This window comes from Peromyscus leucopus, chromosome 9 (assembly GCF_004664715.2).
Source record: "Peromyscus leucopus breed LL Stock chromosome 9, UCI_PerLeu_2.1, whole genome shotgun sequence".
Lineage (NCBI taxonomy): Eukaryota > Metazoa > Chordata > Mammalia > Rodentia > Cricetidae > Peromyscus > Peromyscus leucopus.
Genome location: NC_051070.1, coordinates 69,951,569 through 70,023,657, shown reverse-complemented (window position 1 = coordinate 70,023,657; position 72,089 = coordinate 69,951,569). Strand labels below are relative to the sequence as shown.

General features: G+C 39.8%; 2 gene segments (V, D, J or C); both read left to right on the top strand.

Annotated features, from left to right (window-relative positions):
* Positions 1 to 24,030: 24,030 nt before the first annotated feature.
* LOC119088447 lies at positions 24,031 to 24,622 on the top strand. The segment is given in 2 exon segments: positions 24,031 to 24,123; positions 24,270 to 24,622. Coding segments are annotated over 2 exon segments (405 nt in total).
* Positions 24,623 to 43,604: 18,982 nt separating this feature from the next.
* Positions 43,605 to 44,678, top strand: LOC119088446. The segment is given in 2 exon segments: positions 43,605 to 43,714; positions 44,137 to 44,678. Coding segments are annotated over 2 exon segments (582 nt in total).
* Positions 44,679 to 72,089: the final 27,411 nt, after the last annotated feature.

Sequence of the window (72,089 nt, the reverse complement as noted above, 5' to 3'; positions counted from 1 at the left end):
GCACCTATGGAAGATTGGATTAGAGAAACAATTAATGTTGAAGCTGATGAGCATGATGATACATGGGTAGGAGAAGTAATTTCAAAAGGTTTGAGGAGTGTTAGATGTTTTGGATGTGGAAAGCAAGGACATTTGAAAAGGGACTGTAGACAGGTCATTCCCAGAAACAATGTTTCTTCAAGGAACAATGGCAACAGAAGGCCCCTTCCTTCTGGAGTATGCAGAAGGTGTGGTAAGGGAAAACACTGGACCAACGAATGTAGATCAACAAAGGACAGACAGGGTAATCCTTTGCCTCAGTCTTCGGGAAACTCCCAGAGGGGCCTCGCGCAGGCCCCCAGTGCAAATCCAGTTCAAACCTTTCCTGCAGCCATAGAGGAAATGCCTGCTCTGGAGAGCGATTAAATAACCAAATGCCTATTGGAATAAATCATGCTGGTCAGGATGATGAAACAGAGAGAATAAAAAATTCAGGAGAAAACATAAAGAAAATTTTTTGGCAAACTTCTATTAATGAACAAAGACCAAAATTAACAATAAAAATAAATGGTGTTTTGTTGTCTGGTCTGGTAGACACAGGTGCGGACGTTACCATAATTGCACCAGAATTTTGGCATCCAACTTGGCCTCTTCAGGAGGTAAACGTTCAACTGTTAGGAATTGGGACATTATCTCAGGTGAAACAGAGTGCAAGATGGCTCGAATGTATAGGTCCAGAAGGACAGAGAGGAAAATTAAAACCATATGTGGCTAACATAACTATGAACCTGTGGGGTCGAGACTTGTTGCAACAATGGAATACTCAGATTAACATCCCTCCAATCTCAGAAACAAATCATAAATTAGCACATGTTACTGAGAGAAATATTAGAAGATATTGTTCTAATGAGTGGTCACCAGCCATCCATATTATACAAGAACAGGGCACAATAACTGATGATCTTCCAAAGACACCAACAGCTCTACCTTTAAAATGGTTAACAGACAAGCCTGTATGGGTCCAGCAATGGCCTTTAACAACAGAGAAACTCCAGGCTTTAGAAGAGCTGGTAGAAGAACAGTTAAATGCTCAGCATATTGAAGAATCAACCAGCCCTTGGAATTCTCCTGTATTTGTTATTAAAAAGAAATCTGGTAAATGGAGAATGGTAACAGACCTTAGAGCAATTAACAAAGTAATTCAGCCAATGGACTCTGCAATCTGGGATGCCTTTGCCTACTCTGTTACCAAAAGGATGGCCTCTCATAGTTATTGATTTAAAAGACTGTTTCTTTTCAATACCCTTACAAGAAAAAGACAAAGAAAGATTTGCTTTTACAGTGCCTACTTATAATAATTCTCAACCGGTTAAAAGATTTCAATGGAGGGTCCTCCCACAGGGAATGTTGAATAGCCCAACTCTGTGCCAATATTTTGTGCAACAGCCATTGGAAGTGATACGTAAAAAATTTTCTAAATCTATAATTTATCATTATATGGACGATATTTTACTAGCTGACTCAAATGCAGATACTTTAGAAATAATATTTGAAGAAGTAAAGAAAATTTTGCCTTGCTGGGGATTACAAATTGCTCCTGAAAAGATACAAAGAGGAGATTCTATTAATTATTTAGGATATAAAATAGAGCTACAAAAATTAGACCCCAAAAGGTGCAAATTCGGAGAGATAGACTACAGACTCTTAATGACTTTCAAAGATTATTTGGAGACATTTCTCATCTACGAACTATTGTTGGGGTGAAAAATGATGAACTGACTAATTTGTTCAAAACCTTAGAAGGAGACAAGGACTTAAATAGTCCAAGAGAATTATCACCTGAAGCTGAGAAAGAATTAGCCTTGGTAGAAAAGAAAGTGCATGAAGGACACGTGAATCGTATTGATCCAAAGCTGGATTGCATTTTGGTTATCTTACCTTCTAGGCGTTCTCCTACTGGAATATTAATGCAGAGGGAAGATATTATATTGGAATGGATATTTTTACCAAATAAACCAAATAAAAAATTAAAAACTTATGTGGAAAAAATCTCTGACTCGATTTACAAAGGAAAATTGAGACTTCGTCAATTAGCAGGAATAGACCCAGCAGAAATTGTCGTACCATTAACTAAGGAGGACATTGAAAAATTATGGACAGAAAGTGAACCTTGGCAAAGAGCTTGCAGTAATTTTTTGGGAGAAATTAACAGCAAATATCCCAAAAGCAATAGAATTGATCTTATAAAGAGAGCTGAATGGATCTTGCCTCAAATTGTACGCCAAAAACCCATATCTGGAGTTCGTACATTTTATACAGATGCCAACAAAGAAGGAAAGGCTGGTTACAAATCAGAAAATTTAAGTAAAGTGGTTCAAAGTCCGTATAATTCAGTTCAAAAATCAGAATTGTATGCTATTCTGTTGGTATTAATGGATTTTTCAGAACCTCTCAACATAGTAACTGACTCTCAGTATGCTGAAAGAGTGGTGTTACATATTGAGACTGCAGAATTTATCCCTGATGCTTCAGAATTAACTTCACTATTTATTCAATTACAAGATACAATCAGGAAAAGGGATCATCCTTTATATATAACTCACATTCGATCCCATACTGGTCTGCCAGGCCCTCTAGCACAAGGCAATGATGAGATTGATAAATTATTGATAGGAAATGTGCTGGAAGCCTCAGAATTTCATAAAAAACATCACGTCAATAGTAAAGGTTTAAAAAAGGATTTTTCCATAACCTGGCAACAAGCCAAAGAAATAGTAAAGAAATGTCCTACTTGTTCCGTCTACAATCAAACGCCATTACCAGCAGGATGTAACCCAAAGGGTACTCAGAGAAATGAAATCTGGCAGATGGACGTGTTTCACTTTGCAGAATTTGGAAAATTGAAATATGTACACCACACTATCGATACTTATTCAGGATTTCAATGGGCAACTGCTTTGAGTTCTGAAAAAGCTGATTCTGTAATCACTCATTTGCTAGAAGTTATGGCCATCATGGGTATACCTGCACAAATCAAAACTGACAATGCTCCATCATATGTCTCTGTTAAAATGAAACAGTTTTTTGCTTATTACAATATAAAGCATATTACAGGCATACCACATAATCCTACAGGTCAAGCAGTTATAGAAAGATCAAACAGAACTCTAAAGGATATGCTAAATAAACAGAAATGGGTAACAAAAACCCCCAGAAATAGACTGCATAATGCTCTTCTAACTTTGAATTTTCTGAATGCCAATGAGAAAGGAACAACAGCTGCAGAGAGACATGGGATAATAGAAAAAACTACAGAATTAAATCAGCCTATATACTTTAAGGATGTGCTGACCTCAGAATGGAAACCAGGGTATGTATTACATTGGGGACGTGGTTTTGCTTTTGTTTCTACAGGAGAAGATAAGCTGTGGGTACCATCAAAATTGATAAAGGTTCGATTTGAACAAGAGAGACCTCTTAATTAGAGGAGGTGATAGTTCATCAACCAGCATGAACATCCAATTTAAACTAACTTGTATCAATAAAACTTGCCTTTTCATTTAATCAGATAATAACCTGCCAAAAAGGAACATCCCCAAAATTAGTCTTGGGGAAAGGTTTTTGTTTTTGTCTTTTAGGAAAATGAAGGTTAAGGAATCTGAAGAACACTGGACAAATGAGACAACTGAAGAAAAGTGACAAATCATCTATCCCAAGAAACAGAACGAAATGGTGTATGGGTATATATTATCTAAAAAAATTTTATGTCTTCCTAAATGTTTGTTTCTGCTTTTCTCTAAAGATTTAACACTATTGGTCTTCTAACAGTCCCAGTTCAATTAAAATTTAAAGCTGACTTTGGAGTTGGAGAATGGCTCTCTCCTTCTTTAAAATCAAGCATGTTGTTAAAAGGTAAATGCAAACTCCCTGTATCATGCCAGAATAAGAGCCATCTTCTGCTATGGTACAGGACAAAAGCAAAATTAATTAAGGGACTATTCTATTACTAATCTCAACTCTTTGATTCTATTCTGATTCTTTAAACTTTTCTCAAAGTATAAATTTTATATCAAAATTTACAAGATTAATATATATATATATATACATTTTAAACTTTGTTAAGATATGAATGGTCACATAGAGTACTAACTAATTCTAGAAAAAAGGCTAGCTGCATATATATGTTTTTGTGTTCGAGTCTCTTATCAGTTTTCTGCAGGAAATCACGGCCAGGCCTAACATCAACTGAAGTCTCCAGAAAGAAGATGGGGCCCCACAACAACAATTCCACGTGGACAATAATAATATCATTAAGCTGACAAACATCATCCATAGATCAGCTTTGAACTACAAGGTGCTCAGAGCAAATTTGAGATGACTAGCTGAGAAGATCCAGTCTCAAAGACTACTTGAATAAGGACTTGAGATAAACCCTGAACTTTGGCATTATACACAGACTGGATAATGAAGGATATAGTTACCTCTCCTAGAATTTGACAATTAACCTAAAATTTTTCTTTCAGGATAAAGAAAACTTCGCCCATACCCAGCAGGAAGCAATTTTAAGAATACGACGCCCACATTCCCAAAGAGGTGGTGTGGGGCGGGTGGTTTTTTGGTCTTTTTAATGGGTTTTGGGTCTGGGATAATTTTCAGTATTTAGGGGGGTTGGTTACAAGTTATTGTCAAGGGTTAGGAAAAAGGCTAAGCAAAGGAGATTAGATTTAAGGTTCTTGTTTTTAAAAAAAAAAAAAAAGAAAGAAAGAAAAGAAAGAAAAGAAAAAGACAATTACTAATTTTAAATACTTTACATTGGATTGGATTGTTTTATATTGTATACAAATTTGAAATTGATATTGTTAGAAAATGCTATATGTATATTTCTAATTGTATTTATTCCATCCATTTAACAATGTAATGCAAATTTCTGATCCTTGAATGTTATTATTATCAACTATTAGGATATAAAGAAATGAAAGCTAGTAGTTAGACATTATCATAGAACTTGTAGTCAGATTAGATATGTTTTAAAAATTGAGCAGAGATGTTTTAGACAGGTCATCTTCAAACCCTTCAGAGATCTACAGAATATGGCATTTAAAATGTTTTAATAACTTAGAAAATTTTTCTTTTTTGAGACATGTCGGCTCCTGGCAGTACCAATCTACTTTAGAGAAAATATGGGCATTGAAGAAACTGCATATGGAGTCAACTTTCATTCTGGCAAAAGTTAGCCACTGGACAACAAAGTATCCTCGAATCAACAGGACAAAATGGACAGACAGATCACGAAACAAGGGACTACTGATTCTTGCCAAAACAAGTGTGGTTATGGCTTTATCAAAAGGCATCTTCTGAAGCCAGGACAATATGGCCCCATCCCTGAAGTGGCCTTTGCATCCGGAAAAGGTACAGTGCCCTTTTCTTTGAAGGCAGCTTAACAGGCAGAGGTCCGATGGATTCTGTTGTACAATGGAACAGCAGCTGAAAGCTCATGCCTCTCAAAAGTACACTGGCATTTAATAGAGAGATGTGGAGAAGAAGGGGATGCTGAGATGAAGCCATATATACACAGCCAAGAAGAATGGACAGCTGAATTTAAAAACTGTCAACAATTTCCAGAATTTAAAATCCTGAATCATGACAGGACACTAGTGGAATTCAGGTGTTTCTGGTACGTGGACTGCTCTCACCCAATGTGAGGTTGAACTGTTGACCTTGTGTACATCCTACTTCACAAATGAGTCTGTCAGATACACTAAGCCTATAGGCTGAAAATGATGCCCCAACACTGCAGAGAAACCTCAGGTGACTGCCCAGGCAGCTGGCTGTTTCTGTCAACTCACAAAATTTTTTGGAAGTTGCTTGCATGCACTTCCTGTTTTTATTTTTGTTAACTAATATTCCCTTCTTGGGTCTCTGAGGGAGTTGAAGATTAGTTAGTTATGGTTGAAGATTAGTTAGTTATAGTTGAAAATTAATTAGGATAAAAAGTGCATTAGATACATCTTGGATTTACCAAAGTAGGATAGATAATGGAATTATTTTCTCTGATTTGTTAAATTCCTGTTTAGGTATTTATTACTTGTATATATTGTATATAGCTATTATACTTTTGTATATAGTTTTTCTTTTGTTAGTTATAACCTTTTGCTTTCTTTTTCTTTTTATTAAAATAGAAAAGGGGAAATGTGGTGGTAATCTAATTGTACAGAATTATTATTTTGATTGTATGTTAATAAATAAAGTTGTCTGGGGGTCAGAGCTATTAGAGCCATAGCAAGAGTGTGGCGGTGGTGGCACACGCCTTTAATCCCATAGATATCTGTGTGTTCAGGGTCAGAGCTATTAGAGCCATAGCAAGAGTGTGGCGGTGGTGGCACACGCCTTTAATCCCATAAGATCTCTGTGTGTTCAGGGTCAGAGCTATTAGAGCCATAGCAAGAGTGTGGCGGTGGTGGCACACGCCTTTAATCCCGTAAGATCTCTGTGTGTTCAGGGATACAGTCAGCATTGGAGACATATACCTTTAAGACCTAGGGGGCTGTACATTCAGACAGTGACGAGGCAGTCATGTGTTTGGGTTTACAACCAATGAGAAGGCAGAACGACATACTATAAAAAAACAAACCGACAGGAAGTAGGTCTCTTTTCGCGAAGCTGGGACAGCAGAAGGAAGGGTGAGATTTAGCTCTGAGCTCTGACCTCTCGACTTTCTCTTTTACATTGTTTCTGTGTTTCTTATTTAATAAGACGGTTGGTTACATCTACAGCCGAGTTAGCTATTGGACAGTAATGGTGCATAACCCCAAGTCTTTATTTTGTATATACATACATACATATATATATATATATAATTTTTTATTAAAAAAAGAATTTCTTTCCTTTTACATACCAACTCATTCCCCCTCCCTCCTCTTCTCCTGCTCTCCCCACCTACTCCTATCCCACCCCCATTCCCTCCTAATTGAGAGTAAGGCCTCCCTTGGGTAGTCAACATAGGTTGTTATACCATGTTGAGGCCTAGACCTAACCCCTCCTTCCTGCATCAAGGCCGAGTAAGGCATTGCACCATAGGGAAAGGGCTCTAAAAAGCCAATTTGTGTACCCGGGGTAAGTCCTGGTCCCATTGCCAGAGGACCCACAAACACATCAAGCCACACAACTTTCACCCACATTCAGAGTGCTTAGGTCTCTAAGGCTCCTCAGATGTCAGGCCAGAGTCCATGAGCTCCCACTAGCTTGGGTCAGCTATTTCTGTGATTTTTTTTTTCCCATCATGATCCTGACCTTTTTCTTATAATCCTTCCTCCCTCTCCTCAACTGAACTCCAGGATCTTGGCCAAGTGCATGGCTGTGGGTCTCTGCGTCTGCTTCCATCAGTCACTGGATATAGGTTCTATGATGACAATTAGGGTAGATACCAATCTGAGTTCAGGGGAAAGCTAGTTTAAAAACCTCTACACCATTGCTATGCATCTTAGCTGGGGACAATCTTGTGAGTTCCTGGGGTTTTCCATAGCTTCAGATTTCTCCCCATCCCCTTAATGGTACACTCTGTCAAGATAATCTCTTTCACTGCTCTTAACCCCAAGTCTTTGTGTCAGTTTGCCAATAATGTGGGGAATGATAGTTTCAAGTGGGCTCTGCTAAACAGTTCTAGGACTGACAGAGTTCAATCATGTCTGAGATCCATCATCCGGTAGTCCAGAAACTATAAATATTCAACTTCAGCTAACCTACTTCATCCTCCAGCAGTCTCAGTCTGGAGCATTCTCGATGCAGGCATGGACAGGGAGAGCAAGAGCTAGACTGAGAGCATTCTCCACACCGCTGCTTCCATAATCTTTATCCAAATTGGCAGAAGCAATTCTAACTCAGAATTGAGGAAGCCCCAAAGCCAAAGGTTCTGTGAAAGCCCCTACAAAGAGCATAGGAATGGGATTAAATGAGAGCCATTTAATCAATTGCTAAATTAGTGCTGAGAAACTAGCGTTCAAACACGGCATTTGTTCAAGTAAATCGTAATTCTGAGTGATAATGTTGCTTCAGGTTTTTGCAATTCCCAAACTTACCGGAAAATCAGAAGGAAATGCTAGTGATTTAGTTCTAATAATTAGTTGTTATTTAAAAATTGAACAATAGTTAGCAGGATGTATTAGCAATTCAGCTTAGACGTTCACTGTGCTGTTTGAAACATCCTAAGGAAATTCTTTGTGTCATGGGAAAAATTAAACTAAATCTTGCTGCGTTTGCTGCCTCACTTCTCGTCTAGTTGGAGTTGTGACAGATTTATTTGCTTTGTGCTTGGCATCTAAGTCAGTCTCTGAGTCCCAAACTGCCTTTTCCTTCTATTATGGTTGGGTTCAACATCAATTTGCCACAAATTGGAATCATCCGAGTAGGGAGCCACAGCTGAAGAAATGTCCTGGCTGCCTTGACTGATGTGGGAAGCCCCACGCCAACTGTGTCAGGGTATTTCAGAAGGAAGATCATTTCATCCCTTGCCCGACTGGTCTTCTCTCCTGCCGCTGAGTTGATTTATCCGGTTGTTGCCTCTTTGCTCATATCAGAACCAGTGTTTTTGAGTGAGCTTTCATTTTGGACTAGGGACCGCCAGCTCTCGAGAACCTTCCAGCTGTGGGACTTCTGAGGAATCCCACCTGCCTTGTGGACTGAGAAACTACTGGTTGTCGCCCCGCTTCCCCCGCCCCGCACTGAGAGACAGTTAGTGTAGGAATTATTGAATTCCAATATATACATATATTCATCACTCTCGTTCTGTTTCTCTAGAGAACTCTGCCTAAACATCATGTTTCTTTTTATCTTTAGTAACTTTAGTATTTTGACATTCTTAATTAAGGCTAATAAGTTCTGATCTATTTATTTCTACTGTATCATTTATATGGGACCTTCTATTCACTCATAATTCTTTAAAATTCTGCTCTCTTTTTGTTTGCTAATTGTTCCTATTCATCCTGTTATATAATATACTTCTACCATTATGTAATGTACTTCCTTATATTAATAATTCATGATGTATGTTACCGTGTAAAATACACATAGTCCACAATAGTAGGACCTGAATAGAGAAAAAATAATAATTTAGCATAATGTTGTAGCTAGAGTTTTCCGCCTTGCCCACAGTCAGGACAAATCTTTGTCACCCGCCACTTCCACAGCCGCTCAGACCCAACCAAGTAAACACAGAGACTTATATTGCTTACAAACTGTATGGCCGTGGCAGGCTTCTTGCTAACTGTGCTTATAGCTTAAATTAATCCATTTTCATAAATCTATGCCTTGCCACGTGGCTGGTGGCTTACCGGCATCTTCACATGCTGCTGGTCATGGCTGCGGCTGGCAGTGTCTCTCCTTCTGCCTTCCTGTTCTTTTTCTTTTCTCCTCTCTGTTAATCCCGCCTATCTTTCCTGCCTAGCCACGGCCGATCAGGTTTTATTTATTAACCAATCAGAGCAACTTGACATACAGACCATCCCCCAGCACAGGCAAGTGCAGACCATCTCAAACACCTGCACTCAGGCCCATGGTCCTAATCATCCTCTATACGGACCTGCTGGGTAACGCCACAAAGAACCCAAGAAGGGCTCCCACAGGACATACAGAACATCCCACAGCATAATGTAATATATACTGTATTGAATTATGTGTTTATATATTCATACATTTATCCTTAATACCATGTGCTTATATTTTATTCATAGTGCTTTGTGTATTTTGTTTATTGTGCAATGTTTTATGTTACAGTAATTCAATTTTAGCAGAATAACCAACATTTTTTCACACATAAATGGCTTCTTAGAGTCAAAATTTATTGTAGTGCCAATAATAGAATAAGAACATTTTATTTATTGATATATTCTGGAAAATTCATGTTTTCATCGACTAACATTAAAATATGGAGCAAATCACATTTCCATGGGCATCATTTCTTCTTATTAACAGTAAGATAAATCCTTAGCTGTCCTTGTAGCAATATCTTAAGTCTTTGTATGAAAATGTCCTGAATTCTCTTCATTCTGCTAAGATGTTTAATGATTGAAAAGCCTTCAGTACCGTCTAAAGACACTTTGAAGATAACATTCCATTTTTCATGGCTGGTGAATTGCTCTCAAGAAATATTCCTTTTAATTGCCACCATCCTGCCTATCTTTTGCCTCTGGTTTTCACTTTATTCTTTCCTCTTAACCACATACGATGACTATGGATGCTGAGTGTGCAATTTAATGAGTTGCACCTAGAACTTGTGAAACCACCACAGTGCCGAAGACACAGAACACTTTCAGATCACAGAACACCCCTGGTACCTATCCTCACTACTCTCTACTCCTACAGCAATAGCTGCTGTTCTGATTTAATTCGCTACAGAATAGATTTCATTTTCTGGACCTCATACACATAGGGCTGTACAGAATGTACTTTGTGCTTTGCCTTCTTTCATATAGCACCACACCTGTCAGATTAATCCACTTTGTTGTGTACATCAGTAAGATTTTTCTTAACTGATAAATAAGTATTGCACAGATTAATGGAGTGTCATGTGAAGACCAAATATACATATATATGGTGTAGTGTTTAAATCAGGATAAACATATCTCTCTCCACAGAAGCTGACAGTTTCTTTGTGATGAAAACTTTCAATGTCCTTTCTTTGAGCTGTTTTGAAATATGTACTACAGTCTTGCTATCTATAATCACTCGTGTGCAATAAGACACAACTTCCTACTCCTACCTAACAATAGCTCAGTTCTCATTGATCAACCTTTCCCTGTATGCTCGGCTCTTCACAGTAGCCACGATCCTGCTCTCAGCTGCTATTAAAAACAACAACAATAACAAAACACCTTTTAGGTTTCACAAGTGACTGGAATCATGAGTCATTTGTCTTTTTGTGCTTGGCTTATTTCACTTAATATCTTCAGTCCCATCTGTTTTGTAGCAAATTACAGTATTTCTTCCTTTTATGGTATTCCATTGTGTAATGGACTACTCTCAATTCATTGATCACTTTATGAACATGCAAGGTTGTTTCTAATTCTTGACTTGTTTTAACAAACACAGGAGTGCAGACATCTCTTTCCTTTGGCTATGTACTCAGAAGTGACTCAGATGAGACTTCTATTTTTGGACTTCTATTATATGGACTACATGAGACTTCTACTTTTAATTTTTGGAGAACCTCCATATTATTTCCATAGTGGATTTACTAATATACTTTTTACAAAAAAAAAGTGTGAGAATTCTCTTTTTTCTACATTCATGCCACTACTGTTAACTTTAGTCTTTTAAAAAACAGCCATTCTTAGCAGGAAATATAAAGGGTTTATTTTTAATTACTTTGTTAAATTTCAAATTTTGAATCCACTTGACTATTATTGTTTTTTTGGGGGGGGGGCTCTTTTACTCTTTAGAGGAGCCCACCACCCAGCTCCCAAATAAATCACACATGAAAACTTATTCCTAATTATGAATGCCCAGCCTTAGTTTGGCTTAGTTTCTAGCCAGCTTTTCTTAACTTAAAATTAACCCATCTATCTTTTGCCTCTGGGCTTCTCCCATTCTCTTACTTCTGTAAATCTTAAACTTACTTCATGGCTTGCTGTGTAGCTGAGTGGTTGGCCCCTGATGTCCTCCTCCTTCTCTGACTCCTAGATCTCTGCTCCCAGATTTCTCCTTCTATATATTCTCTCTTCCTGCCAGCCCCACCTATCCTTTCTCCTGCCTCACTATTGGCCATTCAGTTCTTTATGAGACCATTAAGACAGGCACAGTAAAACAACTTTACAGAGTTAAACAAATGCAACATAAACAAAAGTAACACGCCTTAAAATAATATTCTACTACACTTGATTATTCACTTGTTGGTAAATGTTTAGGTTACATTCAAATTTTTAATGCTGTGAATAGAATTGCTATGAATAGTCTGTATTTATCATTAATGGAGATGGGTGCTCACTGCCATTATTTACAGATCCCAAAATCAGGCAAGCAGATAGTTAATTAGTGTTTACCAAAATAGCTTACCAATTCACAATTCCTTCCTCGATGTATAGCACCTCTGCTACTTTAGGAATTAAATTTGGTCTTTTTGGTAGAATATGATTACTTGTAGGCTTAATTTGTATTCCATTATAAATAATGACATGGAGCAGGTCTTTTGAAGGCATACTAACATATTCTGCATATTTTTATTGGACTGTTTGTCATTAATTTTTTCAGTGTTTTAAATATTTAAAATATCCTGTTTCATGTCTATGTATTATAGGAAACTATCACACAGGGATATATTGATGTCTTCTCTGTCTTCAAAGGTGCAAAGTTATACCAGACAAGGGAATGCTACACAGAAGTTCATCTTGATCTGTTCAAGCTCTCCACAGTGATTCAAGCTTCATATTTCCTTCATTTTCAGTCATTGGTTATATAGCCTCATTTATTATCACTGTGCAATGGCACTCTTAAAAAGAGTTTCTTCCAACTTTGATCTAGTCATGGATGTGATATGTAATCTCTATCCAATTACCTTAACCAATAAATAATTTCTTCCTAACTTTGATATAGTCATGGATGTGACTATCAATAATGACTAATCAATAATTTTTAGCTAACATAATTTTATCAATCCAGAATTATTCTTTAAGTCTTAACATGTGATCAATTTTTAAAGCATTACAAGAGGAGAAGTATAAAGGATCAACTCTTTTCATTGGTATGTCTTTAAATTTTTATCAAACTTTATATTCCATTTTATTCATCATTGTAATTATGATTATCTATAGACAAATATCAAGTTTTGTCTCATATGTGGATCCCAGTGTGTGTGTGTGTGTGTGTGTGTGTGTGTGTGTGTGCGCGCGCGCGTGTGCAATTCTGTATATACAACATGAAAGTCAAAGTAAGATTATTAGAGAAAAGGAAGAAGCCAGTTATCTTTTAATCATTCCTAGGGGGCAAGGATTGTGTGACACTAATCTTGGAGAGACCTAAACAAATGTCTACTCATCTCAGATAGGGAACTGAGGACAGACAAAATAGATACCATCAAAGTTAACCTTGGTGAACCAATAGGTTTTACTGGTATTTCTTCCAAGAATATTTGGTGAAAGCTTACTTACAGGCACAGAAATAACTCAGACAGCTGCAATACCAAAATCCTACCCCAGCATGGGTGTTAGCTCTTGAACACAAAAAATGTGCACTTGCAAGCAGCACAACAGGTAAGAGATTGCCTCTTTCAGGGATCCCAGGTGATCTGGGCTTCTTCTAGATGGCTATGTTTCTTTTATGCAGCTAGGCTGGTCTGCTTCTTCCAGGTATCTTAGCTGGTCTTTGTTTTTCCAGATGGCTTGCCTGACCAGAGGCTCTTCTAAGCAACTCAGCTTGTCTGAGTGCTGTGGGATGTTCTGTATGTCCTGTGGGAGCCCTTCTTGGGTTCTTTGTGGCGTTACCCAGCAGGTCCGTATAGAGGATGATTAGGACCATGGGCCTGAGTGCAGGTGTTTGAGATGGTCTGCACTTGGCTATGCTGGGGGATGGTCTGTATGTCAAGTTGTTCTGATTGGTTAATAAATAAAACCTGATCGGCTGTGGCTAGGCAGGAAAGATAGGCGGGACTAGCAGAGAGGAGAAATAAAAGGACAAAGGCAGAAGTAGCCTCGCTGCAGCCGCCGCAATGACCAGAGAGGCTGCAGCCGCCGCCATGACCAGAGACACAGCAGCCGCCGCCATGACAAGAAGCATGTGAAGACGCTGATAAGCCACCAGCCATGTGGCGAGGTATAGATTTGTAGAAATGGATTACTTTAAGATATAGATTTATAGAAATGAATTACTTTAAGATATAAGAATAGTTAACAAGAAGCCTGCCACGGCCAGACAGTTTGAAAGCTAAATAAGTCTCTGTGTTTACTTGGTTGGGTTTGAGCGGCTGTGGGACTGGCGGGTGACAGAGATTTGTCCTGACTGTGGGCCAGGCAGAAAAAACACAAGCTACATCTGAGAGTGTTTCTTAGCAGTCATTACAGCTTATACATGCTTGGGAAAGGAGGGACTTAGTAAACATGATCAGTTTCAGGGACTTCCTGAAGAGTTTGAGTTGTTTACTTCCTGAGTTTAATAGGCTTCCCTGTAAGATGGAAGATTTCTCCTTCTCTTAGAAGATCCTGTCTTAATAAGCTCTCCTCCTAGATAGAATGTTTCATCCAGGAGGAAATTGTTATATAATACATAATGAAATTTTATTCAACCATAAAAAAATAAATAAAATCAGGTTGGTTCCAGGAAAATGGATGCAATGGAGATGACTATTTTAGGCAAAATTAGCCAGACTTATGAAGACAAATACCACATTTTTGTCTCAAATGTGAATTCTAGATTTCATACATATTCATAAATGATTCTATATATACAAAAAGAAAGTTGAAATGAGATTATCATGGAATAGAAAGAAGACAATTATTTAAATACATGCTTATTTCTACATACATGTTATATGCTAGAAGGGAAATGAAATTACATAACTTTCTCTCACTGAATTTACAGGCTGGTTAATATAGGCATAGGTAGCTGATCAGAAAGAATAAAGTGGGATGAAGGCTTGATTGGAAAAGCAAGGGAAGGTGAAAGCTCATACAGAGGGACAGACCCATGCCAGCCTTGAAGGTGAGATGGGAATTTCCAGATCCCATGTTGTAAGACTAAAGACTAAGTAAAGTCCACTGGGTTGAAACATAGAAATGATGAAGGACATAATCATAAAAGAAGGAACAGCACTTATAAAGCAACAGAAAGCATGGAGAACTTGAGAATTAATATATAGCTAACCTAGATATATATATAGAGAGAGATAAATATAAATATACACACAAAATATATGAACAAAATATGTATACTATGCATGTAAGCATATATATGTATGTATATGTACATACATATAGCATACAACTGCAGTTATGCACACAGTTCAGTCATATATGTGTGTATGATTCTATATGATATGAATATATTTTCTGTCATGATGATCATGATAAAACTGTCAAATCACCATGTCACTCTACAAGTGAGAAGTCACACCTTCGTGAAGTCTCCAAATGCATCCTCTATTTACTTGAAATTCCATAAATAATCTGCATTTGATGACTAGTGTATGCCTCAGACTAGAGTACAGATGATAGAGTTGTGATAACAAACCTTATTTCAGTCTTCAAGGATCTTGTTGTTCTGTGGAGTATAATCCAACATGATGTAGTAATTAAAATCTACCACAGAGGAAGAAAATGGCACCTAACAGAAGCATTTAACTGGAATCAGAAAGAAGATAAAAGTAGTATAAGGAGATAACAACTAAATTCAGAAGTATAGAATGAATCAGCCAATAATAAAGCCAAAGAACATTATAGAAAAAGAAAAGAAAAATGTGCAAAGACATGAAAGCAACCTTTAGTTTGGAGGAACGACACTGAAAGGTGTCATACTGGTGGGGTACCCCACTCAAAAACTGATGACAATTGTAAAATAAAAGTAATAAGCAGAGATCACTATGTGAAGAATTGTAAGCCATTATAAGATGCTTTACATTACACTGAGACAATAATGAATGCCAGAAAGAATATTAGCAAACAAATGGTGTAATGAAAATGTTACTGTTTGAAAGATTGCTTTCATTTCATATCTGCCCACATATTTTTATATATTTGTGTTTGTGTCTATGCAGATTTTCTAATTTTTTTCTCTTTTTTCCTAACTAATCCTGGGACTGCTCTCCCTTCCGCACTGTATTAATTGACCCTTCCACACAGCAAAAACAATTTATGGTGTGATTTATGTTATTCAAGAAGATTCAAAACCCATTTTGTTCTACTCCATTTTTTAATTTTTTATTCTTTGACAATCCTATACATATATATATAATGAATTTTAGTAGTTTTTCACTCCCCATTACCCTCTCTTCTTTTCTTGTCCCACTGAAACCCTTATCCTTTCCAACATGCCACACACAATGTAATTTTGAGGGTTTTTTTTTTTTTTTATGTATGTGACCCACTTAGCCTGATTAGAGTCAGTTGCATATGCATGGGTGGGAAATGCCATAAGAAGTTATCAGTGGCTGCTCCAGCCACCCAGTAACTGTCCGTAGTCTCTTGGGGAAATGTGGGACCCCATAAGCCCCTCCCCCTCCCCTGTTGAAATGTTGATGGACTCAATCTTGTGCAGGTCTTGAGCAAGGGACAACAGCTGCAATGCATTCATGAGTGCAATAAACATGTCATATTAAGAAAGCATCTTTCTGCGATGCACCCTTTCCTTGATGTTCTGAGAGCCGTAGAGGGGGTGATAAAGACAACCCATTTAAAGCCAATTCCCCCATTGTCCCTTCTTCTCAGCGCTTTGAGTAGTTATATGAGTCTCTGTCTTAACTGTCATGGGCTTCAATAAGAAACCTCTCTGAGAGCAGCACTAATTTATGTTGATGTAAAAACTACAGCTCTCATCTTAAAGGGAGTGAGATTGTTTATTCTGGAGCCATTTTGAGTTACACAGATTTAGGTTACCTCAAATTCCATGTTCCAACATGGAAACAATTTCACAGGGTTTTTATAGTTTTACAGAACAAAGAAAGTCACAAATTACAGCAAGTTTAAAATAAATTGGTGGGTACCCCCAGAGAGGCAGATATCTCGAGATGAGGAAAGCTTTTGTACAGCCCTAAAATATTGACTGATGACATTCTTAGTTCTTGGATTGCTAATATTCCACTAAGTTAGTAGTTTCTAAGAGGTTTTTATTTATTATCACAAGGTGTTAGTTTAGATTCAGAGTTAGGCAAGGAATAAAACTAGCCCAAGATAAAGTAACTAGCCTCTGAACCTACAAAATTTCAATCTGAAATTCCAATCAGTCTCTGCAGACACAAAAACTCCTCCCAGGGGTGTTTTGTTCTCAGCCAGACACAGCTTCTTTTCAGGAATTTTCATTCACAGATATAAGCTAAGTATTTAGAAGGCAGTTTGACCACAGGCCATCTGGCAAGATGATAATAGCTGGTGTCTCCCTCACTCCCTCCTCCAGGGCCTACGGTCTCCTTAACCACCAACATTTGACCCAGCGTGCGTTCTCCTCTGTAAGGTAGCAAAGCCCATATTCTGAGTAACACCTCCCACCTTAGCCATAGGGAGGAACTGCTCTAAAAGTATTCTGGACAGATGCAGTTAGTGTGTGCCCAGAATAAAAGTGCTGTCCTGTCTGAGGGCATGAGACCATCCTCTAAGGTCAAAGTCATTGCTCCTGAGGAAGACCTTTCTGAGGCTGACTTGGACCACCAGGTCTGCTGGGAAGACAAAGGTGTGGACAGCTGAAAGTGCTTTCAGATACCCTGTTGTGTCAGTTGATCTGGGGACAGCCTGGAGGGCTTGTCAAAGAAAGACAGGGAAGAAATGCCTTTTCACTGATTCCTTATATAGATTTGGGATAGCAGGTATTAAATTGTTAAAGTTGTCACTCATCTGAAGAAGTCACTAGTCATGTTTCCTCTAAGGTTTTGAATCTCTATCTTTGGGAAATGTCACTGGGAAGCACTTAACGGTTTTAAACTGGCACCCGCTTTCTCCACTGATTTCTTCTGTATGATTTTGAGCTTTTGCAGATACCATGTGCTGTCAACACAATTTGTCTTAACTGTTTGCCCAAATACAGTCATCAAGATTCCCTAACAGCAAACCCAGCACTGTACTGTAATGTAATAAGAATGCAACAAGTTTTTATTAACTGATTTATTGATAAGAATTTAGTGTAGCAAAGAGAAATGTTCTTCTGTATTAGAGAAGTTAAAACATCACATCATTGATCATCATTATACAACCAAAAACAACTAGAAAAGTATGATTCATAGTCATGAAAAAATCAGCAGCAAATAGAAAGTAACTGAGATGTTTCAGTTTAATAGATAAACATTGTAAATCGGCTACAGTAAATATATGCAATAAACTAACTGAAAACACATCCACAGGATGAAAGAAATATATGTTCTTAATAAGTAAACAGAAATAAAACCTCAGCAGAGAAATAGAAACCTTAGAAATAAACAAATAGAAATTTTAGAACTGCACATTGTAATGCCTTAAAAGAAAAATTCATTGCAAAGATCAATAGCAGACTGCAGATGGCCAAAGAAAGGGTGCATAATTCATCAAATAAGCAGGGGTGTGCTTGTTAAGTTGAATATTACTCAGAAACATGGGGAAATAAACTACTGGCCCACCAATCAATGTGGATGACTATTAAAATATTATCCTGAAAAAAAGTTAAGCATGAAAGAGCATATATCATACAACTTTATATATATGAAATGCAGAGAAAGGAAATCTACTCTTTGGTGACAAAATCAGATCAAAGTTGCCCAAAGATGGGAAGGGAAGGAAGGCATTGGCAACAGTAGGTCACAAAGTAACTTATCAAGTGATAATAAATATTTTATAAATTAATTAAAGTAATGGTTACACAGGTGTATGCCCATTAGTCAAAGTAGATTTAAATGTAACACTTGAAACATATCATGTATTCCACATAGCTTACAACCAATATAGTTGATTTTAACAGGAAAGTATTTAGGTTCTAGATCTCATGATAGTCTTTATGTATGTACCCGTACATGAGAATGTGCATGTCTGTGCACATCAGGAGGCCAGAGATAGACATCATCTTTGCCAATCACTCTCCACTTTATTTTTGTTAGAAGTTTCTCTGAACTTGGAGCCTTCCAGTTTAGCCAGATTAGATGGACAGAAAGCTCAGGGATCCTCCTGTTCCCACATCCCTAGTGCTGGAATTATAGATGGGCACCATCAAATGCAGTGTTTACATGGGGCTGGGGATCAAACTCAAGTCCTCCTGTATAGTGGCAAGCAGTCTGCTGACTGCTCATGACGTTCTTTAAAGCGATTTTTCAGTCAGTAGCAAGGATTTCCCCTGCTTTAACTTGCAGTAAAAAGGAACATAAAAGTAGAAATTGTGGACAGGGCAACAAGAGGCAGCATGAAGAGAGTGAAGTTTCTTTCTGCAGTATATAGCAAGTATTAATATAGAGACCCACAACTGGCCAACAGAGAATAAGAGACTGTGAAATGCTTAGCCCTCATGGAACATCTCTATCACCTTCTCCCCCCCAAAAAAAGTTCAGGGATAATCGTAGGAAGGGGAAAGAAAAGATTGTAAGAAGTAGAAGACATTTGTAGAAAAACATTATTTTCTGTATATGACAGGCCCATTGCACACACAACCTAACAGCAGCTGTGACTAGATGTGTACAACCTTTAAGCCACACAAAATCCCAGCATGGGTAGGAAAAAGGCTCACAAAGTTCCTCCCCTAGCTGAGAAGCTATTGAAAATTGGTGGCTGTTGGAGTAAGGAAAGTTTTCTTCATGGATGTGGCCTCAGAAAAGCTACCATGCTTCTGTAGACAACCCTACACCTATGCACATACAAGGAACACTGAGTAGATACAGCGTGTTTAAAAAAATTGGGAGACAAAAATGGGGGGGTAGATAGAGGATGACTTTGAGCAGAGACAATAAGGGTGTGTTTGACCAATTTTCATGTCTGAAATTCTCAAGCACTAGCACTGTAAAACTGCACTTGAGATGGGCCCTGTTTCTTCTTAGGCTTACTAGTTGTGAATGAAAACTGAGTGGTGACAAGAAAAAACAATGTCCAGGTGCTTGGGAAACATTGTGGGGTGTTTTTTTACTCTTTACTCTTTTGGCTCCTTTGGGGGGCCCACCACCCAGCTCCCAAATAAATCACACAAGAAGGCTTATTCTTAATTATAAATGCCCAACTTTAGCTTGGCTTGTTTCTTGTCAGCTCTTCTTAACTTATTCCATCTGTCTTTTGCCTCTGGACCTTTTCCTTTTCTTACTTCTGTAATCTTACTTTCACTCTTACTCCATGGCTGGCTGGGTGGCTGGATGGCTGGGTGGCTGGGTGGCTGGGTGGCTGGGTGGCTGGGTGGCTGGGTGGCTGGGTGGCTGGGTAGCTGGGTAGCTGGGGGTTGGGTAGCTGGGTGGCTGGCCTCTAATGTTCTCTTCCTCTCACTTCTAGATCTCTCCTCTCCCAGATTTCTCCTTTTATTAATTCTTTCTTCCTGCCAGCCCCACCTATCCTTTCTTCTGCCTCACTATTGGCCGTTCAGCTCTCTATTAGACCATCGGGTGTTTTAGACAGGCCCAGTAACTCAACTTCACAGAGTTAAACAAATGAAACATAAACAAAAGTAACACACCTTAAAATAATATTCCCCAACATAACATAAAGAAAGCCATTTGGGGAGTGGCTTATAAGTCCTTGGGGACAGCAGGTATCCTATCTCCTGATACATTGACTAAAGAAAGTTTAAGAGATGCAGCTGCTTTCAGTATTTGGCATACAGACATAAATGAACTTGCCCTTTGAAGCATATTAGAAATATGATACCAAGAACATCTTCCTAAAATATTTGAAACTCATTAGCATTTCTTTTTTATTTATTACTATTGTATGTGTATTTATATGGCATGCTTATGTATGTGTGTGTGTGTGTGTGTGTCCTTGAAAGTCAGAGGATGACTTTGAGAGTCAGTTATCTCCTTCCAAGGATGAAACTCAGCAGTCAGGCTAGCTCAAGAATCTTTATACCTGCTGAGCTTTCTCACTGGCCTTTTGTTAACATTTTTTTTTGGGGGGGGGTGGTTCAAGACAGGATTTCTCTGTGTAACTTTGTGCCTTTCCTGGATCTCACTCTGTAGACTATTGTTAACATTTCTTTTCTTTCTTTTTTTTTTTTTTTTTTTTTTTTTTGGTTTTTCGAGACAGGGTTTCTCTGTGTAGCTTTGCGCGTTTCCTGGGACTCACTTAGTAGCCCAGGCTGGCCTCGAACTCACAAAGATCCGCCTGCTTCTGCCTCCCGAGTGCTGGGATTAAAGGCGTGCGCCACCACTGCCCGGCTATTGTTAACATTTCTAAGTAGATGCTCTCAAAAATTTCTGGGCCAGCAATCTGGTTTATGACTCAACCAGTAAAAACACTAGCCATAAAAACCTAGGGACCTGAGTCCAATCCCAGAATTTATAGTAGAAGGACAGAACTGACTGTAGCACATATGAGCCTATACATACACACACATACACATGAACACGGTAACAAAATAAAATTAACAACTAAACTAAAATTAAAAACTAAATTTCTGGAACTTCAGGAGCTCTCACAAAAAACAGTCTGTAGACATCAAAATACTGAACATTCTCATTCTCTGGTGCTAAAACTTAGGGATTAGAATGAGATATGTGAGCCTGATTCTAGTTCATAGATGGTTCAGGCCAGGCATTCACAATAATCTGGGGAGCCTTTGCCTCAGAAAGCCAAAGCTAGGAAAGTTGACATGAATGTTTTGATCATGGTAACACTGACATCATAATTAAATGAGGTTAGGTGTAAAAATACCTACCAAGGAGCATATGTGATCATCCCTTGGGTACACTCTACAGACTGAACTAGCAAAGGAAAATGAGCTTGTGAAGCAACAAGTTATATGCTGTCCTGTACACATACAGACACCCTGGCTTTAGCTTTACTGCTTATGGAAAAAGACCTGAAACTAAAGTGCTGACAGTGTCCCTAATCCATAGCTATTCCCTGATGCTGGAGCTCAACCTGTCTCTTATGGTTGCTAACAATTCAAGGAAAGATCCCGTAAATACCAAATACATTTGTTTGACATTAAAATCATCTATAGAAGCTTATGATCTCGTAAAAGGGAGCTGTGTGTTGAAGAATCAGGGAACTAAGATTTCAAATACAGGATGCTTGGAGGAGGAGCATCAGGAGATAGACAAATTATGGTGCCCCCCCCCAACCCCTGACAGTTCAGGGGAATAGTGGGCAGAAGGAATATAAAAGCTAGAGACTGGAAAGAAAACGTGTTGTGAATGTGTCTTTTGGACATCATGAAGCTCACATAAACTCACAGCAGCTGTGGTGGCCTGTAAAAAGCCTATACAAGGTTGGAGTCATCATCCAGGAAAGGAGGGTTGGTGAGATCCCACCCCTCAGTGAAGGACTGATGGCAATTAATGGGTGCTGGAGAAAGGGTGTCATTTTCTTAAGTGGTGTAGCCACTTCTTGTTACAGTAAATAGTACCCAACTTACAATCCTAAAAGCAATCATAATCAAACTCAGTGGGTCACAGGAGAGGGAAGATGATGAGAACTGGAATTAAGTGGCAAAAGTTACCCAAATTCAATAGATCCAATGCATGAAATTGACAAAGAATTATTTTAAAACATGATATGAACCATCATCTTCTGTTAGTCGATCCCTTGCTACTACAGGACCTCATTTAAATATGCACAGTTGGGAAATTGTACTGAAGCTTTCAGATAAGAGGTCTGTTCACTCTTCCATCAGAGTCCACTACATACATAGAAAAGCATGCAACACTGTAGCCCATCCTCCTGAGGATTGCCAGACAGAAATTCCTGTCACCTGATGATTTAAATACTTAAATAGTGCTTCTACTTCAGGAAGCAGTTATGAAGCATCTCTTTTGGGACCAAAATAAAAACATTCTCCAAAGGCTTTACAAAAAGACTTTCCAATTCCATCCTAAATTAATTGTTTCTAGTATTTTAGGCCCTTGGCAAATTCTGCTGAACTTTATCTAATTTAAGTTTACATGTTCTGCTTCTGCTTTTTTCCCATAAACCATAAACCATGTTCCAATATTTTTGTAAATAAGCATATTGATAATAAGATATGAAACTGTAAATCTGCATACAACCTTCGCTGTAAACCTGCTTTGAAATTTTACTCAAGCATTTTGAGTACATAAGATCTCTAACTTTTCCAAAGGAGATTTATAGCCAACAGCACAACACAAATTTTACAGAACTGATTATAACTATATCTGTAATACCGAGTCAGTGAATGGCCCAATGCTGCTAACATTTCCAAACTCTGCGATCTGTCACCTCTGCTCTGATAGATGTGAGATCACTAGACTCCAGTGAGAGAAGTGAAGCCATTATCACTTAGCTTCTTAGCTGATTTTTCCTATTGGATCTAAAATCTCTATTGAAAACTAAAGATTTGAATGTTCTAGATTGGACCAAACATTGTATAAGAAATCCAAGTGAGTAAATGGAATGGTCTCTCTGGAGACTTTATCTTGTCTCTTCTTTAGACATAGTATTAAATATTTAATAGAAATATTAAAATGAAGAGTCTTTAATTAAATGTCAATATTTTTTCTTTCAGGCTTTCTGGAGGGAGCTAGGAATAATCATTTCAAGGTAACAAACCATCTCTGAAGCTGTTATGTGTCAGGATCTCATACCTGTGTGTCTGACAATTCCTAGGAGTTTGCTTTTCTTAACACTCAAGAGGACACATTGACATTAAGAACTTTCACGATGGTGCCGAGGCTTAGCTCCACCACCACTGTGTTCACTCACAGAAGTTACACTACCAGGCAGTAAAGACTTTCTGTCTGGACTATGTACTTGTTTCTGTATAAACAGGGTATAGCATCATTGTTTCTGTATAAACAGAGTGTAGCATCATCATTGGGTGACATTCTTTGTGTCTGCATGCTAGTCTAGATCACAATTATGGTGTGTGTTTTACTTTTCATTGACAGATTTTCCCCCTTTGTTTCCAAGTCTCCAATTTAATCAAGAATGACTATACAATACAAAATTTAAAGGAAAGTCTGCAATATAGTCCCCAGAAACACTTGTTCTACTTGTGTAGCAAGAGGGGTTTCTGGGTAGCAAACAGATATGCCAGCTCTCCATCCAAAGACAGAATGCCTGAGTACTCGGCACACCTCAGCAGCAAGTGATCAAAACACACACGAGGTGGCAGCAGTTCATTTCACATGCAAAGAAAAGGTGGGTTCACTCAGTTCAACCCAGTATTCGTGGGCAGAGAAGTTTGTTTCCTATTGGCTCAGAGCCAAGATAAGTAAGAACAGAACAATTATGAATAGAATATGTACCTTCCTAGGAAGTGTAGGTCACTGTGTGATTTGAACAAGAACAATGGAGAAGTACTTTGAAGCCTTGCCCATGCTCCTCTGTGTTCATCTGAACTGTAAGTCACTCCCTGGGCTTCCTGAAAGCTTCCCCACAAGTCTGGGGAAGCGGAGGGCTTCATCCTGATCACCCCCTGTAGATATTCTAGAAATAAATTGTAAAGTCTAGAGATGACCCAGTAACTCATCTTCACTATCTCAACAGTGGTAAGCGGTCAAGCAAACACGGTGATGCAGAGTCCTTCCATCCTGGATGTCTGGGAAAAAGAAACAGCTGCTATCAACTGCACTTACACAAATTCGGCATCTAATTATTTCCCCTGGTATAAGAAGGACAGAAGGGAAGGCCTTACTCTCCTCGCAGACATTCGCTCAAATGTGGACAGAAGGAAGGAGGGGAGATTCACAGTGATACTGGATAAAAATGCTAGACACGTCTCCTTGCATATAACAGCTGCACAAGCAGAAGATTCAGCCCTGTACCTCTGTGCAGCAAGCACACAGTGCTGTGCAGGCACCTGCAGCCTGAATGCAAACGTTCAGCTGGGACTGCAGTAGCATTTTTATCCCTGCAAATGTTTTGGATTATAATGGATCGCTATAAACTGAAATGAATGTGGTGATCTGAGAAGTGATCATAAAAATATCACCTGTAAGGCAATCAAGGCGGCTCAGTGAGTAGAGCACTTTTTACCAAACCTGAGGACCTGACTGTAGTTCCTTGGAGCTACATGTGGAAGGGGAGAACCAACTCCTGAAAGTCATTCTTCCAAACACACATCATGGCAGGAGGAAACCTACACACACACACACACACACACACACACACACACACACACACACACACACCTACAACCAACTGAACGTTTTTAAAGGAAAAATACTTTGTTATTGCCAACTGCTAGGAATTTTTATTTTATTAAAAATCCAATGCAGAGCTAGGCTTGGTGATTGCCACATTCAATCCTAGTACTCTGGAGGCAGAGGCAGGTAGATCTCTGAGTGTTCAAGGCCAACCTGGTCTACAAAGCAAGTTCCAGGACAACCAGGGCTACGAAGTGAGACCCTGTCTTGAAAAAAGAAAATCCAATGAAAACCTTGAAACCTTATGAAACTTATAACACACACACATACACACACACACACACACACACACATTCTTTATATGTATGTATGAGTTATTAGTAATATAAATACATCCTGTGTCATGCAACACTATGATGTTTCAAGTATCTCCTTAGTATCTATGGAAAAAGCTTTCTAACTGACTTTTTACAAAAGTGCAAATGATACACTTGGGGAAAGAGATAGATTTTTCAGCAAATGCTGTCCATGTACTGAATCATCAAACTAGATCTCTATCTCTCACAAGTTATAAAACCAAAGTTAAAATAGATTGAACAGTTAAACATAAAACCTAAAATTACAAAAACAACCAGAAACAACAGGGGAAATGTTTCAGGGCATTACAATTGGCAAGGATTTTTATTCCTTGGACAAAACTCCTAAATCACATAAATAAAAGCAAAAATTGGCAAATAGATTACATAAGAAGGAAACACTTCTGCTAAGCAATGGCCATAATAAAATGAATGGAGTGACAACATGCATAATAGAAGAAAGTATTTAAAAACTGTGGTAGTTTGAATGTAATTGGCCACCTAATAGTATCACTATTAGGAGGTGTGGCCTTGGTGAAGTGGTTGTGGCCTTGTTGGAGGAAGTGTGTCACTGTGGGGGCAGACTTTGAGGTCTCTTTTATTAAAGCTTCCCTCAGTGTGACACTCAGTCCACTTCCTGTTGCCTGCAAGATATAGAAGTTTCAGCTACCTCTCCAGCACCTACATGCATGTCTGCCTGCACACATCCATGCCCCACCGTGATGATAATGACTGAACCTCTGAACTCTATGCCACCACAATTAAATATTTTCCTTTATAAGAGTTGCCATGGTCATGGTGTCTCTTCACAACAATAGAAACTCTAAGAAAAAAAACTATATATCTAACAAGGGACTGATAGCAGAATATGTAAGAAACTACAAAAGCAAGTAGTTTATCTTCTTAAGTATTTTTTTATTTTTTGAGATTATAATTACATATAGAATTATATAATTACATATAGAAACAATAGAACTCAGTATAATCGAAAAATGCTCAGTTTCACTAACAAATGGAAATCATGATCACAATGGGCTGCTACCCCACACCAGTAAGTCACCTCCCAGGAATTGTCAAAATGACTCAGGATGACAAGTTCTGGTGAGGACACAAAGAAAATGGAGTGCTTGGGCACTGAACATGCTTAGTGAGTAAAATACTTGCAGCTCAAACTTGGTATCCTGAGTTCAATTCCAGGAATGCATATACCACAGAATTGTCCCTGACCTTTACACACATGCCATGGTATGGGAGCAACACACACACACACACACACACACACACACACACACACACACACACACAAATATAAACCAAGATTATTTTTCAAATAATAAAAATTAGTGCATGCATTTTTTGCATGCATATGATACAGGTGTCTCCTAAAACAATTTTAAATAGATCTACTGTACAATTCAGCAATTCCATTAGAAGATATATATCCAAAGGAAATAAAGTTGATAGGTTAAGAAGACATATGCACCCCTTATATTGAAGCACCATTCACAATAACCCAAAAATGGAAACCACTTAAGAATTCATTTACTGATGAGTAAAGGATGGTTCACAAGCACAAAAGAGCACCGTTCAGCAGCAAAAAAGGAATGAAATCCTCCCATTTACAACATGAAAGAGATCAGTATGTTAAGTAGAATATGCCAGGCACACAAAAGCAAGTACTGCATGATGTCATCCATATCAAAAGGATGGTCACAGAAGTTGAGAAGGGAATCGTGATTTACTGAGGATGCGAATATTAGGAAAAAGAGATGGAGAAGGTATTGATCAGCGGATAGTAGGTCATAGATTGCAGAGAAAGGTCTGACAATTGATAACAAATGGAGTGCATATTTCCAAAATATTTCAGATGTTTTCATCATGGCAAATGTTTCAAGAGATGGTTTTATTTACCCCAACTAAAATAAATGGACACATGTACATGTATTGAAACATCACATGCTATTCCATTAATATGTATAATTTTTATGTTTTATGAATCAGTTAAACAAATTTAAGTGAATAAATAGCTCAGAAGGACATTGTAAAATTTTAACTAACTCTAATGTATTCTAGAGAAGTGGCAGTGTTTTAAGTAAATGTGTGAAATGTAAAGTTAATTTCATTGGAGTACATAGTATTTTCTCTCTGTCTTAGACATCCTAAAATGCACCACATGCACCAAAAGCCTTTTGAGTGGCAATTTTCTGACCTTCAGATAACAAGATAAAGTTTAATTTTTCATATTAATCAGCTTGTTTTCATTATGGGCAATTTGGAAAATATAACAACTGTGAAATCAATAAAAATTTTGTTACCTCAAAATTTTTTCTACAAGTATTTCATTTAAGTGCATCTGCATATATCTCAAGTCATGCTAATTTAATATATAAAATATATTTTCCTATAATGTTTATATTGAATTTCTTAATGCCATTATCATTTTTCCCCAGATGATAACCCCCCACTGAAATCAGCATTGCTACTATTTAATACAAGTCCATATAGGAACTCTGCTTGCTCCATTTTGGCAAACTGAATTATAGTTTACATAGTAAAAACAAACTTTCGAAGGTAGAACATTAAGTCATCTTAGTAAGTTTATAAATCTGTGTAACCAAAATAGCCATCTAATTTCAGAACTTTATCATAATTCAAAAAAACAAAAAAAAAAAACCAAACCTCCACATCCTCAGGAGCCTCACCCACCCTAATTGTCCACACCACACCCAACAGCACTCACTGGCTTATCTCCATGCATATGGTTGCTCCAGACCATTTATATCAATGGGATCATTCAGTATGTGACCTGTTGTATCTGACTTTTTCATTTTGCATAATGATTTCAAGAATAATCACTTGTGTTCAACTTTTTGTCAAGTTATTCTTGAGTTTCATGGTCCATTAGAGGCAGAATTTCTAGGTCACACAGTAACTTTGCTTTCAATATTTTGAAGAACTACCAAAGTCAGTTTACAAACTGACATTACTTTGAATTTCTATCAACCGTGTAAGAAGGCTCCAATTTCTCCACAACATCTTTATTTTCTTTTGATTATGCTTACCATACTAGATTTGAACCAATGTTTCTTTGTGGCCCCATGTTTGTTTTTTTTTTCCTTTATCATGGATAAGGTGAGGCAGATCTTCATGTGCTTGTTGGCTGTTTATATACTCACATTAGAGGGTATTTACTCAAATATTGCACTGCATTAGATTTAATGGTTACTTGGCTGTTATTACTTAGTTGTAAGATATTTATTCAATATACTAGACCTTCATGACAGACATAACTTGCTAATGATTTCTTCCATTCTATGAACTGCCCTTTTTACTTTTTTGTTTGACAATTTCTTTTTTTTTTTTTTTGGTTTTTCGAGACAGGGTTTCTCTGTGTAGCTTTGCGCCTTTCGTGGAGCTCACTTTGTAGCCCAGGCTGGCCTCGAACTCACAGAGATCGGCCTGCCTCTGCCTCCCAAGTGCTGGGATTAAAGGCGTGCGCCACCAACGCCCGGCCAGTGTTTGACAATTTCTTACATGCGTACAATGTAATTTGGTCAAGTCAATCCTCCATTCCCTCCACTCCAAATTCCCCAGCCCCCTAACTACTCCCTCCCAACTTCATGAGTTCTTTTCTACCCCTATCCGAGTCCACTCAGCACTGCCAGTATGTGTATGGATGTAGTATGTGTTGTAAGGTATCTCAGTGTGTTTGCAATTGGTGTATAGGAAGCCTACTGTTTTGTGTCTTAATTTTGTATCCTGCTGTTTTGCTCAATGCATTTATCAGATGTAGAAGTTTTTTGGTGTTGACTTCAGGTTCTTTACATATAAAATCTTGTCATCTGCAAAAAAAAGGATGCTGTGACTTCTTACTTGCCTATTTGTACTTTTAGCTGCTTTAATTTATTTTACTGTTGTAGCTAAGATTTCAAGCACTGTTTGAACGGAAGTGGGGAGAGTGGATAGTCTTATTTGTTTATTATTTTAGTGGAAATGCTTTGGCTTTCTCTCTATTTAGAGTATGTTCACTGTGAGTTAGTTATATATTGCCATCATTATGTTAAGATATGTTCTCTGTATTTCTAGATTCTTATGAACTTTTATCATGAGGGATGATAGATTATGTTGAAGCCAATTCTACATCTGTTGAAAGGATCATATGGTTTCTATCTGTGAGTCTATTTTATGTGTGAATTTCAAGTATTGACTTATGTATGTTCAACCATCCCTGCATCTCTGGAATGAAGCTTATTTGATTATGTTGGCTGATCATTTTGATGTGTTCTTGAATTCAGTTTGTATGAATTTTATTGAGAATTTTTGTGTTTATAATCATCAGAAAGATTGAGTTATAATTTACTTTTTGTTGTTTGGTCTAGTCCTGTTTTGATATTAGAGTAATGCTGGATTCATAAAGAGGATTTAGAAATATTTCTTATTTTCTATTTTACAGAATAGTTTGAAAAACATTGCCAAAGTCTTTGACAGTCTTGTAAAATTCTGCACTGACCCTATTTGTTCTGGGCTCTTTTGTTGTTGTTGTTGTTGCAAGATCTTTAATTATTGCTTCTATCTCATTAGATGTTATTGGTCTATTTAAATTATTTAATTCATTTAGAAATTCATCCATTTCTTTTAGATTTTTTCAGTTCAGTGGAATATAGACTTTAAAGGATGTCCTTATGATTCTCTGACACTGTCTGTTGTAGTGTCTCCCTTTATTTCTCTACTTTGGTTAATTAGACCCTCTATTTCGTTCTTTTTGTTGATTTGGCTGGATGTTTGTTAGTTTTTTTTTAATCTTTACAAAGAATGCCTCTTGATTCTTTGTGTGCTTGTTGTTTTCTATTTTATTCATTTCAGCCCTGACTTTTGATTACTTTTTCCTATCTACTCTTTGAGTGTTGACTGTTCTTGTTTTTCTAGGACCTTCAGATACATCATTAAATTATTAGTTTGAGATACCCCAAGTTGCTTTCTTTCACTTTTTAATTTATGAGATTATAATATAATGACAGCATTTCAATCTTTCCTCCTTCCAAAACCTCCCATATATCCCTCCCTGCTCTCTTTAAAATTCATGTGTCTTTTTTATTCATTGATATTGCATGCATATATATATACATATATATTCCTAAATATAACCCACTTAGTCCATATAATGTTACATGTGTGTATATTTTCAGAGCTGACACAGTTGGTATTGGACAACCTATTGCTGTGCACTTCTTTGAGGAAGTCTATTTCTCCCATTCCCAGCATTCCTAATTTGCATATAATTCTCCGTGTAGGGTTGAAGCTTCATAGGCTTTCCCTTTGCAGGTTAGCAGGTGCATTGGTGATATCCTTTTCATATTTAGGAACCCATCCGGGTGATACTCTATGAGCATAGATTCTGACATTCCCAGGTGATAGAATCTCACAGCAAACTCCTTTATCTGGCTTTTACCATCTTTCTGCCACTTTTCCGCAATGTTCCCTGAACATTAGGTGCAGGAATGTTTTGTAGGTTTATATTGGAACTGTGATCTACAACTCGGCATGTTGATTGTAGTTTTCTGTAGTGGTTTCCAGATGTTGCAAAGAGAATTGTTCTTGATGAACGATGAAGACATTTATCTGTGGGTATCAGGACAAATGTGTAGATTGTTGTTAGGGGTTTATGCGAGTTTAGTAAAGTGGTAGTTGTAGATTCTCCTCCAATACCTATGACTTCCCTAACACTGAGAAGTTGTCTAGGTTTCCAGTAACAGGCTTAGTTTCCCTCTTGTTGAGCTAGTCCTAAGTCCAATTAAAGAGCTGTCCCTTACTGCCAAGGTATGTGTGGCACTGCTGCACCCTTAGAGCTATCAGACCATGCTGGTGATTGATGTAGTCCATAGGTATCATGGCTGGGTAGGACTGTTGGTTGCCTCCTTCCTTTGGAATCTTGCATGATGCTTCCCAGTACCAAAAAAGCTAGTCCTCATGGAGAAAGCATTCAGATTAGTTCCAGTTCAGGCATCTTTGAGCCCTGTTTCTGAAGCGCATGGAGTCCTTAGCAATGGGGACTTACCTTCTACCTCAATGGGGGGGGGCAGCAATCAAGGGTAACAGCAATAGTCTGTATGTTTTAAGAGTCTATTGGGAAGTCCTGGCCAACAATTCAACAGAGAGCTTCTCATGTCTGGTATTGGAGTTTCTGTTTGGTGATATTTGACTCTTGGAGCGGGCAACATCAGCACAAATGAGAAAAGTTCATTTAAACTAAATATGAATATTTATAGACAGAATAATGTGTATTACAGGTTTTATTATTTTAGGTATGTAATTAGTAGTATGATTCCTTATGACATTTTCAGACAACCTTGTTAGTTTACTCTCTTTACTTACCCTTTTCTGCCCTTCCTAAAGAGCCCCCCTTTTCCCATTTCCCCATCGGATCACTTGTAACTGTTGTACCCCTTACCCTCCTACCACCTTCTTCTGCATTCACCTCTCACCTTCCAAAAGAGATCCCTTTATCATTTTCCCAACCACATTGCTTGTACCCTGCTATTCTTCTCTCTATTTCTCCCAGCTCCTCTACCCTAGCAAAGGCCCTGTTTTAACGTCCTAGGTCCTGCAGAAACAAGATATGGACTCACATCTGATGACTTGGGTCTTGGAGGCTCCAATGAGAGTACAAGAGACCGTTGTCTTTCTGGGTGTGGGTTTCCTCACTCAATATGATCATTTCTTGTTCAATTCATCTACCTGCAAAGTTCATGATTTTGTATTTCTTTATCACTAAGTAGTATTCCAGAGTGTACATGTACCACATTTTCATTACCCATTCATTGGCTGTAGGACATTTATATTGTTTTCGTTTTCTAGCTGTCGTGAATAGAGCAGCAATAAACATGGCTGAGCAAGTAGCTGTGGAGTGGATGTCAAGTCCTTTCAAGCAAATACCAAGGAGTGGTATGCCTGGGTCATACAGTAGATTTATTTTTAGCTTTGAGAATTCTCCACATTAATTTCCATTGTGGCTGCACCAGTTTGCAATCCCACCAACAGTGAATGAGGGTTCTGTTTTCCCCACACCCTCTCCAGTATTTGTTGCCCATTGTTTTGTTGAACTGTACCATTCTAACTTGGATAAGGTTATATCTCCAAATTATTTTGATTTTCATTTCCCTGTTTTCTAGAAGTGATGAACAATGTTTTGAGATATTCTTAGCCATTCTTTTTTCTTCTTTTGAAAATTTTATATTCAAGTCCCGGGTCCCTTTTTTTTTGAATGGGTCATTTTTTTACTCTGTTTTCTGAGTACTTTGCATTCTCTAGGTATTAAACCTCTGTTAGATGTGTGGCTGGCAATGATTCTTTTCCATTCTGAAGGCTTCTTCTTCACCCACCTGATGGTTGCTTTTGCTGGCAGAGCTTTTTAGTTTCATGGTGTCACTTATTCGTGGCTTAATTCTTCTGTAAATGGAGCTCCACTCAGAAAGTCCTTTCCTGCACCTGTATCATGTAGGATGCTGCCTATGTTTCTTTTAGCAGTTTTAGTGTTTCATGTTTCAAGTTCAGGTCTTTGATCCATTTGGAGTTAGGTGTTGTGAAAGGTGATAGATGTGGGTCTAATTACCCTCTTCTGCATGTGGGCATCCAGTTTTCTCAGTGCCAGTCTCCTGTCTCCGGCTTATGTTTTAGGTAGACCAAGTCTTAAGTGGCCGAAGTTGTGTGTGCTCAGGCTTGGGTCTTAATTCCATTGTTCTACTTGTCACTTTTGTGCCAGTGTTGTGTTGTCTTTCTTACTGTGGCTCTATATTACATCAGTGGTTCTCAACCTTCCTAATGCTGTGACCCTTTAATCCAGTGCCTCATGTTGTGGTGACCCCCCAACCATAAAATTGTTTTGTTTCTGCTTCATAACTGTAATTCTGCTACTGTTATGGATTGTAATGTAAACATCGGATATGCAGGATGTCTGATATGCAACCCCCAGGGGGCCATGAGCCCCAGGTTGAGAACCATTGTACTATTCTCTAAAGCCCTGGAATTGTCATCCCTCCAGCATTGGTCTTTTTTTCTCAGGACTGCTATTCAGGGTCTTTCACACTTCCATAAGAATTTTAGGATACTTTTTACTATTTTTGTGAAGAATTAGATGGGGATTGCTTTGAATCTGTAAATGGCAATTGGAAGAATGGTCATTTTTACAATGATAGTACTACCAATCCATAAACATGAGATATCTTTCCATTTTCTGTTATCTCTGTAGCTTTCTTCAGAACTTTAAAGTTTTAATTGTAGAGATCCTTTTCTTCATTGGTGAGGTTTATTCCTAGGTATTATATTTTCTTCGAGGCAGTTATGAATGGGAGGTCATCCATGATCCCTCTTATATTTGTTGCTAGTATATAGAAAAGCTGTTGATTTGTATAATTAATTATGAAGTTTCTTTATTTTTTCAGATGATCTGCCTATTGGAGAAAGTGGAATTGAAATTACTTACTGTTAATGGGTTGATATTAATATGTGTCTTTAAATCCAGGAGAATTTTTATAAAATTGGGTGCATCCATAAATGTTTAGGATAGTAATGTCTTCTTGGTTAACTGCTCCCTTAATTAGAATGAAGTGTCTCTTTATCTCTTCTCATTTGTTTTAATTTGAAGTCTATTTTGTTAGATACTAGGATAGCGAAGACTGCTTGCTTCTTGGTCCCATTTGATTGGAGTACTTTTGTCCATTCATTTACTCTAAGAAAATGCCTATATTAAAACTAAGATATTACTGGTTATCTTTTTTTTTTTTTTCCGAGACAGGGTTTCTCTGTGTAGCTTTGGAGCCTTTCCTAGAACTCACTCTGTAAACCAGGCTGGCCTTGAACTCACAGGGATCCACCTGCCTCTGCCTCCTGAGTGCTGGGATTAGAGGTGTGGGTCACCACCGCCAGGCACCTGCATTGTTTCTTGAGTCAGGGTTTTACCCTATAGCCAAGGCTAGCCTCCAAATCTCAATCTTCCTGCTTCAGCCTTCTGATTGCTGGGATTACAGGCATGTGCTACTACATCTGGTTTGGAATGGAATGTCACTAACCATATAAAACCACTACCAGTAGCCAGAAAGTTAAAAGGAGACAATTTAATTTGTCTAAAATAAAAAAGATTCAACTTATTTAAGAAGAGACAGATCCCGACAGCTCCAAATGGACTAAGAGAGCCTTAATCCAGTAACTGATGGAAGCAAATGCAGAGATCCACAACCAAGCAGCAGGCGGAGCTCCAGGAATCCAGTTGAAGAGAGGGAAGAAGGATATTATGAGCAAAGGGGATCAAGATCGTGATAGGGAAATCTACAGAGACAACTGAACCAGGCTCCTGGGAGCTCATGAACTTTAGGCTGACAGCTGTGGAACCTGCATAGGACCAGACTGGATCCTCTGCATACCGGAGACAGTTGTGTGGCTGGGTCTGTTTGAGGGACCCCTGGCAGTGAGATCAGGATCTATCCCTGGTGAGTGCATGAGCCGTCTTTCTGGAGCCCATTGCCTATGTTCAGACACCTTGCTCACCCTTGATGCAGCTGGGAGGGGTTTGGTCCTGCCTCAACTGAATGTACCAGGCTTAGCTGCCCCCACATGGGAGAACTTACCTTGTTGGAGGAGGAGAGGAGGGGTAGGGGTTGGGGGAGAAGGCAGGTGTAGGGGGAGCAGGGAGGAGGGATTAAAGGGGGATCTATGGTTGATATGTAAAATGAATAAAAAAAAAGAATATTTATATATATATATATATATATATATATATATATATATATATACATATACACTAAGATGTGTTTCTTGTAGGCAGCAGATAGATGGATTGTGTTACTTGATCCATCTAGAGTCATCTGGGAAGAGAGAACCTCAACTGAGCAACATCTCCATCAGATTACCTGTAGGCAAGTCTGTGGTTCATGTTCTTGATTGGTGCCTGGTGTGGAAGGGGCCACCTTATGAGGAGATGATACTATAAGAAAGCAGACTGAGCAAGTCATGAGAATCAAGTCAATAGGCAGTATTGCTCCATGGCCTCTGTTTTAGTTCCTGCTTCTAGGTTCCTGCCTTGAGTTCCTGCTTTGGCTTTCCTCAATGATGGACTATGATCAGGACATGTAAACCAAATAAACCCTTTCCTCTCCAAGTTGCTTTTGGTCATGGTCTTTATCACAGCAATAAAAAGCAAATTAAGACAACTCCAAACGTGGCTCCTGAGCTTATTCTTAGAGCTTGACACTGTGAGTCTGCAATGTGTAAGTTCAGAAGCATGGATAGAGAGGGAAGGAATCCATGCAGTGCTTTTATCATTATACTGATTTACTTATTCTTCATGATTCCCCTCTGACAATTAAAGGGAGCCACTTCTACCTTTTTCTGTTTCACACTAGAACCCAGCATGGTTACTTTTCTGTGGCTGTGATGAAACACCATGACCAAGGCAACTTATAGAAGAAAAAGTTTATTTGAGCTTCAAGTTCCAGAGGCTTAAAGTCCACAATGTCAGGAACAGCCTGGCAGCAGGCAGCAGGTATATCAATGGGAGAAAAGCACAAGGTGGAGAGAAAAAAAAACTGTTACGGGCTATCTCCGGTGCCATCCTTCCTCCAGCAGGATTGTACCCTCTACACCTCCCCAGATAGCTTGGGGACAAAGTGTTCCAATATCTGAGACTATGGGGGATATTTCTCAATCAATCCTCCACACTGAGAACAAGAAGGCTGTGACTTCTCACTGCGTGTATGAAAACAAATGGAGTGTTTATACTTTGCACTGCTACAAGCAGTCTTTCAGTGGATATACGCTTTTTCCTCATCTACCAGCAGTATTCTAATCCTAACACAAAGCTTGATTGCTACTCTGAGAACCTGAACAGAGGGAGAAAAAAAATCTGTCAAGCTCACTATCTCTTCCCGAAAACTGGTAAACTCAACAAATTACTTCTGCATTCTCTGGGACCCCAAAGACACAGGAATGACAGTGAAATTTAAAAAAAAAAAAAAAAAAACCAAAGTTCCGTAAAAGCAGTTGTCCACTGAGAGTGAATATCCATAAACAGCACTCAAGAAGAACACTAGCTTAGATTGTATCACTGTAAACTTTTCACACACACACACACACACACACACACACACACACACACACACACACATCTATATAGGTGCTGGTGAGATGGCTCAGTGATTAAGAGTACTGACTGCTAACTCTTCTTCCAGAGGACTGGAATTCAATTCCATCACCTACATGGCAGCTCACAACCATCTGTAACTCTAGTTCCAGGGAATACAACATCTTCTCCTGGCCTCTGTATACACAGGGCTTCTAGGCAGTGCACAAACATATATGCTAGTCAAACACCTAGACACATAAAGGAAATTTTTATGTTCTTGTATTGAGCTTAGCATATAGAATATTATTCCCTGAAGTTCCTGGATATTACATATGTATTTGGGGATAAACACAAGCCATAAAGTGCTTTTCTTAAATAAACTGAACAAATCCATTTATTTCAGGAAATACAGGAACTCCACTGACTTTCATATTTAAATAGTAATAAAACTATTCACTTTCATCCTCACAAAAAGCAGACATGAAAGTGAGAAGGAGACTTAGAGAAAATAGGATGGAAGAGTGGCTAAAAGGGTGGAGGAATGGTTAAAAGGTCAACAACTTATTATACATGTGGATGAAACTGCCAGAGAACAAAAAACAAATAATAAAAGTCACATTTTCCATAAATTACAATGTATGTATGCTATGTTAAAAAGAAAGCAATGCTATACTTTCTAACAGCATACTGATTATAATAGTGACTATGTAAGCAGGAAAATGATAGAAAAAGGATATCTCTTAAGGCTAAGCCAGAAAGTACAATCAGAATCCCATTAATGGTTTTCATAATGATACAGAATGAATTGGATGCCCACAAGAAACAAGTCACTGATCCTTTAATCCACTGGGATTTTGGAGTTCATTTTTCCACCCATAGGACTCATTGTAACATTACTGATACACTAACCTTAACAAGACACAGAGGAAAAGAAGAAACATTCACTGTTGTTTTAGAAGGCCAGCATGATCTCCATAATAAAACTGAATGAAATTTGTTTTTAATTACCAAACAACCTCATTCAGTTGACTTGAATTCAAAATTTCTAAATAAAACTTCGTTTGTTTGTTTCAAAACAGGATCTCTGTACAACAGCCCTGGCTGTCCTGGAACTTACTTTGTAGACCAGGCTGGCCTTGAACTCACAAAGATCTTGCCTCTGCCTCCCAAGTGCTGGGATTAAAGGCATGAGCCACCACACCAAGCTAAATAAAACATTTATTTTTAAAATTTATAAAGAGGAATCACAACTGAGTTAGAATTTATATAATAATTACTTAACATTCTAAATAAAATCAGGTATGGTGTAAATGACTTTAATCCCAGCACTTGGAAGGCAGAGGCAGGCAGATCTTTATGAGTTCAAGGCCAGCCTGGTCTACATAGCAAGCTTCAGCCTACTCATAGCTACATAATGAGACCCTGTCTCAAAAAGTTGACAATTAGGCCCTATTGCTTAATACAACACTTAGAAACCTCATTAAACACAGAGACAACACTTACATATTTCACTGAACAAGAAGACACTGAGCTGGTGTCTAGCTAGAGGCTTCGCCCCTACTGACTGCTTACTGTTCGTGGTACTGAAAGGTGCTCTTGCATGCTACCAGAGGAGAAAGGCAATCATCAACCCAGCTCTAGCTCCCGAAACCTACAAAAGTGACCTGCCTAAGAGATATTCTGGTGCAACAGAGGCACAAAAACTGTGGGAGCAATAAAACTACTATCTGATTAGACTTAAGGACCACTCCATGAGATGGAACACATCCCTGACAGTACTATGGTGGCCAGTAACCTGAGACTGAATAGGCCATGGACCTAAGGGAAAACCAAATACTCTTGTTCTGCTAAAGGAATATAGCAATAAAATGACTTATGATGACATTCTGTTATACCCTTAGTTCAGTGTCTTGCTCAACTCTCATCAAAGAAGTGTCTTCTTGCTGTAGATGAGAACTAACACAGAGACCCACAACTGGACCATGTGCAGAGAGGAAGAGGCAGAGGGGAAGGATGACGCCATGAAAATGGTGTTCTCCAGACACAAGGACTAGTGCACAGATATAATTCACAGCGACCATGGCAACACACACAAGACCTGCACAGGTTCAAGCCAGTCAAGGTCCCAAAAAGCTGTCTGCAATTGACACCCACTTGAAAAGGAAAGTTTGTTTTTTCCAATGGAGTCTCATTGGGACTATTAATCACACTTCAGGGTAAGCCTCCTGCCAAAACACAAAATGAACTCAATGGTATTTTGTGGGCTTTTTTTTCTCAGATCGCTTTGTTTGAGCTTTTTTTTTTTTTTTTTTTGCCTTATTGGTCTTTTCCTTGATTATTTTGTTTTCTGATTTTTTGTTTTTGTGTGTTTTGTATGTGCTTCCTGGATTTCATGTTTGTTTGTTTATTTAAAGAGAGAAAAAGGGCACAGGGCTGGGTGGGTAAGAAAGTGGGGAGGAGGAGCCTGAAGAAGTTGGGGGAGAGGGAAAGTGTGATCAGAATACATTGTATGAAAAATTAATAAAACTTTACACAAAAAACAAACTCTAAATAAATCAAATAACCTCCACTAATAAAATCATAGTGCAGTCATCTTAATAGCTACCCAAAAGTGTTTAATCAGTGATCATCATTTATTTACAACAAAGAAATAAATTTCTAATTAATTGAGAATGGAAGAAAATCACTTCATTCTAATATAGGTCAAATACTACACACAAAGCCATGGGGAAATGTCATTGCATTCACTGAAGTGAGCTAAAAGAACAATCTCTCCATTAAACAATGTATTGAAGGTCCTGAAACTTGTAATGACTACAAAAGAAGGATTACAGATACCTTTCGTCAAAATTATATAACATAATATAAAGAAACCAAAATAATCTATACATGTGTTGAGTCACTAAATTAGCCTGCAATGCAGTATTTCAAATTGGTGTTTAATTGTAAATAAGATAATTTAAATGAAATTTTAAAATCCATAAAGTGAATTTGAAGGCCCAAATGCATAGCAATAATTTTTAAAATATTTGCAAGTCCAAAGCATAAAAATATATAAAGCATTACTAACAGGAATCAAGTATCTAATAAGTGGGAAAGTAAGTTGTGTTCACGAAGTACACAAGGCAAAGACAGCACTACTGTTTTAATCCTTGACAAGTCAGCAATTTTCCCACTCCATTAATATTTGATAGAGCAGCATATGCATGCAGACCTTGAGGTATTACAAACATTTGCAGAGCAGTGCTCTTCATTCTAGCCGAATATAAACGCGATGTAAATATCCACTAGACAGAATGAACAACTGACTGTGATCCAGAGTAAAAAGAAGGCTCCTATTACAGTGGAGACGTCTGAGGATGTCATGTCCTCAAAACAGACATGGAGGGCTCACAGCTGGATGTAAGACAGCCAAGCTGAGCGAGTAAGAGAAAAGACAGGACTCCAGAAAAACTGTCGGTATGGGCAGGCCAGCTGGCTCCTACCCCCAGAAACACAGGCAAACAGGAGCATCGCTCTTCACATATCCTTGCTTCTAATGTGGGCTCATTTCAACAGACTGATGACTTCTATAAGGCTTCCACCTATTCCAGCAAGGGGACTACCGCAGAGCACAGCAAATCAAGTGGCTTCATGGGGAGTGACCAGGAAAAATCCAGCCACATCTTATTAACTGTGAAAAAGCAGTTACATGGACCAGAAACAAAGCATGGATTAGTTGGCGGCTACTAGATACCTCCTTCTCGAGACTGGAGACCAGCAGTATTTGCAAGATTGACAGCCTGCAGTGCAGGCCCAGACCAATGGTCAATAAACAGCCAAAGGAGAACACCTGACAGAGTCAATCAGACAGACAGAGGGCTTCAAAATGTGACTGTTCCCTAATTAAGTGAGCAGCATGTGAACAGAATGTTGTCAGCATCTCTCCTGTTGGGTCAGAAGAGGAGGAATCGAGTGTGGAAGCCCCTAGCTGTCTCAGCCCACAGCAAGCACAGGGGAATAACTAGTCTCAGTAGAAATGACCTCAGCCTTTGTCCAGTTCCTGAAATGGGCCTAAAAATGCCCAGATGGGCGGTTCTCGGGGGTTTCCTCTCACCATCCCTCCCACTCAATGGGAGTTTCTCTTGCGTTTCCTTCATTTCTCTCCCACCCTTAAACTTCCTTAATAAAATCTACCTTTACTTGTGTCTACAAGTGTCCATATCTTTTATTATCAGCAACTGAGACAATGAGCAGAGACCTACTGTCTCAGGGCATGTATTATTTAATTTCATTTGAACTGTTCGGAAATTCTGCAGAGACCAAAAGCAGATGAGTGGTTACCTAGAGGGGATTTCATGGGCAAAAATCATCTGTGACTACTGATGGGTAAAGATTCCTTCAGAGCAGTGGTTCTCAACCTGTGGGGCATGACTCCTTTGTGTGTAGGGGGGTCAAACAACCCTTTCACGGAGGTCACCCAAGATCATCAGAAATACATATATTTACATTACAATTCATAACACTAGCAAAATTACAGTTATAAAGTAACAATGAAAATTGTATGGTGGGGGGAGGGCATCACCACAACATGAGGAACTGTTTTAAAGGGTTGCAGCCTTAGGAAGGTTGAGAAACCACTGCTCTAGAGGGATGGTGAAAATATTCTGTGATTGATTGTGGAGATGGTTGCATACTTCTGTAAATACCCTAAAGCTCTGGAATTATTCACCTTATCTGGATGAATTGTGGAATACATGGTTCCTGTCTCAACAGAGCTATCACATAAAACAGACAGACAATAACAAATGATACCAGAATATTTCTTGTTCTTTTAAATTAGTCTTGATTCTCTACACCATTTGAGCACAGCAGTAGTGAACACTGGATGAAAGGTTTGCATGTTGGTCTGATCTCTGGCATTTCTATTCTCTGTTCTCAATCCCAGCATTTTTCTTTTTATATGGACAGGCGTTTACTGACTGTCACCACCTGACCAGCTGGCACACAGTAGGAGCACAGTGAATATGTGTTGAGTATGATTACATCCGTTGCCATGTCACAGCCAGACTTTCCCTGTTCTAAATTTATGATTTTTGGATGAGGAAGGACGAGAGTCAGTGTGGTGTTTGAATTTTACTTATACCTTTAGTATTAGATTGTTTTATCCAAAGTAGCCTCTAGGGAAGTAGAAGCATTGATTTGGAGTTATTTAAAATCACCACATGTAACTTCTCTTGGTCCTGTGACGCATAAGCATCAATTAATGCATCCAGTGGTTAGATTGTCATTCAGCGCTTTGATTGCCAAATCCTGTGACAAAGAGCCTTCCAACCAAAGCACAAGGAAAACAAGGAGGACAAAATGAATTCGGTCCTTGAGAAAACATCAGAGAAACAATTCCAGATTCCCAAAAACCTGCAAATAATTCAGTCTTCTTTAGAAGACAGTGACAGGAAGCTCTCCACTGAACCTTTCCAGTAGAAGGAGGAACCATAGCCAAAACAGATCTGAGACAACTCCATCCTGGCTCCTGGTTCTCAGGAAAGGAGTTCCCATGAGCCGTCACCAGAGGGCACTGCGAACCTTAGCTCCTTCCAGGCTGAGCCGAGGGTGCCAGGGAGTGTGCAGAGAACTAACTTTGATCCCTTCTGCCGCCTTAACATTTTATAAGCGCTCTGTGAATGCGTTCATAACTTCAAACACATGGGGAGGCTCACTACCAAAGGTAAAGCAGACGGGGGAGCCCACCCCTTACCCAGGGAAAGTAAGGGGAGAAGCTAGGCGTGGTAGTGCAGCCTCAGCTACTTGGAAATTTAGGTTCTGAAACCTTGAGGTCATGAATTTTTATTAGAGGTCATCTTTCTTTTCTTTTTGTTTTATTTTTGGCAGTTTCATACATATATACAATATATTCCGATTCTATTCGCCACCTCTCCCATTACTCTCTACTAGCCCCTTTCCTTTCCCTCTGCGCTGTTCTTCCCAACTAGTCCCCCACTGGCTACACCACTAAAGAAAATGGCGCACCCCAAGCAGCCACTAACAGCAATGGCACCTCAGAAAAGTGGGTGAGGGAGTGCACCGTGAATTTAAGAAAGCCTAAGCAATAGAGTGAGACTTAGTCTCCAAAAAAAGAAAAAAAAGACTACTTGAATTGGAGATGGAGTTCAGGGGTAGAGCATTTGCCTAACACGCAGCAAAGCTATGGGGTCAATCTCCAGTTTGACAATTAATCAATAAGACAGGTAATTAATATGGAGTTCAATTTTAAATGACCAAATATTTATTGTCATAGAGAACCAACAAGCTCAGTTTTTGTAGCACAGAGGAAGGAATGATTTAAATTTTACTCCTTCCCATATTTCTAGTAATCACTTTTGGTAAACTGGAGAGAGTATTTCTACCTCTCTTGTCAAATGGCATCATTTCATTTTCTTCTCCAAATCTTGTTTTCCTGACCGTTATTTCTTTTCTTTTCTATTTATTATCTTCAGGGTGTACCACTGCTAGATATGGCTAGAGATGAGGAGATACGTGTTAGAGATTTGTGTTAGACTGTAGATAGTTATGGGCAAGTAAGTCATTGGTGTCTATGATAAGACCAGAAGTAGCCAGTAATTTGATTCAGAAGAAGTAAGAGACAGACTATCGCAGGAGTTCACATAGGAGACTGGAGCACCAGAGAATTGGCTTTTAGCATGGTTTTCTTTCTACTATGCTGAGCTCAGTACCGTTATACACTTAAGAAACTATTCTCATTAAGTATGTTGCAAATAGTTTCCTCTACAGTATTGTTTTATTTTTGACTTGGCTTATCATAATTTTGATGGGAAAAAGAAGTTGGCATCTCTAAAAGTTAAACTACATATTTTTGCTCCTAAGACTTGTATATTGTCGATATAAATAGGAAGTCTTTTCTTATCCTTACAGCACAGAGCTCAACAGGATTTCCTGAAATAAAGAGTGATTCCTACCAGCTCAACAGAACGCAAAGCTATCAATTGACACTGAGCTTTGCCTTTCCCATCAACAAGGGGTGAATAGATTCCTTTGAAAGGTTTGGTGCATTCAAACACAGCCTTGTTGGGTTTGAATCTTGAAATTTTCTCAACTGAAACTCAAGTTGGGGAATATGTAAGAAAAAACACTTTCATCTTCCTTTAATCTTTATATATAAACTTGTGAGGTAGAGATAGACCCAACCAAGAGGCATTTGACTGGAGCCACCCACAAAGAAGGCTTCTTGAAGGAGGGGCAAGGCTGGCAGCTGCTGGTTTGTGGCTTGAGGCCTCGCATCCTCACATCAGACACCGATTCTGTGTTCAGAACCCTAGAACATCCACTTGCTCTTAACAATGAGGTTCGTGAGTGAGATTGCCCTTCTCCTGACTTTGGGTAAGTGTTCTGGGCCTAAGGAAGGATGACTTTTGTGCCTAAAGACAAAGAAGATAGATCTGCTGCCTCTACTTCTCCCTCTGTGATTTCCTAAGCTGCTGGAAAGAATTGGTGTCTGTGTGATTCTTTAGTGAGTCTAAGCATCATCAGCACAAACAGCTGCACATCCTCCTTGCCGGCTTATGTATAAGAAGCTCCAGGTTCATTAAGCTTAAGGAAAGTGGGAAGTGGACAACTTATCTTTGTCTGTGTGATTCTGCATAGCTAAGGAGTAAATTTCAGCAATGTCCTCTGATCCTAAGCAACGTACAGCACTCAAGAGCCGAGCTCAGGAGAAGAGTTCTGGGGCATCTGTGAGCCTGACATTTAGACACGCCGATATTTGATGGTCCAAAGCTGATCTGTTGTTTCTTAACCCTTAGGTATTGCGGGTGATGCTAAAAGTACACAGCCAAGTTCAATGGAAAGTACTGAAGAAGAACCTGTACACTTGCCTTGTAGCCACTCCACGATCAGTGGGAACGAGTACATCTATTGGTACCGACAGGTCCCCCTGCGGGGTCCAGAATACGTCATTCACGGTCTACAACAAAACACAAGCAATAGAATGGCCTTTCTGGCTATTCCCTCTGACAGAAAGTCAAGTACCTTGATCCTGCCTCGTGTCAGCCTGAGCGATGCTGCTGTGTATTACTGTATCGTGAGAGCAGCACAGTGTGACAGACAGGGCTGCCCCCCGTACAATATCTGCCTGGAGGGGGAGGGGAAGCAGTGGCATCCTCTCAAGAGGGCTCTGCACAGGAATGAGAAGATGCTGTACAGGAGAAAGAGAAGACTGAGGAACCAGCAGGGGTGGGAAAGGAATGCTGAGGCTGGGCAAGAGCGGCTAACATTAGTAGATAACGGACATGTCTGCAGGGCAGCGGACAGCACAACTTCCAGCTCTGCAGTGAGAAGGGAATGAGAACGTCTGACTCTTTTCATTTAAAAAAAGGTTTATTTCTGTGCAAACTTGGGTAAAAATGATGAGAAAATCCTTTTGGAGGCAGGGAAGTGTCCAAGCTCTGGGGACACATCACTGCGTCCTTCTAACATCCATAAGATGGAAAGAAGCCTCAGTTTTCGTCCATTTTCGCTTAAGAAAAATTAGATATTTTTTCTGTTGCTCCCTGTGGCATACAGTCCGAATAGCCAGTTTTCAAAGGAGCAGATAGTTATTTCACTTTTAATCTGCATTGAAATGTTTTTATTACATAAAAGAATAAAAACTATTTTCATCGTTACCCAAGTAAAAAGTGGCCCTCCCTTCCCCATCCATCTTCCTCCTTAACTCCTGTAATAACCAACTTTGACTGTTTGAAGTACATCCTGACAATCACATTCCTTTCCATATTTACATAGATCCTCACAGTTACCCAATTTTATTACAGAAACTGGAGTGGAACACATTTTTTGCTGCTTATTTTTATGTTTTAATTTATAATTATTTGAGATGCACTCATACATACATATTTCTCTTTCATACCCAAAAATGACTTCATAGTGTGGATAAATAATGGTTTCACTTGCTTGATTTTAGTATTTATATTTTCTCTTAGATACAATAAATAGAATTGTAATTTTACACACACACACACACACACAGAGAGAGAGAGAGAGAGAGAGAGAGAGAGAGAGAGAGAGAGAGAGAGAGAGAGAGAGAGACCCTTGATTTGTAGCTCAGACTACCCTCAAACTAACAATGCTGCCTCAGCCTCTCAAGTGCAGGAATACAGGACGACACCATTACATCTGGCTAAAGTATTCTTTTGTTATAGAGAGAAATTTAGGAGTTAAGGTTGGTGTAGGATTTTAAAAACAATATAAGGCATTTTATTGACAAGGAAAATACCCAATAATCTCAATATATACAGGAAATCCTTTGACAAAATCAGTGTTGATTATTTAAATTTTCATAAATTAGGAATAGAAATGAACTTCCTTGACTTAATAAGACAATTTCATAAAATCTACAATGCAGTTCAAACTTATTGGGGTGAGTCTGAAGTCATCCCACCCAATATCAGGAACATGGTGAGAATGTCTGTTCTCGCCACTTCTGTCCAGCATTTTCCTGGAAGAACGGTTCAATGTAATGAGACTAAAGGAAAGATGAACATATTTTATGGGATAAAGAACGCATTGTTTTACAGACAACACAAATGCCATTACTGATGACTAGGGAGTGAGGAGGAGGAAAACATGGTAGAATATATGCCTTGGTTCATCCTTAAGTAGAGAAGAAGGGGAACCCTGTGATCCCAAATGCAGAGGGAGCTTTAACAATAATCATGTACAAAAAACTACTGTAGCAAGGAGACCCTCAGCACTTGAACTGCTCAAGCTGGGGAAGGAAAGCTTTTAACCAAGCAGTGAAAGAGCCTGTCACAGCCTGGCTCAAGGGGCTGTGGGACACGAAGGATGGATGGAGTCTGACTGCTGTGGAGGCAGGAAAGCTGAGTAACACAATGATCCATCTCTCCCTAAGGTTACATAACCTAAAACAGTGTGCGAGAAATCCTCCCTGGTGGACTAGGTTGTCAGGGCCTTTAAGAACACTTAGATACCTCCATCTGAAGTCCCCATAAATGTCCAGGAATGAGAGAATACCGTAAACACTGGAGCTGGGATTGAGAAGAGCTCTGTTTGCCCCTTATTTCCCTGGACTGGATAGAACTGTGTTCACAGAGAGTTGATTCAGTGGGGACCTTGACACTGCTACTCAGCTTTTGTGGCTTTGTTGAGTCCCATTACAGGATGCAATCTTTATGAAGTAGGAGAGGTTACGGCAGATCCAAACTATGTAGCTAATCATATGAATCAAGTTTGCGAAGTGATAAAAATAGTCCAGAAGAGGCTTTAAAAAGTTCAAAGGCAAGAAAGAGGTCCATCTGGGTCACTTGAAGACAAATTTGGTAAGATATGTGGCAAGTTGGTGCTCTTGAGAAAAAAAACTTTACAGAAAGCCAAATGCTATGCTAGTGAGCTTCTAGAAGACTTTCAAATCTCTGTTCATAGAAGGCATTAATGGTAGCACAGGTCAAATAAGAAAATCTAAGCCTGTCCCCAGGGTGGGCAGCCATGCCCTCAGAGTAAGCTGTGTACATTTCTCTCCTGAAGCAAAGTTTGATAAGGGTGGAAATGGTTCATCCAGTCTGGAGCTCCCACAGAAGCCATGTGTGACTGAGAGACTCAACATGGATGGATAGAGCTGGGGTGCCCATCCAGAGCCTGCAAGATGAGGGGCTTCTGCAGCATTGAGATGTGGCTTGGGGGAAAGACAATGGGAGTGGTTATACCTACAGTGCCTGCCCAGAACCCGCTGGACCCAGGACTCTCTCAGCAGTCAGGTGTGGCTGAGATAATAACAGTAACTTCAGCCCAGAACCTGTCAGACCCAAGTAGCCAAATCAAGTGCCAAGTGCAAAACAGCCCCTGGACCTGGGTCTGGACAGTTTGAGAGAGACACACTAAACCCATCAGGGTGGAGAGATGCACAGTGCCCCTGTGAAAGCACCCCAGGATAAAGAAGCAGGAATGTGCATGGAAAAATGACTGTGGATTATGGAAGACCAGCTAAGGTAATACTTCCCATCCACATTCCTGTACCAAATATTGAACCTTTAAGAAAATGATTAATAGAAGTGATAGAATTGTGTCAGGCTGTATTGGACCTTACTAATGGTTTACCTTAGTATCCTCTTGTGACTGGATCCCAAGCCAATTGCATTCATCTGGAATGGTCAACAGTAGGCCTTCAAAGCACTCCTCGAAGTCACCTTCTCAGTCCCACTATTCATGGGATGGTAACCCGGACCTTACTTTATTCTCCGGTCTGCCCCCTGTAAAAAGGTTTCATTACACAGATAACATAATGTTAACCTCTGAATGTTCTGCAGACTTAAAAAAGCATATAAAAGACATGCAGGTGCATCTAAAGGAATGAGGATGGTTATCAATCCACACAAGGTGCAAGGGCCAGACACAGCTGTAAAATGTCTGGGAGTATTATGATCTGTGAAAATGGGCATGATACCTGATGAAGTGAGTAAGGAAATCCTATAATAACCTGTGCCTGTAAATATAACATATCAGAGGTGTTCTTCAGGCTTTGGGGATATTGGCAGATTTCCATGCCATACCTTGTTCAATAACCTAGTGGAGAGGGTTGCCATATGAGATTGAGACAGAAAGACTCAAGAGACATTTAGGCAAGCTAATATCTTTGTGGACCAACCCAAATGACTATGTGCCCATTAGCCCAGTGCTCCTTTGGGTTATAAGTCACTAGAAGCCAAGAAGTCTGTGGCTGGGGGCTGTAGGAAAAACAACCTAAGTAAATGGTTCCAATAGGATATTGTCCTCATCCACGGGGCAGGGCAGAAGCTTGGTATACAATGCTAGAGCAGCAATTTCTGGCTGTCTATAAAACATTACAATAGGTTGAACCCATCACTGGCCCCACCTTGGTAGCTGTAAAACCAGCTAATCCAGTTAAGGGTTGCCACGAAGGCTTTCTAGCCAAGCCTCTCTCTGGGGTGGCACAGATGCAAGCTCTGTGGCATGCGTATTTACATCAATGTGGTGTCATTTCTCTAAACTGTCACCAAGGCCACGCAGGGTGCCCTGGGGCCAGCGTCCTTTCAAGCCACTGAACTCCACCAATAAGTATACTAAAAAAGAAGCCAATACAGATGGACACAGACAACATGTGGTAGAAGTGGGTCAAATGGAAATGTTAGCCAGTGTCTGTGGAAGCCTACAGAGGTTTCCTAGTAAGATCTGAGCTTAATTTGCCCAGCAGGGCTGCACTAGAGGATTGCTTGATCACGTGTATGGTTACTAGGTGATTGGAAGGGTCTGCACTTGGCTGTGCTGGGGGAGGTCTTTTGCTCCACACCTTGGCATTTCTATAAAAAGCCCTTTAGAAGAGACAGAGGGGGCTGGTGGATGATGACCCAGGCCCTCCTGAGGCTATCCTGTGTTTCTATCTGTTTCTCTCCTCTCTGTCTTTCTTTCTAAATATTTCTCACTCCTCCCTCCTCAAGAGTATCCTGGGGGAAAAGTGGGAGCAGGCCTCTCACAGAGAAGTGGGTTGGCCTCCCACAAGTGGCCAAGTTAAGAACAGTATTGATGGTAATAACTCATTAGAGTGGGCTATACTGACAGCTGAGCTGTATGTAGAGACCTCCCTTTATCGCTGGCCCAATGAGAAAAGGAAGATGTTGGCAGGTGTTAGATTTAGCAGGACAGAGTAAAGAGACAGAAAGCAGGAAGAGACTAGAGTCTGACCTCAACAGATGAGATGATTTATCTCACACAGTGAAGGTCAGATATGTGCCCTAGGGAATGGAGGTTCTGCAAGAGAAAGAAACTGGCTGGGACCCTTTAAGGGGGCAGATGAGGGTCTTGGAAATGAGAACATTGATGAAGCTGTAGGGGGCTACATGCTTGTCTTTGGCCTCTTCTTCCTGGAATCATCTCCTTGGACAGAATAGATTATCATGTGGAGATAGGCTGTCCCAACAAACATTCCTCTCTGGGTTGTGGCTGACTGGTAAGGTTGAGCAAGGTCAGCTATAATCTCATGGGAATCCAGTTTTTACAACAAAGGCACTCTATCAGCAGGTGTTGGGTCAGCCACTATGGGATAAACATATCACAAAGCTCATCAGGACTCAGAACCGCTGATTAGCAGGATCTGACCATGACAGGTGCTGAGGAATTGAAGTCAAATTCTAGATTCAACAGAACCAGGGAACTCTGGGTGATGCTGCTCTAGAGTATATTTATTTACTAGAATTCTGTGCAGCTTTAATTTCAGATAGCTCAGGGTTCAAAGCAGAGACAGAGAAACAATATTAAACATTCCGAGTATTTCTCATCACATTCACCAGAAATACTCAGAAATACTCGGGATACAAAAGGTCCTATAGCCTAATGGGGGCTTTTTGCATAATGCCTTTGAGCTAGCTAAACTGCATTGCTGAGGAGCTGGGAGGAAACATCTTGTCCATTGCATTCCTTCGGCAAGCAGAGGCATTCCTCCCAGAGGAATTAACAACGTTTTACGGGAACAGAGTTCACATGGCAGGATAGTGTAAGAAAGCCTAGTATATGCTGAATACACCTGATAGTTTTCCATAAGGCAGCCCACAGCCAATTAAGTCCTCCTGGTAACCAGGAAGCAGAAACTCTCGCCAGAGTACAGGTCATCAGTCCTCGGTTGCCACTGCAGTTTGCTCACAGGGTTCAAGTAAAGTCTAGGCCCAGATGAGCCAACATGGGTTGGAAAATAGAGAATAGGCCTCTGGGATTTCTGTAAAATATTCTGATTACATATATGCTGTCCAGTTGTGTGAGGCCTGTCTCTCCCAAGTTGTGGCCTTGGCGGATGGATGTTACAATAGGGCATGTACGTAAGTTGAATTGTCCCATAAGGGACTGCCGAGGGGAACCCACCTGTCAGTGCGGGATGCAACATTCCTGTTAGTAACCCCATTAAAAGCCTATTGGCTCACCAACTTGGACATTGGCACAGTCATTATTTTGCATATCATGAGTCCACTTTCTGAGGTCAATATATTCATGTTGTGTGTCACCCCCAAGAAAAGGCTCTCACACAAGAGCGGGCCTTGCACAGGGACCCCCAGCTGCTGTGCGCTGATGAGTGTAGCAACCATGTCATGTTTAGAAGACAGCGTTTTGCAGCACTCGCCCCACGCTCCAGCTCTTACACTCTTTCCACAATGTTCCCTGAGCTTCGGATGAGGGGAGATTGGCACAGATGACCCATCCACAGCTGAGCACTTACACTCATTTATTCTTAGCACTTTGAACAGTTAGGAATCTCTGCATTAGCCACCACCCGCCGCAAGAAAGAAACTTCTCTGATTAAGGTTGAGAGCAGCGTAAACCTATGAGTATAAACATAAATATTAAGTTTGACATAGTTTGGCAGTATGACCATTTAGTGAAATGACATCATTAAGATCCCATCCACTCACCCCAGGGCCTGTTATTCTCTCCGTTTGGGGGTCTTTGACAAGGTTTACAGTACCAGACATGAAATCCCTCCTGTGGGAAAGAAAGGTAGCCGGGAGTTCCCTAATCGATGTCCTACAAGTAAAGTGGAGAATTGTTACCAGAGAGGATTAACATTTAGATATAGTGGGCCACCAAGAGCAACAGTGACAGCCTGTGTTATTCTGGATGCCCCTGGGGCCTCGCTGGCCAACAATTCATAGGAGAGTATCCCATGCCTGGCCCTGAGATTTTGATTACCATGTCTTCTGAGAGCAACCCTGTCCACCTATCCAGAGAACTTCTAACCAGACTCACTTTCAGTGTTATATACATACATATCAGATTACAAACAGTGGACCTCCATAAGACTTATCCACATATCCTGAGTTTTGGCTAACCCACTCCCTAACCCCTGCCCTGCCCTACCTCCTTGTCCCGAACACAGCTTAAAGCTTTAACCCAGAGTATCCCCTTTTCCTTCATGTCACCTGTTCTATCCCAGTTCCAGTTTTTATTTGGGCTGCTAGAATGTAGGGTTTGTATCACATGAATTAAATATACAAAAGTGCTCATTACTCAGCATTCTTCAGTCTAGTCAAAGGGTGGTGGCAGTGTTTTAAAAGCATCTCAACTATGTTTGCGTCGTGCTGAACAAACAGAAAGTCAGAAGGATCTCGGACTGAGACAGTCTCCTTCGTGAGCTCAGTAGCCACCACTGTGGAAGCCCATTCAGAGAAATCCAGCTCTGCTGCCCTCACCAGTGATGAGGACGCTCCTTCCAGTACTTCTTTGGTTATTAAGGCTTCACGCCTCCTGTGAGTACATATTTTATTTGGGAAACTGATGAGTGATGGTAGTGGCCTCTTGGGAATCTCTTCTGTCCTGGGGTGGAGGCCCTTCAGAGCCAATATATTTAACAAAATAGACCATATTGTATGCTGACATAACGATGCTGTCATTTGGGAGATGGAGCGGGAGGGGATTCGCCATGCCTACTACAGCCACTAAGATCTTATTGCTGCCTTTTGTGCTTTCTTGACGTCGTCTTTTTGAACAGGGGTCCACACCCAAAAGCTGCAGCAGAGCCCTCAGTCTCTGATAATCCAAGAAGGAGATGAGCTCACCATCAGCTGCAGTTCATCAGAATCTTTATATGCCTTACACTGGTACTGGCAGGGGAGTGATGGAGGCCCCGTCTTCTTGGTGACATTACAGAAAGGTGGAGACGAGAAAAGTAATGATAAGATAACTGCCAGGCTGGATGAGAAAATGCAACAAAGTTTCCTGCACATTCAAGCCTCCCAGCCTAGTCACTCAGGCACTTACCTCTGTGGAGCAGATGCACAGTGGTCTACAGACCTCCACAGGCTGCCTCCAAACCTGCAGCGACAGATGCTCTGCTGGCATAAGCCCCTGAGTCAGGACTAGAACAGTTGCCAAAACAAGAGCCTTGAGGGTACAGTTGTCTCATCACATAAGAGAGGGGTGGGGATGATGCAATGGGAAGCCATGTCTGTAACATTTAGAATGACTTTTTCCCAGTAATGTTACTGTTTAGTGGGTAGAACCCTAATCTTTACAAACACACAAATGGTACAGATTTCAGTAATTTAAACAATAATGTGGGTGCAAGCCACCCACAGGTCAGCCTGTGTCCTCAAGGCCCAGGCTGGTGGGAAGACATCCACAAGCCAGCCTGGCATGCCCAAAGGGAGCCGGTGGGAGGGTCCCTTTATGATGAGCAGGTATGTGGTGGAGAAATGGGAGAGAAAGAAGCAGAGTGGTTCAAGAGCTGTGGAAAGAGGTGGAATGGGTGAGGTTGATGGGGAGGGCATTCTTGCCTTCTTGCCCTCCCCCCAATGGTGACATCCAGGCCTGTGCTGTTCCCAAAGGCTATGTCTGGGTCCATAGGTCTATGTGGCCATTCATGGACACCAAAGGCCATAAGGATGCCTACTATCTGGGCTGCCACTGGTGGCCATGTAGGTGTCCAAGAGCCATGTGGCTGCCAGAGCCATGATGATCTGGGTGCCCTGTGTTGCCATCTGGAACCATGGTGTTGTCCAGGCTCAAGCTGCTGTTGTGAACTATGTCTGGATCCATAGACCTCCAGCAGCCAGGGTCTGAGTTGATGTCTGTGTCTCCTGTTGCAACTGAGAGCTGTGTGGTTGCCTAGGGTCTGATTAGCCACCTGGGACCATGTTGGTGCCCAAGGGCTGTGCTGCATCCAGAGCCATACAGACCTAAGTGGCAGGTACTGCTTTCTGGTGTCATGGTGATATCTGGGCCAGGGCTACAGCTGGGAGCCTTGTCTAGGTGGCCCTACTGCAGCCAGAGTCTGTGTTGGTATCCATGGCTGCTGTCCCCATGAGGGCCATGAGGATTCCCAGGGTCTCAGCCACCACCTGGGGCTGTGTTGGTATCCACATACTGCTGCTGGGACCATGCCAGTCTGGGTGGCCTGTGCACTACTTGGGGCCATGGTGACATCCAAACCCAGGTTGCTGCCGAGGACCATGTCTGGGCCCACAGTCCTATTGCAGCCAGGGTCTATATTGAAGTCTGTGTCCTATGTTGCCACTGAAGGCCGTGTGGATGCCTGGGGTCAGGTCAGCCACCTGAGTCTATGCTAGTGGCCAAGAGACATGCTGCATTTGGGGCCAGGCAGATCTGAGTGGCCTGTGTTTGCTACCCAATGCCATGGTAACATATGGGCCAAAGCTACAGGTGAGGACCATGTTTGGGTCCATGGCTTTCCTGCAGTCAGGGTCAGTGTTGTTGTCCAAGGATCCTATTACCATCAAAGACCACATGGATGCCTGAGATCTGGGGCCAAATTAATGTCTAGGGGCCACACTGCCAATGTGGCCATGCTGATTTGAGTGGCTTCCACTGCCACCTGGGGCAGTGGTGACATTCAGACCTGACTGCTGCCAAGGACCATGTCTGGTTCCATGGTCCCACAGCCAGATTCATGTTGCCATCAAATGTTATACAGAGGCCACGGGGTCACAACCTGGAGCTTGTTGGTGTCCAGGAGCCATGCCACCATCAGAGCCATCCTGATCTGAGTGGCCTGTGCTTCCACCCAGAGCCAGGATGTCATCCAGACCCAAGTTGCTATCAAGGGCCATATCTGACCCTGTGGTCCTGCTACAGCTGTGGTCTGCATTGATGGAGCCATGGGAACCATGCGTGATGGAATCAGAGGGCCATGCTAAGCCAGTCCTGCCCTTCACTAGCCCTAGGATGGCTGGCCCTACCCCTCACTGGACTCTGGAGTAAGAGAGCTGGCCTGGAGCCTCATGGGAGAGCTTGCCCTTGCACTTGGGAGAGATGGCCCTACCCCTCGCCACAGGCAGGGAAGAGCTGACCCTGATGTCATGGGCATGGGGGAGCTGGCTCTACCTCTTATCTGACAGAGGCGGCCCCAATGGCCTGGACCAGCTCAATTGGTCCTGGGATTGGCCCACCCTAAGGTCGATCCTATCTAGGACCTGCTGGAGCTTGTGAAGGGACTGATCCTGTGTAATGATAACCACAGGATCTCCATGACTCAGGACAACTATGGAATATCCAAGAGGAGTTTCAGTGAGGATCCAGTAATGATGGTGTACTAGAAACCAGAGGCCTTGAACCAGACCAGTGACTCATTGCAATGAATTCATCGCAAATAAAGCTAATTGGACAAAAGGGTATACTGTGTGGCACACAGTGGCTCCCAATGCCACCAGGATGAATGAAGAGGTGTTGGAGAGGTGGGAAAAATGGAGGAGCAAAGAGGTTTGTTGTTGTTATTGTTGCTGTTTTGTTTTGTTTTTGTTCTTTTGGTTTGTTTTGATTTTTTTAAATTTTCATTTGGAGTGCTAATGCAGGGGAGGAGAGATACAGAGGGACTGGGAGGTAAGTGGAATTGGGGTGCATGATGTAAAATTCTCAAAAATTCAATAAAGAAATTATGTTAAAATGAAAAAAACAATAATGCACAAATCTTGTGCCTCATTGTTCTGAGGAACATGTTTCCCTCCTGCTATTTACCTACCTTCCTAACAGAAAGAAACTGAGTCATTCCCTATGCTTCTGAGGGCATGTTAAGACCATAGGCCTCTGGGGGCATGTTAAGACCATAGGCCTTTGGGGGCATGTTAAGACCATAGGCCTCTGGGGGTATGTTAAGACCATAGGCCTTTGGGAGCATGTTAAGACTATAGGCCTCTGGGGGCATGTTAAGACCATAGGCCTCTGGGGGCATGCTAAGACCATAGGCCTCTGGGGACATGTTAAGACCATAGGCCTCTGGGGACATGTTAAGACCATAGGCCTCTGGGGGCATGTTAAGACCATAGGCCTCTGGGGACATGTTAAGACCATAGGCCTCTGGGGGCACGTTAAGACTATTTCATGACTCTTGGCAAAGCAATACTGTTAGACACGAGAGTCATTATAGACACCGTATTCTTTCAACATTTATATCATAAATACAGAAATAAACAAACTGGTAGAAAGACAAATGAATAGAGACCTAACCGGGTCTTAGCCTGGTCTCGCTGTGCTTTCACTCACATTCTGTTCTCTGTATTCCCCTGAGCACACTGAACTGAAATATCTTTTCCCCACTTTGCTTCAAAATGAAACGACCAACATTCCGCCTTTGTCTACTACCTCCACATGAGTGAGGGTATTGGCCCCATTTCAAAGCATCGACTGAACACCTATGCCAAGCAAAAATCATAGGCTAGAGATGCTAAAATGCTCGAGCAAGGATGGAGCCGGTTCTGTTTCTTACAGACTATGTGAGGTCAACCAATAACTAAAAATTTCTAAGCTTCCATTTCCCCCTTATAAAACTGATACAATTATACTATTTTGATCATATGGATCACATATGTTAAACAACTGACATATTACCTACACTTAGTAGTTAAAATATTTTCATTTTTTCAGTATAAAGGTTTATTGAAAAGGGGGACAAGGGACAGGACAAGTCCTTGACAATACCTTGCTCAGCTCATCTGCTTCCCTTTGGTGTGAATGTGCATCCCACCCACTTCATAAACTTGAGCACCCACTTGACCTTGGAATCCTTGAGCAGCTCCAAGGCACATAAGCTGCACACATCTGGAATCACACAGCTGTGCCTCAGCTTGCTGACTTCCTCATCACCCGTTGACCCTTAGTTAGGCCCTGGGGCAGCACAGAACAATGGCTGCCGTTCTTTGATGGCAGCAGAGGCAGGAAGGACCTAAAAAGAGTATTTCCACATTAATAACACAATGATAATCTCAAATTGGTCAAAATTCTCTTGATAAAATTTCTGTAAACTGATCAACATGATTCCAATCTAATTGTGGGATTCTCTGTTCTTCAAATTTAGAAAAGGAAAATCAAATATTCTCTGCTCTCAGAAATTGCCTCATGATAAGGCTTCAAAGAAAATTGTACATAAAACGGAAATCATCTTTTATGCTGGCTAAGGTCAGCACAATAACATATTCTGTACAGTATTTGTTTTGCTTTTTGTTCATTTGGTTATGATGTTTGTTAGTTTGGCTTGGGTTTTTTCCTTTTGTTTTGGAAACCTGGGGGTTGAACTCCGGCTTTGTGTGCACTGAGAAAATGCTCTGTCCCTGAGGTACAACTTCAGCTTGAATGTTTTCTGTTTAAAAATAAAAGTGTTGCTATGCTGAGAAGATGGCTCACTCAGTTAGAGTGCTATCCCCACACCCATGAGGACTTGATCATTAGCACCCTGGTAGAAAGAGTCAAGGAGGCAGAGGCAGGTGATCTGGGGCTTCCCAGTGAGCCAGCTCAACCTAATAAATTAGCCTTGGGTTCCAGTGAGAAACCCTGTGTCCAAAAGTCAGGTGAACAGCTCCTGAAGAATGGTACCTGACATTGACCTCCTGCTTTCATGCACACATATGAACCTGAACACACATAAATACACACACATCCACATTCAAGCACACATACATCATACTCAGATGCACAGCATACACACATCATACATTCATGCATCATACATATAGACACATGCATGCACACGCACACACACATCATACACAGACACACAGCATACACATACATATACATCACACACATACACACACACACACACACACACACACACACACGCACACACACACCATGCATATAAACACATGCACACAAACACATGCACACACACATCAATCACAGACACACATGCATATAAACATTAAACTATCTGTTTATACAGTGTTATAGCCTGATCTTGCTTTGATTTAAAAAAAAAAAAAAAGTTCATTAAAATAACCAGAAGAGTGAAAAAAAAAGAAGTCCTCCAAAGAAAATTTTGAAAAATGTGTTAAAGGAAAAGAAGACAGGAAAGGACCAAGGGCCATGATTTTCATGAAAAGTATGTAAGTGGAACTTATCCACCATGTGTGTTATATACATGTACAAATACACATTTAGGGTATGCATATTTACATTTTAGTCTAAAGCTTTATTTTTATAATTGAGGAATAATGATACTGTCTGCAATAGAATGCTAGAAACTGTGATACCTCAGTAAAACCCCCCACTCTATCCCCTACAGACAAAGAGAAGCTTCCTAAGTGTAGATAAGAACTTAGACCCCTTTTCCCCAGGTGGCTGTATCTGCTACAGGGACTTTGGAAAACACATATTCAACCAAAAGACTAAAAAGGGAGGCGGGTTAAAATAAATTATATGGTCTGTGCCTTTAAGAACTAGCCTCACAAAGAAAGGGGAGCGCTTCTTCCAACCTCTCTGCTGTGAGTGAGAGATTTGGAAGAGCCTCCCTGGAGGCTTGTAAACTTAGAAAACACCTTACTTTTGCCTTCTGTACCTAAAGTCTCCAGTGACAGCTTTGGGGACGCGATCTAGGCACAACAAGACCCTCACTCTATTGTCTTAAAAAGGGGGCCTTAGACCCAGGCCAGTTTCAAGTCCCCAGAAATGATGGTGCCAGCCCCAGGAACTCAAAAGAACAGAGTCAGGATGTCTGATGGTAACCAATTAACCACGAGATGCCCCTCTCCGGAGATAACATGACCAGACCCCGGAGAGGAGTTGTAAAACTCCTGACAAGGCAAACAGACAAGCTAGAATAAGATAAAATCCAGGCCCAGGAAAAACTGGACAAATCAAGGATGGACCCGTATTAACCTCCTCCACTCTAAGAAATTTTATGGGTTTTGCCTATAAAAACTAACTTCCCCAAGAAAGAGTAACTCTTCCCTGCCTCACTTGAGATGGCTTGAGATGAGTTCCCTGTCATGACTTGTAGCAGATAAACCTTGCTTTTGCATTCTGGTATGCTCATCCTTGGTGGTCTCTCTGGGGGTTATGATCTGGGCACAACAGAAACACTAAGTATTGCAAACACGGGGAGGAATCGTGACTATTTAAAGATTAACCTCTGATGTCCCAGAAGATTGGTAAGCCATTGTCATCAAGAGGCAAGTGTTGTTAATTTCATGCCAGTATCAGCCTGTAATAACGGGCTGCATGTCCGGTCCTCTGTGCTGATCTCCCTCCTATTCTCACCATAAACAGCTTTCTGTTAAAGAAAAGCATTCTGCAATTCTGCCTCAACTGATTCAACAAACGGAGCAAGGCTGAGTCCTAGGCATTGCTTTAACTTGGAGCAGCATACATTTCCATAAGGGACATGAACCCAGAGCAATATTTCTTAGTGTGCCATGAGCAGTGACCAACTCTGACATCCTTGAAGAACTGGGCACATGGAAACAGTGGGTGGTCAGAAGAAAAATAAAGTTACATTGTGCTACATAAATATGTACAGTGATTTGTGTCTGTTATGAATAAGAAATATTAAAAGTAAAAAATGATGCTTAAAGAGAAAATCTTCTGCAGAATTTCTCACTGGTATATCCACACTAAAAAAATCCCAGGGAGAAGTTGATAGACAAAAAGAGGAATAAAAAAATAGAAAAACATTTGAAACAAAATATGAAGAGAATTAGAGGAAAAATACTGAAAAGTATCATGAAAAATATATTCAAATAAATATCAAAGTAGAGTAAGTTGGGAGGAGCATATGGTGGGGAAATGGGGGAGCTGAAGAGAACTGGGAAGGGGCACAGGGTGAGAAAATGGGGGAGCTGAAGGGGAGAACAGGAGGCATATACAAGCACATTTCATTGTAAACATGTATGAAATTCTGATGAATAAATGAAATTAAAAGAAAACTACAAAAAGGATCTTGGCCCAACTGGTAGTGTTTCATGGGACTGAAGTCCGTGATCAATAGAAAGATAAACATAGTGCATAACCAGCCTTTGCAAAACTAATGTTGTGAAATGGCCAAGTGATCTACAGGTTCAATACAATCTGCCACAAAATTCCAAGAATGTTCCTCATCTAAGTAGAAAAAATAATCCTAAAACTCATACAGAAGGACAAAAGACACCAAATAGCAAAAAGCAATCTCAAGAATGACGAGACAAGCTGGGGCTGCCATCATCTCTGACTTCAATATACTAGAGTCACAGTCAGAGCGTGGCACTGGCACAAAACGGATTCATGGATCCGCAAGATAGAACAGAATCCAGGGGGAATTCTGATGACAGCCATCTGACTTTTTACAAAAGTATCAAAAATATGTGTTGGAGGAAAAATAGCAAGGAAAATTGGATATCCACATGGAGAATGAAGCTAGATTCCCCACTCTGTACCCAAATCAATTCAAAATAACTTTAAAAAGAACTTTAATGTGAGACCTGCAACATTAACACTGCTCAAGGAAAACAGGTGAACTATTTCAAGGCATAGACATAGGTAATGAATCTCTACAAAGGATTCAGACTGCTCAAAGAGTAACAAGAATTGATGCATGGAACTGCATAAAGTTTAAAAGCTTTTGTACGGTAACAAAAACAAAAATCATGAAATTTGCAGTTAACTGTAGATCTCACCTCTCATCCAAGAAGCCTTTTTTTACATCAAAGGGAGAGGTAGAGTATTGCAGAATCACACAACTAGTCAAAATATAGAGGATGACTGACCTGGGGGTGCCCAGCCCCCCGAATTATGCATCTACAACACAACTTCTGCATCCAAGAAGTCTCAGGGAACATTGTTGGAGTGGGAGTGGAATATTTTAAGAGCCAGAGGATGAGGTAGTGTGCCGTGAGAGTGGCCTTCTGGCTATGACAGGGAATCTATACCTGTGAAATCTAAACAACATGGCCGCCTAACAAGAACAACACCAGCTAAGATCCCAATGTAGATGGGGGAATCTCATAGAGCTCCACCCCTAGATGAAGAGCTATAGGCAATTAACAATTGCTGAGAGACAAAGAATTAGTCTTTCTCAGGGATGTGGCCCTTTATTGATTATCCAATACCAAATGCTCTGCCTGGAAACAATATACATGCACACAGCACTAAATAAACTCAACACGTTGTATTTATACATTGATCCATTGATACTTATATGTAACAACTGGTTAAAGAAAACAAGGACATGATTTGGGGGAGGGGCCAGATGTGGGAGGGGTAGGGAGAGAGGGAGGGGAGAGTTGATGTAGTTCTATCTTAATTAAATAAAAAATAATTTAAGTTCAGAGACAGAATACAGAAGGGAAAAAAATCCTTGCTACCTATTCACCTGATAGGGACTTAGCATCTAAAATTTTTAAAGAATTCAAAACAAAAAAAAAAACTCAAAAAGCTAAAACAATACAATCAGTTGAGTGGGTAAAGGAACAGACAGTTCACATAAGAAAAAGAAACCTGTCTCTCTACGGTAAGGTACTCACTTAGGCATACAAGATCCTGAGGGCTTCGATTTAATTCTCAAAACAGAAGGTAAAGAAAGGAAAGAGTCAAGAAAGGAGAAAGGACCAAGATGGCTCGTCAATTTTGTTCTTTAAAAGAAAGTCCCTGTGGGTTTCTGTTCTATAGAAATGAGGTTTTGATAATATTCCTGGTTCCATCTGCTTCTCTGGAAGAGCCAGGATGACCACACCGCTGTGTTTAAAGTCAGAGGCATCCTCCTGCCTGCCTGTCTGCCTTCACTGTCCCCGTCAGAGTATTGTCCTTCTGTTGTGGTTTCTGCTTTTTTTTGTTATGAGAGTTTAAAATTTCTGCTGATCCTGGAGCCGTTATCCATACTTACTGAGGTATAAATCCAGGAAATATGATTTCTGTTCCTGTTTTCAAATACTTGCCCACTGCACTCTCAACTACACCTGGTTTCTAGCTCTGCATCTTCATCTTTAGAAAATAAGTGAATCAGTGAAGTGTGGAGTTGTTATTGTTGCTGTTTTCCTATGAAACTGGGTGCCTGCCTTTCCCAGTCACAATGGAAGACCTAAAAGTTTGGCTCCACTTTCAATTACAATATGTTTCATAACTCACGCTTTCTGGGTGAAGACCAACGTTCAGCCCTCAGCCTCCATCTTCTGAGGTAACAACTGCCCTGATTAGCAAGGCTGTCAAAGGGCCCAGATTTCTGTGGGCATTCTGCTGCTCCAAGTGCCTGCAGAATCCAATTCTGTGGCCAGTGAAGGCAGGCCCACCCCCAATTTTCCAAGTATCTCACAAACCCACATGCCCTTGTCACAGAGGAAAATACTTTTCTAAATGCATTCTAATCAGCTAGAAGCCCATCTCCTGCAGTGACTTCTCAGAGATATGTAAGTTGTTCATGGGCCGTTTCTGCTCTTGTTCAGATCTGTATAGTTCTCCCACATATCCTGAGTACTTGGTAAATGTGTTCATTGAAGGATTGAGGAAAATATGATTAGTAAAAGAAACTGAAAGCAGGGCCAGAATCTAGTGTCTAGCCATAAGGGGGCAGTGCCTTCCTTCATAACTACTTTCTAGGTTAGTTCTAACCCCTGGCAAACGTCCAATGAGCAATCAGGTTAGCTGATACACAGAACAGGTTGTTTTTAATGCCACTATGGGTAATTAAATTGTGTCACTCTGAGCCTAGATGAGGTTCTTGAAGTAGGAAACCCATTTAGAAAAGAATTGCTTGCTGAAGAGATGCTCCTTGAAGGTCTATTAACAATCCTCTGGATGCAGCTAGCACGTGAGTCTTAAGGTTTTTTTCTTCCTCCGCAGAGAACTCTGAAGCAGAGGAAACTCTGTGAAAGAATGTGAGGTGAGGTTTTATCGAAGTCTAGAAAAGACGCCAGAGGAAAGCTAGAAGAGGGAGACAGAGCTGGGAACTTCTGGGATACAGTATCCTCCATGGGTCTAAGAAAGGTGGTCTGAAGCCAACCGAAAAACTGTTTTCTTTGTCTTTTCATCTAGTGGTGAATGGTCAAGTTCTGAGTCAGAGTGCTCAGTATATATCCATCCCTGAAGGAAAGGATGTCTCCATGAGCTGCAACTCTTCAAGTACACTTGAAAGATTTCTGTGGTACAAGCAGGACCCTGGAGAAGGCTTGGTCCTCTTGGTAGCCATATATAAGAGTGGTGACTTGGTCAGACATGGGAAAGTGACTGCCGAGATGGGTGCAACAAGAAAAGACAGTGTCCTGACTATCTCAGCCTCGGAGCCTGTTGACACGAGTACCTACTTCTGTGCAGGACGGCACAGTGCTCCCCAGGCCCCCGCAGCCTGTATCAAATCTGCAGCTGCGACTCCAGTCCCAGCGCTGCCTCTCGCTGCAGCTCCTCTGGTATGAAATGTGATGACGTGTGTACCTGCTGATCCAGTGCTGAAAATTCTCATTCACTCAAGAGTCTGCCCTCAAAAGATATGTCCTCTGATAAGTGAACTTCCCTTATTGGTTTCTTCAAAATGTAGCGGATAGATTTGTTTACTTATTTTTTGTCAAAATGTAAGAAGAATTGGCCAGTGCACAATTACAGTACATGATGTTAACATATCTCTCTTAGAAATAGATAGATGTAGTTGGAGTAGAAATGAGAGCTCAGTAATGCATTCATTATTTGTTGCTGAGTAGATTTCAAGACCATGAATGAGAAAAGATGCGCCTTTTCAGTCAAGTCTGCTGGGACAACTGAAAAGCCACATGAAGAAGCATAAAATTAGATCTCTTCATCACTCTAGCACAAAATTTAGCTCAAGTAGACCAAAATTTTACTATAGAAGTGAAAACTATAAAAGTCTAGAAGAAAATATAGCTACAAATGTTAATGACATCTTACCTGTGTTACCAAAATGAAAGCAACCAAAGGAAATACGGCTAACGAGAGCTTTACCAAACAAACTTTGAGGCATCGACGTCCATAAATTTCCACAAAGGAAAGTAAAGAGAATCCACCAGAATGCAGACAATGGGTCTGATGAGGATCTAGTGCTAAGAAGATATTTTTTAAATCTTACAGATCAATAATAACTAAACAACAATTTTTAAGTAGCTGAGTCACCGCTCTGAGGAACATACACAAATGACCAAAAAGTGCCTGAAAAGATGCTTGACGTCATCACTCACTAAGGAAATATAAATCAAAGCCACAGCACGTGGTACCACATCCACTAGAATGACTCTATTTTAAAGAAAGGGAACTGAGGAGGGAAGAGGAAGAGGAAGATGATCTTCATCCACCGTTGGTAGAGGTATAAAATGGCATAGACAATTTGGAAAACCGTTTGGCACTTCTTCAAATGGTTAAACACAGATATCCCTTGCTGACACTCCAATGTTTATAAAGAGAACTGAAAAGCATGTCCATGTATATAATCTTGCATGTTGAATATTCACAGAAGCACGATTCCTAGAGATCAAAATGTGGAAACCACCAAAGCATCCATTCACTAGCAAGTGGGTAAACCAAATAACAAGGTGTAGTAAACTTAAATTCCCACATGTTATCTGTGTTAGGAATGGATACACCAGCAATTAGGGGAAACAAATTGTTTTCTATTATTTGTGAGCTATTTAGAAAAATTGACCCTGTACTTTTAGCTAAAAAGGATACAAAAACCAAAGAAACAATATTTTTTAAGTAACCATTAGACAGAAACAAAGAGAAACAACAACTGTAACAAATTTTTCACATAGCCAGACAGTAATTTATACATTTAAAATATATAATAGTGGCAACTACTTATTTTTAATTCATGACATTGGAAACCTCCTCTAGCAAACCTTCTATTGCACAACTGAGAATCTCTAAAGAAGCATTTTCAGACTACACATTTGCAGCTAAAAAGCTCACATTTCATTGGGCTATTGAGATGGCAAAGTGTAGGAGCACTTATGCTCTTTCAGAGAATCTGGGTTCAGTTCCTGGCATTGACATGGCACCCCAAAATCAGGCTTAAATTCAGTTCCTGGGGTCCAACCCCATCTCTGAATTCCTGGGGCACACAGTGCACAGACATATATGCAGATATTCAGGAAAAAATACTCATATACATAAAATAAAAACAATTCTTATAAAAGAATAAAGTTTAAATATCAGTTAACTGGGAAGATGACCCAAAGCAAACAAGCCCAAAGAAAACAGAAATGTGAAACTTTATTAAAAGAAAGACATGGAAAAATACTTTATTTCAAATGACAAATAATGTTGATAAACCTCTATCCAAATCAGCAATAGAAAAGGCAGGTGCTATAAAAATTCAACAGTTAGAATGATAGAACACATTAAAAATCTCAGGAGATTCATAAAAAGCAAACAGTAGAAACAATCTATACCAGCAAATTAGAGGTGCAGTTTTGAAATAGCTAATTTCAGGGGCGGTGAAGCACTAAGCAGGTAAAGGTGCTGGCTGCACCCGGTGACAACCTGAGTGGGATCCCCAAGGCCAACACAAAGGCAGGAAGGTACCAACTCCCTAAACTTGTCCTCTGACTTCCACATACATGCCATGGCACATGTGTGCACCCACGGTCACACACAGATGTCGTACATATACACACACAGTAATAATAAATAAATTTCAACTTAAATAGTTGATTTCTTCTACTAAAAATTTAACACTGGCTTAAAAAATGGAATATGGCTATCAATAAAGAAACCAATGGTTCCCACACACTCATGTATCTTCAGACCAAGGTTTATGAACACGCAGCTATTTTATGCATGGGTGCATGCACACATGGGTGTGAGCATGTGTCCATGTGTTTGCACATGTGTATGGAGACCAAACAACAACCTCAGGTCTTCCTCAGTAATATCATTCACATTCTTTGAGACAGGGTCTTGCGTTGGGCTGGAGCTCACCAGTTAGGCTAGACCAGCAGGCCAGCAAGCCTAGGCATCCCCATCATCACCTCCCCAGTGCTAGGGTTACAAGTGTATATCGCTATGCCAGTCATTTTTACATGGGTTCTGGGGATAAAACTCGGGTCTTCATGATTGCAAAGTCAAGCATGACTGAGTCCACCCAGTCCCTGAATGCACATTTAAGTGGCCATTTCATTCAAAACATTTCCAAATATTTCCAAAAAATGAAGAAAGTAGAAGAAATACTAGTGCATTCTTTATGGGAATTTTAAAAGCCTACACAAGATAGAAAGAATCATATGAGCGCTATGCATTCCTCACTCTCAATGAGTACCAACACAGGAGGAATTTGTTGCCTTTTTTTTTTCTCACTGCCCTTACCCAACTTAATTATTTTAACACAAAACTGAAGTGCTGGTTATTTCAACCATAAGTAATTCAACATCTGTCCCTTAGATAAGCTCTTATATTTAGTATTATCAGATTTACATAATATCACTTGAAATATGTAGCAGTATTATTTGTCAGCCACTGGACCAACATCTTAATAGTACAGATTCCTTGTGATATTAGCAAATTTCCTTTAGAACTATCAATTTTTTGTTTTATTTTTGAGATTATAACATAATTACAACATCTCTCCATTCCCTTCCTGTCACCAAACCCTCCAACATACTCTCCCCACTCTCCTTCAAACTCATGGCCTCTTTTTTGACTAATAGTTATTATATTGATATATATGTATATGTGTATATATGCATATGTATATATATCCTGTTCATGCCATATAATGTTACATATATGTATATTTTCAGACCAATTTGCATGGTCTTCCCTGGGAGAGGAAGAGCTCTCCCATTTCCAGCTTTCCTCAGTTGCCTATAGTTGTTTAGGGATGAGGTCTCACGAACTCTTCTTTATCCTCTTTGGAATGTTCATTGGTGTCATTCTTGTACAGCTCACATCCAGACAATCACAGTGGTGAGACTTCATGAGTACAGCTTCTGATATTAGCGGGAGATACAATCTGACAGCAAACTCCCTGATCCTCTAGCTCTTGCAATCTTTCCCCGTCTTCTGCAATGACCCTTGAGCCTTACTTGTGGGAGTGCTTTGCAGATGTATCCACCAGTACTGGTCTCCACAGCTCTGCATTTGGATTGATTGTGGATTTCTGTAGTGTCTCCATCTGTTGGAAAGAGAAATTGCCTTGATGAGAGGTGGGTGTAGGACAAATGTTTGAGATTATGCTGGTTGTAAATTAGTAAATTAGTGGTTGTATATTCTCCTCCATTAGCATGATTTCACTAGCACTGAATAATTATCTAGGTTTCCAGTTGTTCCCACTGTTGAGTGGGTCAAACTCCGAATAGAGAGCTACTGATTGCCACAAAGGCATGCATGCCACTACTACAACCTTAGGGATATTGTGTCGTGCTGGTCATTGATATGGTTCATGGGCATCATAGTTAGGTGGGATTGTTTGTAGGCTCCCTCCTTTGAAGGCTTTCATGGTGCCCTCTGGCCTTTCAGGTCAGTTTTAGCTCAGAAAGTCTCTGGGCCTTGTTTCTGAAGTGTATGGATTTTTCAGCAATAGTGACTTACCTTCCACCTCTGGGGGCCGGGGAGGGGGGTAACCAAGGACAACAGCAATAGGCTTTGTGCTCGGGGAATCTCTTGAACAACCCAGGCCAACAACTCAAAAGATGGTTTTTCATGCCTGGTGTTGGGGTTTTTGGTAAGTGGTCTTTAGTTCTTATAGGGAGCATTTCAGCTCAAATGATAGAATTTTATTTAAATTATATATGTGTATTTATACAGACTTATTGTAGGAATTTTTAGGCAGATAGTTAATAATATGATTCCTTATGACTTTTCCAGACATCTTTGCTGTTTTTTCTTGTTGTTGTTTTATCATTTCTCCATCTTCTGTATTTATCTCTCTCTGCCTGATAATTAGAGCCTGCCCCATTTTTCCCATTTTGTGATCAGATCATTTAAATTGCTATTCCTCACTCTATTACTCCCCCACCCATCCAATCGTTTAGTATGTGTCTTTTTATTGGGGCATGGAGACTGATAATATTGAGAGTTGTTACCGGGCATTATTTATTAATTCCTATTATTTTGCTGTGGTGTTCTATGTTTCTGTTTTGTTGTTTAGATTTTTCTGGTTAACTATTCAGGGATTATTTATTCTTTATGTATTTCTGGGTATAGTTAACCTCTTCAGATTGAAGTTTTCCTTCTGTAGAGTTAGATTGCTGGTAGAGATGTCTTATATTTATTTGTATTATGAAATATTTTTCTTTCTCCTTTGATTGTGATTGATAGTTTTTCTGGGTATAGTAGTCTAGGGTGGCATGTGCGGCCTTTCAGAATTTGTGGAACATCCATACAAGTCCTCCTTACTTTCAGAGTCTCTGCTGAAAAGTTAAGTGTTACTTTAATAGGGTTTTCCATGTGATTTGATCCTTTTCCCTTACAGTGTTTAATATTCTTTTTTGTTATTCTGTATGTTTAATGTTTTGATTATTATGTGTCATAGGGAGTTTTTTTTCTGGTTCTGTCTGATCGGTATTGGCATCACTGTTTTTAACATTTGGAAAATATTCTTCCATGGTTTTGTTAAAAAAATATTTTCGTGACTTTGAACTGGCTCTCTTCTTCTCAGTTTTTTTCATCATATCCAAGATTTCCTGAATCTTTTAGACCTAGATTTTTTTTTTTAGATTTAAAAATTGATTGAGCTATCCATTTCTTCTACTTTGTTTTCAATACCTGAAATTCTCTTTTCTACTTCATTTAATCTATTAGTGAGGCTTTTCACTGAACTTTTTTTTTTTTACCAGTAACTTGAGTTTTTTATTTTAAGTTTTATTTTGGTTTGGCTTTTCTTTACTAATTCTATTTATTTGTTAAATTCTATTTTCATATCTTGAATAGTTTTCATTATTGCACTTAACTGATCATATTTTCCAGTCCCCACTGAGACATTTACTCATATACTCTTCAAGGCCTTTAGCATGTTTATATTTTGAAGCCCTTGTCTTATGTCTCAAATTGTTTTTCTCGGGGAATATTACAATAAGATCACTGGTTTCTGGAGGAGAAGTGTTGTCTTGATAACTCAGATATTTTACATTTGATTTTTTTTCCATCTGAAGTTCTAGGAACTGAAACTATGCCTTATGTTCTATTAATTTTTTAAGACAAAGGATCTTGCCGGGCGGTAGTGGTGCATACCTTTAATCCCAGAACTCAGAAGTCAGAGCCAGGTGGATCTCTATGAGTTCAAAGTCAGCCTGGTCTACAGAGGGAGATCCAGGACAGGACCAAAACTACACAGAGAAACCCTGTCTCAAAAAACAAAAACAACAAAGAAAGACAAAGGCTCTTGTAGATGACAGCTGATTTCTTATATGATAAATAATTTTAATGTAAACTCATCTTTAATCTAGACTGAATTGTGCTAAATCTCTAAGCTTGTGACATATTTATCAAGAGTTATATTTTTTCCAGTAGAACTAAAGTGGTGCTCTTTAGTTCCTTGAAGAATCATTATGTTGTACTTTCAGGTAGGTTGGTAAACTCTGTTTTCTTCAGCTGAAAAGTAAAAGAATCAAAATAAAAAAATTTAAAAAAAAAAACAGACTCTATTCCAAAGAGAAACAGAAAAAAGATCCAGCAATCCATAAAGGTAATACTGAGAGAAAACTAGAGAGAAGAGCAGGTGATACAACCCAGGAAGTAATCCATGCTGAACATCATTTCAAGCATGTGGCTCCCAGTAGGGGAGGGGAACAAAATCTTTGTCCAAAGTATGTTTTCTCTTCAGTGAGGACTCTTGGGAGCAGAGGAATCAAGAGAAATCTGCTCAATAAGACAATACAAAAATATAACCAGAAGAGACATCCAAACCAACAGATGCAAAAGATACGACATTGAAACAAAAAAGCAAGACAATGCAACTCTTCTAAAAGATCACACTTCCTCAATTAGTTCAAAGAAACTGAGGTAGGTAAAATGCTAATGTTGTCAACATTTTACTAGCAAAAAAAAAATAAATGATTTCAAAACAGCTGCAAACAAAGCAAATGAACTCAATCAAGAGCTGCAAAGGGACAGAAGTAACTAGAGAAAAGGTCATCAGACTGGATGGAAAGTCAGCATGTGGATGAAAAAGCATCAACATGAAAGAAGAACTCAGAAGACCACTAGATGAGCAAAGGAGAGCTAGGGAGGAATAAATCATGTTACACACATACACACACACTCTCTCATAACTTAAAACAAAACAGAAAACTCCTGATTCTAATCAGTGTTCTAGTCAAGTTTCTGTTGCTGTGTATGACAATAGTCACTTTAATAAATAAAGGTTTTTTTTTTTAAGGTTTACTTTCCCAGCTTATAGTCCATTATGCAAGGAAGTCCAGGAAGGAACTTGAAGAAGCCAGTCACATCCACAGCCAGCAGCAGCGAGTCAATTTCCCAGATCACTTTCTCTTCTTTCATACAGCCCAGGATCCAAGCTAGGAACAGAAGGAACAAACCTCAACATAATATGGGCTATATATGACAAAACCTACAATCAACAATATACTAAACAAGAGAAAAATATTTCCTTCAAACTCAGTAATAAGACAAAATGCCTGCTTTCTTTACTATTTTGTTCAACATAGTGCTTAGTGTCTTAGATAAAGCCATAGACTAAAATAGACTAAACAGGAATACAAATAGTAAAAATAGGTCAAATTATCACAATTTTCAGACCACCTTATCTCATATTTAAAAGACCCTAAAGGCTCCACAAGAAAACCCTTAAATCTGATAAACATATTCAGCAAAGTATTAGTATCCAACATCAACATAGAAAAATGTATAGGCCAGGGAAGATAGCTCAGTTGGTAAAGTGTTTGCCTTGCATCTGTGAAGATCTGAGTTCAATTCCCACATAACTCTTATTAAAGAAAAAAGGATGGAAGTGATGGTACTCATTTGTAATACATATGCTGTGAAGGAAGACAGGAGAGTCCATGGGATTCATTGACCATCCATCCAACACTACTTGTTGAGTTCCAGGCCAGTGAGAGACCCTGTCTGAAAAAAACTAAAGGTGAATGCCCTCTGAAGAATACTGAAGTTGTCTTTTGGTACACACATGTGCACACACATGCATGCACACACACATCTCTTCATATACAAGTACACTCACACAAATAAGTACTCATGCATATTCCAAAAAGTTCAGTAGTTTTACTATATATCAATAATGACATATTGATAAAGAAATCAGGAAAACAATCCCTTTCAGAACAGCTTCACAGATTAGATACTACAAATAAAACTAACCATGAAAGTGAGAGACATTTACAATGAAAAATTTAAAACAGCAAATACCCTAGTTAACTTTAACTGTCATATATGGTATATGGTGGTGCACTTACAATCCCATCACTGAGAAAGCAGAGACAGGAGGATTCCCTAGGGCTTGCTTGCCAGCAATGCTAGCCTAACTGGTGATCACCAAGCTAATGAAAGACCCTGACTCAAAGGAGGCAAATACTATGCTGGTTAGATTTTTGTCAACTTGGCATGAGCTAGAGTCATTTGGGAAGAAAGATGGAGGCATTTTCTCAATTGAACTTCTCTCTTCACAAGTGACTGTAGCTCATGTCAAGTCAACAAAAACCTAGCCATCATCATTTTTAAGCTTTAGACATGTGTTTCATTTAGAATGACCACAGAGGTTATGTAGCAAGTGAGGAAACTTGTGGGAGCAGGTGATCTTTCAAGGAAGGGGAAATAGAATACAGTGTTATAAATGGATAAAGGGGAAACTGGAATAGGAACATTAAATAGGGAGAGAGACGGGAGGGCAGGCTAAAAGAAAGACTATGACAGCCCACTACAATAGACTCTTCCATTTATTAATTAGTTTGTTTGTGTATATACGGATGGAATTAAATATTAAAATAAAATTACCATTTAATGGGAGAGAGACTGCCCCAACTAGACATCTTATGCTACCAAATAAAATCCCCAGTACCAGGAACTGGATACATCTTGTTAAGTCATTGACCAAAGGGGTCCCATAGATGACCCTCGCAAAAATAAAAATAAAAAAATCACAAGCTATTGCCAATGTTATTGATTACCCACCAAAACATGATGGTAAGTCCCAGTTGTTTAAGACATCACTTATATATGTCATCAATCATGGAGAAATCTAGTTGGTGCTTAACTAGATGCTTCACCCCTACTGGTTAGCATCCATTTGTGCCACTGTTACACCAGTAGATCTTGTAGGCAGGTTACTATTATAGTTACCAAAATTCATAGCTGTGTGATATTGATGATTACTTTTTCAACCCATGCCAAAATCAATTCGAACTGGACAAAGACTTAAATGTAAATCCTAAAACTTAGAAACTGCTGGAGGAAACATAGGGAAACACTTTCTTAAATTAACTCCAATAGTGCAAGAAATAACCCAGCAATCAGCAGATGGAATTATCTGAGATTAAAAGACTATTACACAGAAAAGGAAGTCACCAGAGTAAAGAGAGGCTTCACAATGAGGGGGTTGCTTTGCCACCCATACTTCAAACCAAGGACTGACTAATATCTAGAATTTTTTAAATTAGATACAAAAATTTCAAATCATCCAATCAATAAATGGGCTGATGAACTGAATTGACAATTCTCAAAAGAAGAAACACAAATAGCCAACCTGAGTTCTATCCCCGGAACCCATGTGGCTGAAAGAACTAACTCCCGCAAATTGTCCTCTAAACTCCACACACATCTGTGACATGTACGCCGCACCATCACATGCACACAAATAAATGTAATGAACATATTCTTTTAAAAAAAAACAAACTTCCTTAATAATCAGAGAAATGTAATTAAAAGTACTTTGGGATTCTACCTCACCCCAGTCAGAGTGGTTAACATCAAGAAAACAAGCTACAACAAAGGCTTGAGAGTGAATGGAAGTAGGAAATTTTATACACTGTTGGCGGGAGTGAAGCTGGTTTGACCATTGTGGAAATCAACAACTCGAAATAGAACTGCCACCTGATCTACCACTGTCAGGTGTAGGGGACACTAAGTATCCCAC